Here is a 72,089-nt window from a genome sequence, read left to right as displayed (position 1 = left end):
TGAATCCACTTTGCAAAAAATTTATTTTGAATCAATAATCGTAGACATTTTAGATTGTAATAAAAATAAAGGCATAAAATACACAAACGTATATGATACAATGAAATCTGTTTTAAAAGGAAAACTCAGAGCTTTGAGTGCCTTCAAAAAGAAACTAGAGACAGCATACACTAACAACTTTACAGCATAGCTGAAATCTCTAGAAAAATACAAACATATATACACAAGAAGAACAGATAGCAGGGAATAATGAAATACAGAGCTGAAAGCAACTGAATAAAAACAGCAAGAGCTATGCAAAGACTCAACAAAATCAGGAGCTGTTAATTATGAAAATCAACAGCACTGATAAACACTTAGCCAACCTAAGGAGAGGCACAGAGGGAGTAACCAAATTAACAAAATCAGAAATAAAAGAAGAGATATAACAACAGAAACTGAAGAAATTGAAGAAGTTGTCAGATTCTACTACAAAAGCCTATTTTCAACAAAATTGGAAAATCTAGAAAAATTGAAAAAGATTCTAGACATTTGTCAGGTAACAAAGTAAAATCAGGTTCAGACAAAGCATATAAATAATCTCATTATTCATGATGAAATAAAAGCAGTCATTAAAAACTTTTCAATAAAAGGCCAGGAAAAAAGGGGCCTAAAACACAAGTATACAATAGATTATTCTAGATAAAGCCATGTTACCTTTTGATACTGAAGCTTACTAAATAATGGTGGTTTATGTACCTGTGGCAGCTAAAAATCTTAGAGAAATTCATATTGAAATCTAGTAAAAGAATGTCAACATTGTTTACCTTGGTTATAAACTTCAGTGTTTGGATATTAGTTCTCACAATGAAACAACACAAAATAAAGAAAGTTGTGTATCATGAAAAAAAAAAAAAAGAAAAAAGGCTAGGACCAGATGTGTGTGTGTGTGTGTGTGTGTGTGTGTGTGTGTGTGTGTGTGTGTGTTTGTGTGTGTGTATGTATGTGTGTGTGTGTGTGTGTGTGTGCATGTTTTAACTAGATGTGTTTAGTGCAGAATACTATTAGACCTTCCTAGAAGATATAATACCAATACTCTTCAAACTATTCCATGAAATAGAAACAGAGGGAACATGTCATGCTTCAAAACCACAATTATGCTCATTTCTGAACCAGACAAAGATGCTACAAAGAAGGAGTACTTCAGACCAATTAGTCTCATAAATTTTGATGCAAAAATACTCAAATGATTTTTGCAAATGGAATAAAAGACCACATCAAAATGATCATTCATTATGAAAAAAATTTGGCTTTATTCCAAAAATGCAGGGATGCTCAAATATACAGAAATCTATCAATGCAATATACTATATAAGCAAACTCAAAAGAAAAAAAGATCACATAATTATTTCTTTAAATGCTGAGAAAGCATTTGACCAAATTGAACGCCCCTTTGTGTTAAAAGTCTTAGTGAAGTCAGGAATTCAAGGTCTGTATTTAAACACAGTAAAAGCAATATACTGCAAACTAGTAGCCAACATCAAACTAAATGTGAGAATCTTTAAGCAATCCGACTAAAATAAGGGACTTGACAAGGCTGGCTACACTTTCCCTACCTACTCAATATAGTTCTGGGAATTCTAGGTAGAGCAATCAGGCAGCAAAAAGAGATCAAAAGGATACAATTTGGAATATATGAAGTCAAAATATCACTATTTGCAGGTGATATGACAGTCCTTAAGTGACCCCAAGAGTCCATCAGAGAACCTCTATGGCTTATAAACAACTTCAGGAAAGTAGCTAAATGTAAAATTAACTTGAACAAATCTGTTGCCTTCCTCTATTCATAGAATAAACAGGATGAGAAAAAATTAAAGAATCAACAACCTTCACAATAATCACAAAGAATATGAAATACCTTGGTGTGAGGCCAACCAAGCAAGTGAAGGCTCTGAATGGTAAGAACTTCAAGTCTCTGAAGAAGGAAATTAAAGAAGACTTCAGAAGTTTGAAAGCTCACCTATGTTCATAGATTGGAAGGATTAACATAGTAAAAATGGCTATATTACCTAAAGCAATCTAGAGATTCAATGCAATCTTCATCATATTCCAACTCAAATTTTCATAGTGTTACACAGAAAAATTTAAAATTTCATTTGAAATAACCAAAAACCCAGGACAGAAACAACTATTTTCAACAATAAAAAAGCCTTTTTAGGCAATCATCATCCCTGATCTTATGCAGTACAGATCTATTGTAATGAAAACTGCATGACATTGGTACATAGACAGGCAGGTATATCAATGGAAGAGACCTGAAGACCCAAAAATGAACCCACACTCCTGTGGTTGTTTGATCTTTGATGAAGAAACTAAAAACATTCAATAGAAAAAGGCAGTATTTTTAACAAATGGTGCTGGCTCAACTAGCAGCCAGCATGCAGAAGATTGCCAATCAATCCTCTCTTACCTCTGGCTACAAAGCTCAAGATCAAGTTGATAGAAAAGCTCCACCGAAAGCCAGGCACACTGAAACTCATAAAACAGAAAGTGGAGAAGAGCTTATAATACACAGGCATAGGATATATTTTTTTAAACAGAACACTAGTGCCTCATGCTATAAGATCAATCAATAATCAACAAATGGAACCTCATGAAATTGCAAAGCTTCTGTAAGGGTAAAGACATTGTAAAAAGGACAAAAAGGCAATCAACAGATTAGGAAATGACCTTTACTATTTCTACATCTGATAGAGGGCTAGTATTCAACATATACAAAAAACTCAAAAAGTTAGACCCCAGAAAATCAAATAATCCTACTTAAAATGGGGTACATAGCTAAACAGAATTATCAACTGATGAGTTTCGAATGCCTGAAGAGTGCATAAAAATGCTCATCATACCTAGTCATCAAGGAAATGCAAATCAAAACAACCCTGAGATGTTTTTGTTCCAGATACAGTCAAGGTTTGTCAAGGTCACTGGAGAAAGTACAACCTCAGCTGTAGTTGACAATCCAACACTAAAGGGGTCGTACAAGGAATTTGAGGTTTGATTTGAAGGGAGCATATGAGAGGCTGTTGGTGAAGCCTAGTTTCAAGGGAAGTCATCAGAGTACTGGACATGACAGTACTGTGGGATGATCACCAAGAACAACAGCAACAGTGAAGTGGATTAACCCGAGCTTAGAGTGCCACAGAGGGCAGAGCTGGAGAAGAAAAGCCAGCTCTTTGGAGAAGAAAAGATCATGTGTGGCTCCCACACACTGAAACAAGAAGCTGTAAATTTAAATTCCATTTGAGATTTCAAAATGTTGCAGTTTCCAGAGTTGTGGTCTTTTTACTGAGGGAGGCTTCTATTATGGAATGCAAGAAGCCCAGAAGAAAGAAGTTTGAAACAAAGATGAAAAAGGTGTTGGATGTTGAAGAACTCTTTGACATCAAACACAGAAATGCAGAGTTTGGAGTTTGTCAATCTTGCTTTCTGTATTGATGTGGGAATTACAGTTAAGTGATTGGGTGAATCTCAGAAATGACTGAACATTTTGGACTTCTAACATTGTTGTAACTGTTATAGACTATGGGCATTCAAAATATTGGACTAAATGAATTTTGCATTATGCTATGTTTAGGTGTGACCCACATAGCCTCATATGTTTGAACAAACCTATGAGGACTAGGGAGTGGAATGTCATGGTTGAATATACTTGAGGCAGCAAGTGGCACTATTAGGAGATAGGGTCTTGTTGGAATATGATTGTCACTGTATGGGTGACCTTAAGACCGTCACCCTAGTTGCCTGAAAGTGAGTTTTTCATGAGCAGCTTTCAGGTGAAGATGCTGAACACACAGCTCTGCCTGCCTGGATGCTGCTCTGCTCCCATCTTGATGATGATGGACTAAACCTCTAATCCTATGATCCAGCTCCAATTATATCCTTTTTACAAGAGCTTTCTCAGTCATGGTGTCTGTTAACAGCAGTAAAAGCCTAACTAATACATGCTTGATTTTTACTCTGTCAGATTTTACAAATTAAACACATAATAAAAATAGTTAAATTAGTGAATTATATGAAAGAAAACATGAAGTACTTGTCTTGTGGACTTAGGTGACCTTATTCAGCATATTTTTAAAGGTCCATTTATACTTTTACACTTCATAATTTGTGCAAATTTGTATATATATATATATACATATATATACATATATATATATATATACATATATATTCATTATATATGTATAAATATATGTGAATATATTCATTTGAATACATACCTGTGAGGGATGTACTTGGGACACAACACAGTTGTACATACTTTGACTGTTTAATTCCTACTTCTAAGTGAGATTAAAGTATCTTTGCCTGAGCCTTCCTTCTTGTTTGACCTCAGTGAGTCTGTATATTGTAGGGTGGATAACCTGTACTTTATGGCTTAGGTCCATTTATAAGTGAGTACATACTATGCAAATCCTTCTGCATCTGTGTAACTTCACTAAGTATAATATTTTCTAGTTCCATCCATTTGCTTACAAAATTCATCTTGTCCATGTTTTTAATAGCTGAGTAATATTCCATTGTGTAAATGAACCACATTATCTATATCCATTGTCTGGATGAGGGACATCTAGATTTTTTCCCAAATCCTGGCTATTATGAATAAAGCTGTTATGTAAAAAGTGGAATGTGATGTTTGTATATTGTGGAGAATATTTCTTTAGTATATGTTGTGGATGGTTATAACTGGGTTTTCAAATACAAATATTCCCAATTTCTGAGCATTTGCCAGAATAATTTCTTCTTTTTTAAAGATTTATTTACTATATATAAGTTCACTGTAACTGACTTGAGACTCACCAGAAGAGGGCAGCAGATATCATTATAGATGTTTGTGAGTCATCATGTGATTGCTGGGATTTGAACTTATCTCGTAAGCACAGAGCCCTCTCTCCAGCCAGCCAGAATGATTTCATGAGTGATTGTATATGTTTGCAACCCACCAGCAATGGAGGATTATTTTCCTTGCCAGTGTATGCTGTTGCCTGAGGGTTTGTTTTCCTGCCATTTTAATCTGCATTTAACTCTTAACTAAGGACTATGGTACAGGACATAGAGAAACCAACCTTCAACAGTCTAAGATAGTCTATCTGTACTTTTTTAAAGTAAAAAACAGTGACATGCAGTTTAGAAAATATATAAAGACATTAGTAATGTTATACAATGATTAACTTTGCAGTCTACAATATCAACCTTTAAGTAAGATGTACTTATTGTGTATGACTGAGATGTAGTGAACAAGTGTTTCCTGATTAGATTTGTGGTCTCTTACATAGGAACAACGTCTTCCCAAGTGAACGTGGTCAAAAGCCATGGCTAGAGATGACAAAGTCCCTAGTTATCCCTACTAGCATCGCTGAAGTTCAAGATGTCAAACTGCCTAATAAACACTTATATTTATACAAGTTACTGCTACTCTCTGCATTGACCAACAACTTACCTGTGCAGTGATGACTGAGGCAGACATGTGTGAATTGACATATTAGGGAGCATCATGACAGAGACTACAGCCACAGATGTGTTAAAAATATGAACTTTCCAATATATTAACTGTGTCATTCGATATATGCAGACATCATATGAGTATCTAATTAGAAGTTATTCGATATCGTATTATTGCATATGTTACGTATACTAATACATTAAAGTGTATAAATTAAAGGGTCCACCAAAATGACAAAAAATAGACGTCAAGAAATGAAACAATAGAAACTATGTGAGAAATATACACAGTGTAAACTTTAAATTTTGAAAACTATAACTGTTGCTACCATCTCTGACCAGCAGAAAGGAGCGACGACACAGCATTCTTCTCAAAGCGGTTTATTTAGGAACCTTATTGTATGCTAGGGAAAATCTTTCTGTCCCACATCTGTCTCTCCTTCCCTCTCCCTCCTAGTTTCTCTTTCCGTTTCTCTTTCCGTTTCTCTTTCTCTTTCTTCCCGCCTCCAAGCACAGTCCTATTATCCTGATCTCCTGTCATGGGTGCACATGCGCAGCTCACACAGTCGGAGTTGCTAATCTCGGGGGCAGGAAGAAGTCAGGTGCTAGTAACTAAACTAGGTCGGAGTCCCAAGCATCATCTTGGGACTGCCGCCATACCTGCTCTCCACATATAACTAACTATATGTAAAATTTTTATTTTTATTTTTCACAATGAGTTTACATATTTTTAACATTTTTATTATTGTGTGAAAACTATCAGGATTATATGTACCCCACTATAACTCTCTGGCTTCCATTGGGAACTTATAACAAATCTCTCCCACGTAACTGACCATTTTAATTTCATTTACTAACAGTATATGGAGTCCAATAATTGTTGCATTTGTGTGTGTGTGTGTGTGTGTATTATATGTGTGTGTGTTTATGTGTGTATATGTGTCACTCAGTAGTACATAAGTAACACCTAGAATCCTTCCAACAAAAAGGGGGGTATATTTTTCTTATTAACTGTCAAATGACAATAGATCCAAAGCTTGGTATTCATACTTACAATTCCCTCATCATATTTTGTAATATTTAAAAAAATGTGGTTACAGTGGTGAAAGCAGCAGTAAACATGCAACAAGTTAGAAGTCTTAAACTGAGAGTAAAGTTTATGAAATGTTGCTCTTATATTCTACTATGGTGATACAAGCAATCAAAAAGACATGTGGTCAAACTTACAAGTGAACACTTTTGCTACTCAGCTATTTCAGTGAAATCATGCTTTAACTTTGGCTGGCTTTATTTATTTAAGTTGTGTGGTGGGCACTATAGCTGCTAAGGGTTTACATATACAAAGACCATGTGCAATCCTGAGGTACCACGGAGTGATTTTCATTGCAGATCTCTAAAATTTACATCTTTCATCTTTCAGGTTCTTTCTCTTTATCTACAAGAGATTTCACTTATTATCCATTGTGTTAATTCAGGCCTATTTCAGCCTTAAGTTAAAAAATGATTCACCTTCTAAGAGTCTAGTTAGGTGCTGAGCTGCTTCAAATTTTTAGTTATTTATATTAGCCATTCCATTCCTGTGTAGAATTATGTAAGTCTTTTCACTGTGCCCACTTGATAAGGTAGTGTGACTGATTTACCTCTGAACACAAGTGTTCTACCCCAGGTTTAGTCTGATGATCATAGGAAAGAGTCTGTTATATCTTCTGTTTATCTTTTTGTAAAGACAACTATTACAGCTCAATCTAACATCCCCTAAGGAGAAAGCTGGCTTTGAGGGAGATATTCTATTAATACTGGCAAAACATATGAACTGTGATGCATAAGTCATTATCCCCAGGTAAGCCAGGGCCATTTATCCCCTCATCTGAACTCTGTGAACACTGAACTTCCATGGATAATTTTTCCTTAAGCCAGACTGTGCAACTTCACTGTCACTCATGGCAAACATAGTTTCAGGGAATCTCATAAACAGAAGATGGCACAATGCAGCCACAAATCACCATGGATAGATGAGGTGAGTATAGAGGGTACTCTGAAGCCTCTGTGGTTTTCTTTACTAACTGGTTTCAGCTTCTACATTTTAATATACCAAACAATATTAAAATGTGGAACACATATGCTGTGAAATGTTCATGAATAACATGCTGTGAATAAACATAAATGTATGAGCATCTCTACAATAAGTTGTAAAGTCTTTTGAGTACATACTTTGGAGGGTTATTTCTCTGATATAACATAATTCTATTTACTATATTTGTCCAATATTCATAGGAAACTCTTGATACCTGATAAGTGTGGTTAAAGCCCATGTGTAGAGATGATATTCAATCTAGTAAACCTCAGTCATATTGCTAATGTTCATGTTGTGAAACTGCCTTAAAAATACTTATGTTTATACCCACTGTTGTACTCAAAAGTCTTGGAGGCAGGTGCCGCTCTGCTCCTCCATGGGAAGGTAGCTCCTCACTGCAAGTCCCAAGGAAGGCTGCTTCTGGTGTTTTCTGCCTGGCCCACAGGAGTTCAGGCTGGGAAGCTTGAGGACAAATCCCAGCAGGGTGCTGCAAGTTCTGTGAACTCTGGTGAGCCAAAACTCACTCCGGTGCTCAGATTATTGCCCTGCTGGCCATGGCTATAAACCCCGGCCTGCCTGTTAAAAAAGTGTAGAGACTTTGATAAGGTTATGGGATAAAGTGCTCATGGAGGACAAAGGAGTCAAGACCACAAAGAAGCCAGGATCAAAAAGAAGGTTTCCATGTGTGTTTTTATTTTCACACCTCTCTTCTTAGTTCTGTTCTTTATAAAAAGCCCGGGATCCAACTACTAGATTCCCATACATTTGCCTCTAAGATTGGCTATCATTGTTTTTCTAATGCTGTGTGTGTGTGTATGTGTGTTTGTGTGTGTGTGTGTGTGTTTGTGTATGTGTGTGTGTGTATGTATGTGTGTGTGTGTGTATGCAGGGGAGGGACTTAGGGAGTGGCTGATCTGATTAGAGTCTATGTCACTCTCTCCTGTGGATGTGGGGTTTGGGGTTTGCCTAGGGCCTCATATATCTGCCCCATTGTTCTGCACCCAGGCAAAGTGGATTTGCAATCAGGAGTTCAGGAAGCACATGCTGGTTGACAGTTACTTGTCCTTGAGAAACTCGACCTTTCACATTTCCAACTTTAAACATTCAGTCTCACAATTACCCTTTCTCTTTTTATAGAGGAGATGTGTCACCAAAGCTTTGGATTTCTAAGTTGGGGACAGTTTGGTACAGGACTAAAACCTGATCAGTGGTGATTTTTGTGATGTTGCTCATTTGCTGCTTTAGGAAGTGGATGAGTCAGGATGCTAGGAGGATTAGGGCTCCAGTAGTTAGTATGAGGCCAAGGATGGGGAGAAACCAAGCTACCAAGAAGTTGAAGTACCAAGGGGAAAGGGTTGGAGGACAAAGGATCTTTGAACAAAGTGATAGTTCCATGGGTATACAAATCAACATTGATATTGAACAATATTTGACTAATCTGGCTAGACATCATGTTTTCCTTGCTATCCTATGATTTCCCCAAATTCAGCAGTTGTTTGGCTTTAGCAAGTTCATGTGTATCTGGAAGGTCTCAAGTCTGTCTTCCTTGGGTCCCAGCAGTTGACTGTAGAGCTCAGCATGTTGTCTTGGGAGTCTTCAGTAAGATGGGGTGTCTGGAGGAAGGCAGCTTTTTTGTCCCAGGCAGGACTGAGGAGGTGGCATTTAGACTTGGCTTTGTCTAGGGGGGAACACTCTAGACAAACCTGTGGAGGTGATCTCAACAGAGGAGCAGAGCCCCAGCATGGGGGGTTCTGCGTAGGTGAGTAGCCTGTGCTGGTTTGCTTGGGAATACATCATGGTCCGTTGTTATGATCCTAGAAAAGCTAAAGTTTTAGAGGAATTTTGTCTTGCAAGATTTCCTTTAAGAAAATTTTCTGTTAATTATTTATTTGAGATAAACAGTAACAGGTTGGCTACCAAAGGAAACTTGTTGTTGATTAATGATTCAATAATGACTATCAATATAGGTGGTTTGGCCCATGGGAATAGATTAACAATTAAAAACTTTTAGACATAAACAATGAATGCTAGAACACAATAAACTTTTAAGTAAAGAGGCATGAGGATTTGGGGCTGAGAAGCATTAACATTGCCTTAGGTGTTTCTGTTAAAGAAAACAAGCATTTAAACAATGATTGAAAATTTTTGGCCTCAGGTGTGTTTTTCTACTGTCTTTAGCTGGTCTAGGTGCAGAAGTGGGGGCATTCTCTACCTGTGTATTTTGACAGACAGGTCAGGTTTCCCATCTTTTTTTTTTTTTTTTTTTTTTTTTTTTTTTTTTTTTTTTTTGCTGGCAGATCCTAAATATAGAAGGGAAGGAAATGAAAGACCAACTTTGAAGAAAAGCCCAAAGAGAAAATATTCTTGGTTACAGTTAGGGATAGAGGGAGTGAAAAGCAGTAATTAAATTAGGGATGAGGGAGTCCCACATCCTAGTCTTGCCTCTCCAAGCGGTGGTGCTTGTGGAGGAGCAGACATGGGATATTTGACTGTGCTTACTCCATGCCACTGCTGGGCAGGAGTCTGACTGTGAGAAGCTGTCCAGCTGTGAGAAGCCTGGAGATCCTGCTCAGAGTGGAGAAGCAAAGTCATGGCATGGGAACAGGTGACCGGAACTGTAGGTTCTTAGGCTCTTGGACACCCAGGCACTGCTGGGTATCGCCTAAGAGCTGAGAACAAAGTGAGGACCTATGAGCAGGGCAGAAAAGAATGAAAGGGGAACTCTGGGGGACCCATGAGCAGGGTCAGGAGTGGAAATTGAAAAATCCGGCTCTAACTGCCTTTAGCTGTAGGCTCTTGGTTTAGCAGTAGCCTCATCTAGGAATACAGAGAAGGGCTTCCCGGACCAGTAGCCCCTAAAGGTTGAAAGACTGGTGAGTAGGAGATCTAGGCAGCCAGGGAGCAGAGAGATCTCTGTGGGGTGCACACAGAAAGCACATGCCCTCCCCCCCCCCGCCCTGCCCTGCCTGATCCTGGCACCAAGAACAGAACTTTGGAACTCCTGTTTCCACCTGGTGGCGACTTCAGGGCCGAGAACAGAACAGAGCTCGGCCCATCTGCCACCCAGACTGGCTGCTCTTAAAGGTTGAAAAACTGGTGAGTAGAAGATCTAGGCAGCCAGGGAGCAGAGAGATCTCTGATGAGTGCGCACAGAAAGTGCCCCCCCCCCGCCCTGCCCTGACATTTACAGGGACCAGGAACACAACTTTGGAACTTCTCTCTCCACCTGGCGAATCTGAGGCATAGAAAAGGGCTTGGCCCATCTGCCACCTGGACCATTGGAGATCCAGGGACACAGACCAGATACAAGGGAAAGGTAAGAACATATCACTGACAACAAAATAGCAAGAGGAAAGCGAAAGAGTATATCTCAATGAAACCAAGACAACCTGGCAAGACCAGAACCCAGCTCTCCAATAACATCAAACATTGAAATGCCAAACACTCCAGAAAAAGAAGACATAGATCTGAAATCATATCTCAAGATGCTAATAGAGATACTTAAACAAGAACGGGAGGAAAAGCAAAAAGATTCAGAAGCTTTTAAAGAGAAAACAAGAAAAACACTCAAAGAACTAGGGGAAAAATAATCAAAGAGATGAAGGAATGGAAGAGGGAATTTAAAACGGAAATTGACACAATAAAGAAAACACTGAAAGAGATAAACCTAGAGGTAGAACACCTAAAAAAGAAATCAGGAGTCACAGAAACAAGCATTTCCAATAGATTACAAAAGATCAAAGAGAGAATCTCAGGGGCAGAAGACAACATTGCAAACATAGACAAAACAGTCAGAGAAGATGCAAAAAACAAAAAGCTCCTAACCCAAAATGTCCAGGAAATCCAGGACACAATGAGAAGACCTAACCTAAGGATAATAGGAATAGAAGACGGAGAAGAGTATCAACAAAGAGGAACAGTAATTATCTTCAACAAAATCCTAGAAGAAAACTTCCCGACCCTCAAGAATGAGATAACCACGAGCATAAAAGAAGCATTCAGAACTCCAAATAGGTTGGACCAGAAAAGAATTACCTCCGGACACATAATAGTCAAAACACCAAGTGTGCAAAGCAAAGAAAGAATACTAAAAGCAGTAAGAGAAAAAGGTTAGGTAACATATAAAGGCAGGCCAATAAGAATCACACCCGATTTCTCAACAGAGACTATGAAAGCTAGAAGAGCCTGGACAGACATCATACATACCTTAAGAGAGCACAAGTGCCAGCCCAAGCTGCTATACCCAGCAAAACTATCAATCACCATAGATGGAGAGATGAAGATATTTCAAGACAAATCTAAATTTACACAATATCTGATCACAAACCCAGCACTACAACCAATTATAGGTGGAAAACCCAATAAAATGAGGGAAAATACAGCCTAGTAAAAACAAGAAAATTTCTAAAAAGAAAACCAAAAGAAGAAAAAGACACAGACACAACTCAACCCACAAAAGAAATAATAGCAGGAAACAGAAAAAAACTATTCCTTGATATCTGTTAACATAAATGGACTCAATTCCCCAATAAAGAGACATAGGATATCAGAATGGATACATAATCAAAATACAGCCTTTTGCTGAATACAGGAAACTGATCTCAGAGACAAAGACAGACACTATCTCAGAGTAAAAGGGTCGGGAAAAAAAAACTTCCAAGCAAACAGCCCCAAGAAGCAAGCTGAAGTGGCTATTCTAATATCGAATAAAGTAAATTTCCAACAAAAAGTTATCAAAAAAGATAAGGAAGGACACTTTTTACTGATTACTGGGGAAATCTGTCAGGAGGAACTCTCAATCCTTACCATATAGGCTCCAAATAAAAAAGCACCCACATTCATAAAAGAGACCCTACTAAAGCTCAAAAAACACATTTCACCCCACACAATAATAGTGGGAGACTTTAATACCCAACTCTCACCAATGGACAGATCATGGAAACAGAAACTGAATAAGGACACTGCAAAACTAGAAGAGACTTTGAACCAACTAGAATTAATAGATATCTACAGAACATATCATCCTAAAGTAATAGAATACACCTTCATCTCATTACCCCATGGCAACTTCTCGAAAATTGACCACATAATTGGACACAGAACGAGCCTCAATCTATATAAGAAGATTGAAATACTCTCATGCATCCTCTCAGATCACCTTGGTCTACAGCTGGTCTTTAACAACAACAAAGACAACAAAAAGCCCACATACACATGGAAACTAAACAATGCTCTGTTAAACAATAGCAGGGTCAAAGAAGAAATAAAGAAAGAAATTAAGGATTTTCAAGAATTCAATGCAAACGAAAATACAACATACCCAAACCAATGGGATGCAATGAAAGCAGTACTGAAAGGAAAACTCATAGCACTAAGTGCTTCCAAAAAGAAACTGGAGAGAGCTTACATCAGCAACCTGAAAGCACAGCTAAAAGTCCTAGAAAAAAATAAGCATATATACCCAAGAAGATTAGAGGGCAAGAAATAATCAAATTAGGGCAGAAATATAGCAAAGAGAAACCAAAAGAACCATTGAAAAATCAACAAAACCAAGAGTTGGTAATTTGAGAAAACCAACAAGATTGATAAACCCCTAGCCAGAATAACTAGAGGGCAAAAAGAGAGTATACAAATTAACAAAACTAGAAAGGAAAGTGGAGACATAACAACTGAAACTGAGGAAAATCAAGAAATCATCAGATCCAACTACAAAAACTACTCCACAAAATTGGAAAATCTGGAGGAAATGGACAAATTCCTAGACAGATACAAGATCCTAAATTTAAACCAGTACGAAGTAAACCATATAAATAACCCTATAACACCCAAAGAAATGGAAGAAGTCATCAAAAGCCTCCCAAGAAAAAAAAGCCAAGGTACAGACAGGTTCAGGGCAGAATTTTATCAGACATTTATTGCAGATATAACATGAATACTCTCCAACTATTCCAAAAGATAGAATCAGATGGAATACTACCTAACTCATTTTTGAGGACACAATAACCATCATACCTAAACCGCACAAAGTCCCTACAAGGAAAGAGAACTTCAGACCAATCTCACTTATGAACATTGATGGAAAAATACTCAACAAATCCTTGCAAACCAAATCCAAGAACACATCAAAACGATCTTTCATCATGACCAAGTAGGCTTCATCCCTGGGATGCAGGGATGGATTAATATAAGGAAATCCATCCACGAAATCCAACATATAAACAAATTCAAAAAACAAAATCACATGGTCATCTCACTAGATGCTGTGAAAGCATTTGACAAAATTCAACACCCCTTTATGTTAAAAGTCCTGGAAAGAACTGGAATCCATGGTCTGTACTTAAACATAACAAAAGCAATACACAGCAAACCAACAGCCAACATCAAACTTAACGGTGGTAAACGTGAAGCAATCCCACTAAAATCAGGGACTTGACAAGGCTGCCCACTCTCCACCTACCTGTTCAACATAGTACTGGAAGTCCTGGCTGGAGCAATTAGACAGCAAAAGGAGATCAAGGGGATACAAATCAGAAAGGAAGAGATAAAAACAACACTCTTTGCTGATGACATGATAGTGTACTGAAGTGACCCCAAAAATTCCTTCAGAGAATTCCTACAGCTGATAAACAAGTTCAGCAAAGTGGCTGGATCCAAAATTAACTCAAAAATAAGTAGCCTTCCTATACTAAAAGGACAAACATGTGGAGAAAGAAATTAGTGAAAAAGTACCCTTCACAGTCATCACAAAAACTATGAAATACCTTGGTGTGACTCTTACTAAGCAAGTGAAGGACCTGTATGACAAGAACTTCAAACATCTAAAGAAGGAAATTGAGGAGGATCTCAGAAAATGGAAAGATCTCCCATGTTCATGGATTGGAAAGATCAACATTTTAAAAATGGCCATCCTACCAAAAGCAATCTACAGATTCAATGCAATCCCCATCAAAATTCCAACCCAGTTCTTCATGGAATTGGAAAGATCAATGTGCAATTTCATATGGAACAACAAAAGACCTAGATTAGCGAAATCTATCCTCAACAACAAGAAAACATCTGCAGGAATCACTATCCCTGACCTCAAGCTATATTACAAGGCAATTGTGCAGAAAAGTGCTTGGTATTGGTACAGAAATAGGCATGTGGATCAATGGAATAGAATAGAAGATCCAGAAATGAGCCCTAATGTATATGTTCACCTGTTTTTTGACAAAGGCGCTGTAAACATTCAATGGAAAAAGGACAGCCTATTCAACAAATGGTGCTGTTCCAACTGGCACTCAGCATGCAAAAGAATGAAAATCGACCCTTTCTAATCTCCTTGCAAAGCTCAAGTATAAGTGGATCAAAGATCTCTACATTAAATCAGACACACTGAAACTATTAGATGAGAAATTAGGGAAAACCTTAGAACACATAGGCACAGGAGAAAATTTTCTGAACAAAACACCAATGGCTCAAGGTCTAAGGTCAAAGATTAACAAATGGGACTTAATGAGATTGCAAAGTTTCTGTAAGGTTTAAGACATTTCAAGAAAACAAAATTGCAACCAACAGAATGGGAAAAGATCTTTACCAACACCACATCAGATAGAGACCTAATATCCAAGGTATACAAAGACCTCAAATTGCTAGACACCAGAGAATCATATAACCCAATTGAAAATAAGGTACAGAGCTAAACAAAACGTTATCATCTGAGGAATATCGAATGGTTGAGAAAAATCTGAGGAAGTACTCGACATCCTTAGCCATCAGGGAAATGCAAATCAAAACAACCCTGAGATTCCACCTCACACCTGTCAGATTGGCCAAGTTCCAAAACTCAGATGACAACAGATGCTGGCGAGGTTGTGGAAAAAAAGGAACACTTCTCCACTGTTGGTGGGGTTGCAAACTATTACAACCACTCTGGAAATTAGTCTGGTGATACCTCAGAAAATTGGACATAATACTTCCTGAAGTCCCAGCTATTCCACTTCTGGGCATATACCCCAGAGACATCTTAGTACACAACAAAATTATATGCACCACAATGCTCATAGTAGCTCTATTTATAATAGCCAGAAGCTTGAAAGAACCCAGATGTCCTTCAGAAAATGAATGGATACAAAAATTATGGTATGTATACACAATGGAATACTACTCAGCCACCAGAAACAATGACTTAACCAAATTCTTAAGAAAATGGCTGCATCTAGAGAATATCATCCTGAGTGAGATCACCCAGTTACAAAGTAACAGACATAATATGCAGTCCCTGATAGTGGGATGCTAACCCCAGAGGCTCACACTCCCCCAGAAACAACTCACAGACTATATGAAGTCCAAGAACTAAAGAAAACAAAACAAAAAAAAATAGTCATGCTCAATCCTTACCCACCAAGAATACATTGACAAAATCCAGGTTGCACCCTGTATTACATGTACTGTCTGCTCATTGTAAAAAAGAAAAAAGAAAAAAAAAATCTTTACACACCAAGAAAACTTTAACTATTTCTAGTTTGCATCATGTTTTACTTCTCCTTTATGCTCATTGTTACTGGTGGGATCTTTATCACACTATCAAACCTTTAAAAAAAATGTACTTACACAAATGTATAATTTTATGCAAAATATGCTTAAAATCTGTACATTTATCTTTGTTTTGTAAAATAAAGTTGTTTAAAAAAATAATTTTGATACTTATGCTATCCTAAGTATATGTCTTTTTAAAACCCCACAGCTGCTTATAACTCGATACTCTGAATCAGCTCCTTTCAAAGTTCCATCCTATAACATTTGCTACTAACAGAGAATTGTGTATTTCTGTGCTTCACAGTTTGATTAGACTTATATAGACATGGTTCCCAAAAGTCTTGAGCAAAACTTTTTTTTTTTTTTGTTTTTTCTGAAGAGATCAGATTTCTAGCGAGATTATCATTCATATAGTAAGTGAAAAGTGGATCAAATTTTTGTTGAAAAAATGATTTATTTTCCTTAAAAGATTCTGCTGCAGAATCTCTTAAACTTAAGTTTCCAGAAAAGAAATGTCTATGATCAGTTGTATGCATAGTTTCACGTGCCAGTCTGGGTTTTGTGTGTGTGTGTAGGGTATTTTGTTGGATTATTACTTTTCTTGGATTTTTTTAAAATTTTTATTTTATTATTTTATCAATGATGTTATTTCTTGCCACTATAGGGGCATGTATGAAAAATTTTAGTCTTTTTTTTTTTTCTAGTTTCACAGATTGGCAAGACTTACTCTCAAAATGTTTTGTGTGAGTAAATATGTTCATTTAGTACTTAAAGGTAGATTAATTAAGCTTGTTTAATAAAGAAGGCAGTTTAAAAAAAAAAGGAATACAGAGAAGACTTATTAGGTAATGGCTTTTTTACAGTTCCTGGCAACAGGTTTAGATGAAGAGAAATGGTCCCTGAGTTTAAGATTTTCACTGTCAAGGCAGAAATAAATGAATAAAACCTTACCGTGACTTTACAGGATGGGCCTTAGATTTTTTTTTTTAATTCTTTTCTAAGGAGGAGTGTTTGGGAGCAATGTATAATTGGCTATGTTTTTAGGCCTTTAGAAATGGGGGTGATTTGTGGGAGGGATTTTAAATTATTTTTGGGTATTACATTATTTTGGTTGGTTCCTTTCTGCTTGGTTGGTGAGGACTACCTCTAGAGCCTGTAAGATATCTCTTCCTAGAAGATTGGTGGCTACTTGAGCCACAAAAGGGCATATGAGATTGTCTGCTCCAGTGTCAATAAGGCACTTGATTGCTTTGTTGTCTATTTTAATGGTCAACTTAGGGTGAGAGCTTTCTGAGATGCTGTATACCCATAAGACTTCTAGGGGAGTATCTGTCCCCATTACTGTCAGGGCTGAGGGCTGCACAGATTGAAGTTTAAAGGCTCTAGTGGTTTAACATTCTTATCATATGTAAACATGGGTCCAGGGAGGGAATAGGGACAAGTATCTCTTCAGTCTTAGGGGATATTTAGGCTGGCCAAATGGCTCTGCAGAAGAGATTTGTCCAGGGTGCATGGTGCCATCTTCTTTCACTGCTTGCCTAAGTTCTTTTATACCCGAATTTTGTAGTGGATACCAATTTAGTGGTTTAGCTCAATTTGAATTGACATTTACAGGAGACGCTTGAGAATTTGGTTCTGTTTCTGTTTCAGACTCCTTAGTAACTTGGGAGGTGGTGTTTATTTTTGCGAAAGAATTTCTAAAGTTGCAAAGTTGTTGGGTGGTAGATGATTGAAGGCAAAGGACTAGCGAGTCTGGCTGAACTTTTTCTGCTGCCCTCTTGTTGTTTTTATGGCTTGGGGAATCATTATGATTCAGGGAATGGTGAGGAGTGGTCTGCCTCTCTTGCTGGATGGGAGGAGAGACAGGAGGAGCCGATGGTTTATTTGTTTCCTCCTCTGGAGTATAAGGAGGAAGGAATGTGTAGATGGATTTAATTTCTGCTATTAACTGGTTGATGACCGCAAGATCTAAGGTGGGGTTACTTTGGGAATCCTGGTCTGTTGGCTCATTTAACTTGGGGGTTTGATGGGCTGTGTTGTTTTCAGGCTGATTTGTTTTGGGCAATTTTACACATTGTCTAATTGCAGCAAAACTTGGTAAAAATTCACAAGAAGGTAATTTTTTCTCTTGGCTATCTTCGTTTCTAGTTAGGGATGCTACTTGAGCCCAAAATTCAGGGTTGTAAATTAGTCATTGGCCATAAATAGTGCTATCCTGAGTACCTCTTCCCAGAATAAAGAGGTCTGCTTTTTGGCTAGGCTTAGTCCATGTGACTTTAGTAAGTAGCAAATCTTCCTGGCCTGGGAAAAGTTTTTATGTGATTGTAAATTGAATTGCCCATTATAGAAAAGAAAAGAAACACTTTCTCTTTCTCTATAGGGAAGTTTCCTCAGCCATTTTTTTTTTTTTTTTTTTTTTTTTTTTGGCTTTTTGAGAATTCCTCAGAGGTCCAGAAGCACGAAACTCTCCCACCAATGCAGGCTCACAGCTGCTTTCATGGTCTTTTATGGTATTTTATGGTCTATACCTGCCGCTCTTCCCAGGGATTTTGGATTTTTTTTTTTTTTTTTTTTTTTTTTTTTTTTTTTTTTTGTCTTTGAATGCTAGGGAGGGTCTCTGGAGTTGCAGGGAATTTACTTTTCTTCCTTACATGTCTGACACTTAATATCAGAGTCTTGGGTTCGGGCCCCATGTTGGAAGCCAGTTGTTGTACTCAATGGTTTGGAGGGGGGTGTTGCTCTTCTCCTCCATGGGAAGGTAGCTCTTCACAGCAGGTCCCAGGAAAGGCTGCTTCTGGTGCTCTCTGCCTGGCCCACAGGAGATCAGGCTGGGAGGCATGGAAGAAAATTCTATTAGGGCCCTGCAAGGCCTGTGAACTCTGGTGGGCAAAGACTCAGTCTAGTGCTCAGATTATAGCCCTGCTAGCCAGGGCCATAAACCCCTGCCTGCCTGTTAGGGCCTGTGATAAGGTCTGGGATAAAGCGCTCATGGAAGATGAAGGAGTCAAGATCACAAAGGAGCCAGGACCAAGAAGAAGGTTTCAATGTATGTCTTTATTTTCATACCTCTCTCCTTTGTTCTGTTCATTTTAAATCCAACCACCAGACTCCCATACATTTGCCTCTAAGATTGGCTATCACTGCTTTTCTAATGCTATCTGTGTGTGCAGAGGAGGGACTTAGGGAGTGGCTGGTTTGGCTAGAGTCTATGTCACTCTTTCCTGTGGAGGTGAGGTTTGGGATTTGCCTAGGCCCTCATATATCTGCCCCATTGTGATGCATGCAGGCGAAGTGGATTTGCAATGGGGAGTTCAGGAAGCACCTGCAGGTTGACAGTCACCTATCCTTGGGCTTCGACCAAAGTCTACCTTTCACATTTCCAACTTTAGCTGTTCAGTCCCACAACCCACTATATACTCATTGACTGAGCCTTGATCACAGAGGTTCCTATATGATGTTTGTAAAGACTGATGCAGATATTTTCGAGTGGTCAGAGTGGTGAGAATGATTAAAGGTGAACTCAGCCATAGATGAGTCAATGATGCTAACATTTCACCCAAATATCAAGAACAATTCCAAAACAGGAAAAAGGAAGGATGAAAAAAATACAGAGAATGGGGTTAAAAAACATGAAGTTTTATCTCCAGGCACTGACTTGTTTTTACTGAATACTGCAATGCTCAGTAACTCTATTCACCCATAATAGATACACTCAAATCAAACTAGTGAAAATTACCAAATGAGATACCTTGAAATGACTGACTGAGCTGGTAAGGATGTCTACTGACAAGCTTAGCAATATCCGGTAAATCCCTTAGAATTTAATTATGTGAGTACTCCTCTGAAAGTAGCAGATCCACCTTGGTGCAGGTGTACCCTGTTATCAGCCCTAACAATATCACAACAATTTAAATATTAGACCATGAATCTGGAGGAACTCTTAAGACCCACACCAAGCTAAAGGTATTTGACTTTTGATGACTGATGATCAAAAGAAAATTACTTTTTTTGGAAGCCTTCTAGAGGTTTACTCTTTACTAGTGATTACATATGTGTATATAGGTAGTACTAATTTATATATGTGCATATTTGTAACACACACACACACACACACACACACATATATTATATACAATCACCATACCTCAGTAATAAAATCTTAGGTGACACATCTATAATTTATTTATACAATACAGTATATATTTTTAGTTAGTTAGTGTGTTTTGAATTATATTACACATTTGGAAGGAAAATATTAAATTGGACATATTAGAAAGAAGGATCTAAATTCTCAAAAATATCTGTTTTTGGAATTTTCTTTCAATAACTCATTACCACCATCATCATAATCATCATCATCTTCCTCATCATCATCAGAAATCACCACCTGTGAATCAGTGTCCTAAAGTGAAGCAACAGATTCAGGAGTCTTTTGAGAGCTTAGTCACTCAGCACCTGATCAGGTCTCAGGCAAAGTGTACGGAATACATTCCCTCAGCAAGGATTAGGTTTTGGTCCTGAGCATTCTGCTGTCTGACCAATGTGCCTTTAGTTTCTTCCCCATCCAGTTCTCCTACAGATAGACTAGTTTTTTTTATGTAAGAAGTTCCCTGCTCTTGAATATGCAAATTACCTAAGTCTATGGTAGTAAATAACAGAGTGCCTACAACATGAAAAGAACATATGATCAGTGTACTCTCCACAGTACTGAACACATTGACTCTAAACATAGAATGGAGCTGGATCTTTCTCTTCCTCCTGTCAGTAAATGCAAGTAAGTGGTTCACCAGTTCCAAATATGAAGAGAGAACAGGGCCTGAGGTCACAAAGACATCTACTCTGCCTTTCTCTCCACAGGTGTCTACTCCCAGGTTGAGCTGGAGCAATCTGAATCTGTGCTGGTGAGGCCTGGCTTTTCAGTGAAGTTGTCCTGCGAGGATTCTGGTTACACCATCACTGATTATGAAATGGACTGTGTTAAGCAAGGTCTTGGACAGGGACTGGTATTGGTTGAAGCTATTTACCCAGGATCAGGTGGTATTGCCTACAATCAGAAGTTCAAAAGTAAGGCCACACTGACAGTAGACACATCCTACAACACAGCCTACATGGAGCTCAGCATCCTGACATCTGAGGACTCTGCGATTTATTACTGTACTAGTCACACAGTGTTGTAACCACATCCTGAGTGTGTCATTAACTATGGAGAAGCAGGAAGCTGACCTGGACCTGAAATGACAGAAAGAATAACCTAAATTTTACTCAGAGATAGTAATTCTGAGTGTTTATTTTGCTTCCTCCTCATTGTCCTATAGTGCCTTTGTCATCTTTCTAAACGTGAAAGGTTCTCCAGACAACAATAATTTCTGTAATCATTCTAAATGCATTTGGTAAATCAAGCTTAAGGTGTAACCATATATAATAAATTATAATGTTCTAGTGACCACAAGGGAAAGGTTCTATTGCTAAATGCTAGGTATAATGTGCTCTCTGATCAACAGCCTACAGGTAAGAAGGTCATAAAATATGTATTACACCATTTTGTAAAATTTTGAGTGAATGAGCTTCTTTAATTTTCCCCAATACTTTCTAGTTTCTACAACCTGATTGTAAGAGCACTTAATGTCTTTACTTATATAACATTGTTAGAACAATTTAATATAATGCACAAAAATCTTCAATTTACTACATTGCTAACATGTGTCCTCAGAAATTCAAACTCAAACCCAGAAGTACTCCATGAAAATCTGTAAATTTTTGCATGTAAGTTTCAGAGAGAAAGTGGATTAAATTAGTAAACTCAGCTGAGGTACACTGAATGGTTGTAAAGCTCCAAAAGAAACCATCAGGGAAATACAAATCAAAACAAACCTGAGATTCTACCTCACACCACTTAAAATGGATACCATCAAAAATTCAGGTGACAGCAGAGAGGATGTGGAAAAGAGGAACACTCATCACTGTTGATGGGGCTGTAAAGTAGTACAATCACTCTGAAAATCAAATTAGCATTTCCCAGAAAATTGAACATAGTACTACCTGAAAACTTAGCTATTCCACTCCTGGTTATATACCCAAAATATGTTCCAACACATATCAAGATCTCATGTTCCACCATGTTTATAGCAGCCATATTTATGGTATATTGAAGCTGGAAAGAGCCCAGATGTCCATCAACAGATGAAAGGATACAGTAAGTGTGGTACATTTACACAATGGAGTACTACTCAGCTATTAGAAACAGCGACTTCATGAAATTCATAGGCAAATGGAAGGAACAAGAGACTATCATCCTGAATGAACTAATCCACTCACAAAACAACACACATGGTATGCACTCACTGATAATTAAATACTAGCCCCAGAAAGCTTTGAATACCCAATAACCAAGAAACAATTCACAGACATTATGAAGCTCAAAAAGAAAGAAGGCCAAAATGGAAAGTCCTCAATACTTCTTAGAAAAGAAAGCAAATCTCTCATGGGAGGAAATGCTAGGTCACATAGAGGAGCAGTGATTGAAGAAAAGATCACTCAGAAGACACCTTAACTGGGGATCAATCACATATGCAGTTACCAAATGCAAGGACAATAGTTGATCCCAAAGAGCACTTACTAATAGGAACCAAACAGAGTTGCCTCCTCAATGACTATGCTGGAGACATATAGATATAGCAGAGCATGCTTGAAGCTAACCCTTGGTCTAAACTTTGAGATCACAATGAGGTTGCTAAAGAAAGAATCTAAGGATCTGAAAGGGGTACAACCTCATGGGGACATAACATTATCAACCAACCAAACTCTCCAAAACCCCCAAAGAGTAAAACACCAACCTCTGTGTACACATTGAGAGACCTATTGATCCAGTTTTTTATGTAGCTAAAGATGGCAATGTCTGGCATGAATATGAGAAGAGGCTTTTGTTCCAGAGTGGGCATGTTTTCCCAATGTAGGGGAAAGTTAAGGCAATAAGTTGGAAGGGGGATCAGAAAGAAGTGTTCCTTTGTGAAGGCAACTAGAGGGGGAGGAGCATGGGAGCAAGGTGGGGTAATGAATAACATCTCATATGTAAATGCAGAGTATCTAATAAATAAAGGAAAAAAAAAAACATTGTTTAACACTAGCATTTCTTATTGCTATATAACACAAATGCCAGAAATTCTAAGAAACAATTTTGATTCATCCAAATGAATCAATGTATTTTATAAAGTGTCTTTATTATGTGTTCATAATTTAGAACAATACACAAATTAAACCATGTGGGAAACCATGGAGTTACTGTTGTTTTGGCATCACTGCCTTGAGAGACATGGGACTTAAATTTCTCAGATTAGAGTTCATGACTCCTGGAACATAATGTGTCTTCCAGTTCATGAGAGACTGATGCAGATCATTAATATTGGCATGTTCAGACTTCTTTGCGATTCTCTAGAAACCACAGAAACATGCATGCATGATAGTACAATAAGTTTATACATTAATCTTGTATACCATGGATAAATTGAAGCCTCAGTTATATCCTCGCAACTCCAACTGCACTGATCCCACCAACTTCTGTTATATCCTGTTTCTCATCTAAGTTGAAAAAAGTCTCATTGCTTTCAATGAAACTGTTACAGCCTGAGTCTCGCTGTGGATTCTCAATCTTTGCCTGATGCAATTTCTCCTACCCTTATCAGGGTGCCTAATTCCAGTATGTAAGTGCAGGTGCTAATATCACTACATATATTACAAATATTTTATACATTTACTTTTGACCTCCTGATTTCCTGTTTCCCACTTCAGATCCACACTAACCAGTCTTTCATTCTGTCCCCTCTAGGAGAGTGAAGGTTTCATTAGATATCCACTAAGCCTGTTACTTTTCTGTAGGGTTAGAGCCACCCTCTCCCACTGAGGCCAGACAAGTCAATCCAGTTAGGGGAATAGATTCCACAGATAGGCAGTGGCTTTAACTACAGCTCCCACTCTTTTTGTTTGGGGACCGACAAGAAAACTGAGAAATACATGGGCTGGGGACCTAGGTCCAGCCCATCTGTGCTCTTTGGATGGTGGCTCAGTTTCTGAGAGCACTTGTTGGGGAGTGATTATCATTGTAATCTCTAGAATTTAGATATTTCATTTAGTATGTTCTTTAATTTTTCTCTAGTCAGGATGTTCACTAATTATCCATTCTTGTAAATGTTGGCCTATTACAGCACTAAGTTCAAAATTCTTCAGCTGCTAACGTTCAGTCGGATCCTGATCTGCTGTTGCATTTCAGTTATTTACGTCAGCATTCTCAGTCCTGTGCACAGTTACTAAAAATGTGTTTATACTTTGTCTATTGTACAATGAAAGGTGAGTGATTTACCCTCTGCACACAGGTGTTCTGCCCCAAGTGTAGCCTGAAGAAGACAAAAAAGGGTCCGTTTTCTTCTGTCATTATGTTTTTAGAGAGGGGAATTGCAAGAGCCTTTGATCTAATTGCCAAAAAGGAGGAACCTGGCTTTGAGAGGGACATTACAGTAATACTGGCAAAAATTAAAATCTCTTATGTGTTAATTATTATCCCTAGTAAACTAGATATACTTCTCCCTTCATATGAGCTCCATGAACACTGAAGCTACAGTCATCAAGTATTTCAGTAGCCGGACTGTGCAACTGAAAAGCTATCCTTAAAAAAAAAAAAAAAAAAAAAAAAAAAAAAAAAAAAAAAAAACATCATTTTAAAAGACAAGGATAAAAGAAAAATTTAAACTGTTTTGCATAAATGTATACAAATAAATTTTTGTCAGTGCTTGGCTTTTTTTTTTTTTTTTTTTTTTTTTTTTTTTTAAGGTTTGATACTTTGCATTAAGGTCTTACTAGATACAGTGAGAAAAAGCACATGTAAATCAGGATGTAACCCGGGAATTAGTCAATGTTTTTTTGGTGTGTAAGGATTGAGCATAATTTTTTTGTTTCTTTTGTTTTTTTTTTTTTTTCATTTTTTCTTGAGCTTCACACAGTCTGTGAGTTGTTTCTAGTGCAGTCTGAGCCTCTAAGCTTAGCATTCCACTAACAGTGACTGCATATTATGTCTGTTCTTTTGTGACTGGGTTATCTCACTCAGGATGATATTCTCTAGATGCAATCATATTCTTAATAATTTGGGTAAGTCATTGTTTCTGATAGCTGAGTAGTATTCCATTGTGTATATGTACCACAATTTTGGTATCCATTCATCTTCTGAAGAACATCTGGGTTCTTTCAAGCTTCTGGCTATTATAAATAGAGCTGCCATGAACATTGCGGTGCATGTATCTTTGTTGTATATTGAGTGTCTCTGCGGTATATACCCAGAAGTGGAATAGGTGGATCTAAAGGTAGTACTATGTCCAATTTTCTGAGGAATCGCCAGAATGATTTCCAGAGTGGTTGTATACGTTTACAACCACACCAACAGCGGAGAAGTGTTCCTCTTTCTGCACAACCTTGCCAGAATCTGCTGTCATCTGAGTTTTGGAACCTGGCCCATATGACTGGTGTGAGGTGGAATCTCAGGGTTGTTTTGAAATGCATTTCCCTGATGGCTAAGTATGTCCAGCACTTCCTTAGATGTTTCTAAGCCATTCCATATTCCTCAATGGACAATGTTTTGTTTAGCACTGTACCCCATTTTTTAATAGGGTTGTTTGATTCTCTGGTGTCTAGCTTTTTGAGGTCTTTGTATTCCTTGGATAATGTGCCTCTAACTGATGTGGAGTTGGTAAAGATCTTTTCAAATTCAGTTGGCTGCCATTTTGTTTTCTTGACAATGCCCTTGGCCTTACAGAAACTTTGAAATCTCATTAAGTCCCATTTGTTAATTTTAGAGCTTGAGCCATTGGTGTTTGGTCAGGAAATTTTCTCCTATGCCTATGTGTTCTAAGGTTTTCCATACTTTCTCATCTAATAGTTTCAGTGTACCTGTTTTTATGTGGAGATCTTTGATCTACTTATACTTGAGCTTTGTACAAGGAGATAAGAAAGGGTCTACTTTCATTCTTCTAAATGCTGAGTGCCATTTGGACCAACACCATTTGTTGAAAGGCTGTCCTTTTTTCATTGAATGTTTAAAGCTCCTTTGTCAAAAATCAGGTGATCATATACTTGAGGGCTCATTTCTGGATCTTCTATTCTATTCCTTTGATCCACGTGCCTATTTCTGTACCAGTACCATGCAGTTTTCAGCACAATTGCCTTGTAATATAGCTTTAGGTCAGGGATAGTGATTCCCATAGATGTTTTCTTGTTGTTGAGGATGGATTTCAGTATTCTAGGTCTTTTGTTATTCCAGATGAAATTGCACATTGATCTTTCCAACTCAATGAAGAACTTGGTTGGAATTTTGATGGGGATTGCATTGAATCTGTAGATTGCTTTTGGTAGGATGGCCATTTTTAAAATGTTGATCCTTCCAATCCATGAGCATGGGAGATCTTTCCATTTTCTGAGATCTTCCTTGATTTCCTTCTTTAGAGGTTTGAAGTTCTTGTCATACAGTTCCTTCACTTGCTTAGTTAAAGTCACCCCAAGGTATTTCATAGTTTTTGTGACTATTGTGAAGGGTATCTTTTCTATAATTTCTTTCTCCACATGTTTGTCCTTTGAGTATAGGAAGGCTATTGGTTTGTTTGACTTAATTTTGTATTCAGCCACTTTGCTGAACTTGTTTATCAGCTGTAGGAGTTCTCTGGTGGAATTTTTGGGGTCACTTAAATACACTATCATGTCATCTGCAAAGAGTGATGTTTTTACTTCTTCCTTTCCGAATTGTATGCCTTTGGTTTCATTTTGCTGTTCTATTGCTCCAGCCAGAACTTCTAGTACTATGTTGAATAGGTAGGGGGTGATTGGGCAGCCTGGTGGAGTCCCTGATTTTAGTGGGATTGCATCAAGTTTCTCACATTTAAGTTTGATGTTGGCTGTTGGTTTGCTGTGTATGCTTCTATTATATTTAGGTATGGACCTTGGATTCCTGTTTTATCCAGGACTTTTAACATGAAGGGGTGTTGAATTTTGTCAAATGCTTTCTCAGCGTCTAGTGAGATGACCATGTGATTTTGTTCTTTGAGTTTGTTTATATGGTGGATTACATTGATGGATTTCCTTATATTAAACCATCCCTGCATCCTAGGGATGAAGCCTACTTGGTCATGGTGAATGATCATTTTGATGTGTTTTAGGATTCGGTTTGCCAGGATTTTGTTGAGTATTTTTGCATCAATGTTCATAAGAGTGATTGGTCTGAAGTTCTTTTTCCTCGTAGGGACTTTGTGTGGTTTTGGACAAAGGGTTATTGTAGCCTCAAAATATGAGTTAGGTAGTATTCCATTTGATTCTATCTTGTGGAATATTTTAGAAGGTATCGGTGTTATGTCCACAATAATATCTGATAAAATTCTGCACTCAACCTGTCTGGACCTGGGGTTTTTTTGGTTGGGAGGCTTTTAATGACTTCCTCTATTTCTCTAGGTGTTATGGGATTATTTAGATGATTAATATGGTCCTGGTTTAAATTTAAGTTCTTGTATTTGTCTAGGAATTCATCCATTTCTTCCAGATTTTCCAACTTTGTGGAGTATAGGCTTTTGTATTAAGATCTGATGATATTTTGAATTTCCTCAGTTTCAGTTGTTTTGTCTCCACTTTCTTTTCTGACTTTGTTAATTTGTATACTCTCTCTTCTCCCTCTAGTTTGTCTTGCTAGGGGTTTATCAATCTTGTTGATTTTCTCAAAGAACCCGCTCTTGGTTTGTTGATTCTTTCGATGGTTCTTTTTGTTTCTATTTGTCCTATTTCTGCCCTAATTTTAATTATTTCTTGCTGTCTACTCTTCTTGGCTGTATCTGCTTCCGTTTGTCCTAGAGCTTTTAGCTGTGCTGTCAAGTTGCTGATGTATGCTCTCTCCAGTTTCTTTTTGGATGAAAAACTATTCTGCATGGAAGTCACGACCAGCAGGGGGTGCAATGAGGCCAATTATCACAGTAGAGTGATGAGAAGTGTGTGGAAAGTTTCTGCATCCTCTGTTGCTTTTTTTCTTATGTGTTTTCACTGATTTGGCCTACTCTGATTGATATGTGATGTCTCTATGCTTAAACACAGTAAAGATTCTCTGTCAAACATCCAGAGATATTTATTTACTCATTTATATTTGCTTTTTATAACTTTAGAATGAAAGTCACACAATGTATACTATTTACTGAATTCCTCCACCGAAAACTTATTTCAGATGCTTTCTACCTTCTAACTCACACAGCTACACAACTATTTTTTTTTCTTTCTGAAAAAGCAAAAAGAAGAAAGAGAAAGAAATTTGAAAGGGGATTAAAAGCAAACAAAACCTTCTCAAATAGAGCAAACATATACATGAACACTGACACACACACACACACACACACACACACACACACACACACACAAACACACACACACATACACACACACACACATATACACAGAAACCTGTAAACCATAACTATTCAGTCCTGATATTGGGTCAAAAATTAAGTGAATCAAAAAGGCCTAAACAAGGTGACATTCAAAAAAAAAAAAGTCTGCAGAAATAACATTAACTTCATTTTTTTTGTTAGAGACCTTTAAGCATGTCTTCCATTATTAATTTTGCATAATATATTCTGTGAGGCTCCACTGAAGAAAACTCGTTCTTTCTTTGTATTCAAATGTCAGTTGCAGAACTTTTTGGTTGGGGCTGAGCGTCTGTGTCCATTTCCTTCTATAAACTTGGAGATTTTATGTGGGTTTACTTGGCTAAGACGCTGTTCCTGCAGCTACAGTCTCTGAGTGCTCATCTGTGCATCTGTCCAGTTGTGTCTGGAAGTCACCCTTTCCTTGAAGTCACCCACACTCACTGGCTCTTAAATTGGATCAATATTTAAATGTTTTATCCTCAAATTTTATTAGTATTTCACTATGTCATCTTTGTAAATTTCTCATACTTTAATGGCCCAAATTTAGTTTCTCACATTCTAAATTTAAATAAAATAAAGAAAGTAATCACATCTCGGAACATATATGAGTAAAAAGATGAAGCACTTGCCTCAAGGACATGGGTGATCATTAAGTATGTGTCTCCAGTTTCATGCATATATGTATAGATTACAGAGTTCAGGTTATACCAAAGAGTTTTATTCCCTGTTTTATATGCACAAATTTTTCACTTTTAACTAATGATTTTTTGGAAATCTGGGGTGATACTGATTCCTTCCTCTATATGCTGTGAATAGAGCATAAGCAACATGCAGTGAATAAACATGGGTGTGCATGTCTCTGTAATAAGATGTGAGTTATTATAGTACACGTTTGGTAGAATTATTGCTGGGATACAACATAATTTTATTTATTATTTTTGGTAAATTTTCATAGGAAATATTTCATCCAGGGTAAATGTGGTAAGACTCCCATATTTGCAGATTGTACAGGCCCTAGTATATTTCAAATATATTGCTAATATTCATATTGTCAAACTGCCTTGTAAATACTTATGTTTATACCCAGTAGACTGACTTAGCCTTGATCTCTGAAGCTCATACACGCACTGTGCAAAGGCTGATTCAGATGTCCATGAATGTTCGCTGTACTTACAAAGAATGACATTATACTCAGCCAAAGATAAATAATCATACCAACATCTCCCCTAAAATTTAAGGGGCATCATAAATGGAGGCAAAGTTGTAAGGTACAAAGAATGATGTCAAAGGAGATCAAATTCTCTCTCCATAGATTTAACTGTACTTAGTTCACATATGAACCCTGAGTATTTAACAGCACAAAGCACACACAACCCAAACCAGTGAAAATTAGCACAGGAGACACCTTGAAAGAACTGAGCGGTAAAGTGATCTACTGTCAAGCTTAGAAATATAAGCTAATATAAGAATTGAGTGACATATATCATCCTCTGAGGTTAATATATCTCATGGTACAGATGTACCCTGTTATCACCAAGAATATTATAACAATTTAAAACTTACAATACGGAATGGGGAGGTACTCATGAGGTCCCACATCAAGATGAAAATCTTTTGGCATTTGATGACTAATGGGGACAATAAAATCTTTTGGGGGGAAGATTTCTGGAGGTTCATTCTTTACTAGTGATGACCTTTGTGCATATATGTAGTACTAACTAAACTGTTAGTTTAGTTAATGTCTGTGATATTAAGATATTATGAATACAATTTTCTCCAATTGAAGTCATTTTACTCCAAAAGAAATATAACTGTTTTATTCATGTCTGGTCAAAATTATCAGTTGAATATATATATATATATATATATATATATATATATATATTCAACGGAAACTATATACATACATACATACATACATACATACATATATATATATTCATGTTTTATACATTATTGATATAATATATCTATAAGTAGTTATTCGTGACAGTGCTGCAATAATCAGTGATATGTAAATATTTTAACTACATTAACTTCTAGTCTTTTTCATAAACATTAGGTATATAACTGGTGGGAAGGGAAATATTACTTCTATATAACTGAAAGATGGTTCTTTTTTTATTGGATATTTTATTTATTTACATTTCAAATTTTATCCCTTTTTTTGGTTCATCCCACTACCAACCACTTTCCACCTGCTTTTATGACAATGATCCCGCTCTCTCCCACTCAATCATACTTTAACACAGGGGAATTACCATACACAGGGAAATGAGCCTTCTCTAGACCAAAGGCTTCTCTATTGATGAGAGACAATGTCATGCTCTAATATATATGAGGCTAGGGCCATGCGTTTCCCCATCTATACTCTTCGATTAGTGTTTTAGTTCCTGAAAGCTCCGGGCTTTCTGATTGGTTGATATTGTTGTTCTTTCCACTCTCCTGGGAGGCTCTGCCATAGCCTTAGTGCTACAGATGTGGATGCTTGCAGCTAACATTCAGATTGAGAATAGTTACCAAGGTATAATAGTAAGGTACACTGCAAAGTGGTTCCATTTCTCAAAAGTTAGCCATTTATGGAATTTACAATGAAAATCACCATCGTTGTCACCATCATCATCATCATCATCATCATCATAATCATCATAATCATCATCACCATCATCATCATCATTATCAAAAAGCATTATCTGTAAATCAATGTCATAACTTTGTCCCAAATTGGAACAACAGACACACACCAAAAATGTATCAAGTGACGAATTTCCTGAGGCATCGGCTGAGGGCTCAGAGAAAGTGTATGGGATAGGTTTCCTCAGAGAGGATTAGGACTTGGACATGAGTTTCCATTAACTGACCCATGTGCCTTTTTAGTCCTTTTCCACCAGTTCTGCTCCAGATTAACCAGATCCTTATGTAAGAAGTCCCTGCTCATAAATATGCAAATTACCTGAGTCTGCTGTAGTAAATACAGGGATGCCCAGACCCAGAAAACAACATAAGATCAGTGTCCTCTCCACAGTCCTTGAACAAGCAGAAACTAACCATGGAATGGAGCTGGATATTTTTCTTCCTCCTGTTAGTGATTGCAGGTCAGAGGCTCACCATTTCCAAATCTGAAAAGGATACAGAGGCTGATGTGACAATGACATCTACTCTGCCATTTTCTCCACAGGTGTCCAATCCCAGGTCCAGTTGCAGCAGTCTGGAGCTGAGCTGGTGAAACCTGGGGCTACAGTGAAGGTGTCCTGCAAGGCTTCTGGCTACACATTCACTAGCTATAATATGCACTGGGTGAAGCAGAGTCATGGAAAAGTCCTGGAATGGATTGGATATTTTTATCCTGGAAATGGTGGTACTGGATACAATGAAAAATTCAAAGGCAAGGCCATACTGACTGCAGACAACTCCATCAACACAGCCTACATGGAACTGAGAAGCCTGACATCTGAGGACTCTGCGGTCTATTACTGTGCTAGACACAGTGTTGTAACCACATCCTGATTGTGTCAAAAACCCCGGAGCAGCAGAATGCTACTGCCCTGTGACTGAGATGACACAAAAGACTAACCTTTCAACTAGCTCAGAACAAAAATTTTGAATGTTCATTTTTACATCCTCCTCTAGTGACTTTATTATTTTTCCAAAATGATTTCATTTAAAATTTTGATGCTTTTTTAGAAAGCCCCTATAGTACATCATACTTTGTCAATCGCTACACTGTGATTCCCTTTACTATCACATTTCTTATTCAATAAAATAATAAGAATATATGGTGACTCATTAAATATTACTGCCTGTTCTGATGAGGATATGAAAAAAATAAACACCCTTCCATTGTTGGTAATATTGTAATCTGGTAAAATGACTCTAGAAATCTATCTGGACATTCCTCAGAAAATTGAACATAATTCTACCTGAGGACCCAGCTATATCACTGCTGGGCATATTTGCAAAAGGTGCTGCAGCATATAACAAGGACACATGATCCTCTCTGTTTATAGCAGCTTTATTTATAATAGCCCAAAGCTGGAAATAACCCAGATGTCCTTTAATAGAGTAACAGATACTGAATAAGGTACTACTCAGATATTAAAAATAATTACTTCATAAAAGTTTTAGGCAAATGGATGGAACTAGAAAGTATCCTGAATGAGGTGACCCAACCAGGAAAGAAAACACATGGAATGCCTTCACTGAAAAGTCGATATTAGCCCAAAAGCACGGCATATCCAAGATACAATCACCATACTACATGGAGGTCAAGAAGATAAAAGACCAAAGAATAGATGCTTCAGACCTTCTTAGATGAGGAAATATAGAGACAAAGTCTTTTATGAAGACTGAAGAAAAGGCCATCCAGAGACTGCCCCACCTTGATATCCATCCCATATGCAGTCACCACACACAAACAGTATTGTGGATGGCAAGAAGTTCATGCTGGCAGGAGCCTGACATAGCTGTCTTCTGAGAGGCTGCTCTAGATTCTTAAAATACCATTGGACTGAGAAGAGGTCCCCAATAGATGAGTTTTTAAAGGGACTGGAAGTGCTGAAGGGGTTTTCAACCATATAGGAACAATAACAATGCAAACCAACCAGACTCCCCAGAGCTCCAACATACTAAACCAAAAGCCATATAGTACACATGGAGAGGCATATAGCTCTAGCAACATATGTAGCATAGGATAACCTTATCAGGCACAAAGGAGAGAAAAGGCCCTAGGTCCTCTGAAGGTTGGATGTCCAGTGTATAGGAATTTTAGGAAGTGGAGGTGAAAGAAAGTCTGTGGATGGATGGGGGAGCACTCACATAGAAAAATAGGCCCGCATTGGAAAATTCAAAATAATTTTAATGTTTACCTTTGGTATACAGAATTATATGTTGAAAGTGGGAATCAATGAATGAAAACTCTCTAGTGGGTCAATGGTAAAAATTTCTCAGGGATATTCCCAACTTTTCAGGCTATTCCTGAAGCTATGTGATGTTCTTCACAAAGATTGTAATACCATATTTTTAAAGAAAATACATATTTCAGATAACATGCAGAATTTTAACTTTTGTCCAAGAACAAACTTAAGCACTTCAAATGTTGTTTATGGAACTCTATGTATTTTGTGTCATGTCAGAGATGAAGATTAGTAACCAAACAGGTGTAAATCTACTCACATACACGATTTGCCTTTCTATGTGCCATGTTGATGCAACAGTGGCACAAATGTTATTGTTTCATCTTTGATTCTTTGATAAAATTTAACACCTTTGAGATGAGATTCATGGCTTACACTGTTAAGGTCTCCAAGAATGTGAAATTGGGTAGAGTATAGACCAGTGGAAAACTATAGGTTATATTGTTCATGCTGTCACAGTCTCTGTAGGTTCATACATGCACACCATGTGAATGTGTCACAGACTCTGTAGGTTCACATGTGCACACACGCTTTGCATGCTGACACAGTAGCTGCAAGTTCACGTGTGCACACCCTGTGCATGCTGTCAGAGTCCCTGTAAGTTCATATGTTCACACCCTGTGCATGCTGTCACAGTCTCTGTAGTTTCATATGTGCACACCCTGTGCATGCTGTCACAGTCTCTGTAGGTTTCAATGTGCACACACCCTGTGCATGCTGACACAGTAGCTTCAGGTTCACATGTGCACACCCTGTGCATGCTGTCATAGTCTCTTTAGGTTCATATGTACACACCCTGTGCATGTTGTCATAGTCTCTGCATGGTCATATGTGCACACCCTGTGCATGCTGTCACAGTCTCTGTAGGTTCATATGTGCACACACCCTGTGCTTGCTGACAAAGTCTCTGTAGGTTCATTTGTGCACACCCTGTGCATGCTGTCTCAGTCTCTGCAGGTTCACATGTGCACACCCTGTGCATGCTGTCACAGTCTCTGTAGGTTCATATGTACACACCCTGTGCATGCTGTAAATATCTCTGCAGGTTCATATGTGCACACACTGTGCATGATGTAACAATCTCTGCAGGTTCATATGTGCACACCCTCTGCATGCTGTCACAGTTCCTGTAGGTTCATATGTGCACACCCTGTGTAATGTGTCACCGTCTTTGCAGGTTCAAATGTGCATAAGGACTGTTATGTCTGGAAGACAGTTTCATCAGGTGATGCAGTATCTGCCCATGCATGAACTCTATTTAAAGACTTCTCCATAAACTAACACACAAATCTTACCCCTGTGCTTCCTACTCAGCTCTCTGAACGTGAATAACTCACATGACAATAGAGCATGACCAGCACCCGACCCTTGCAATAACACTAATGACTAAACTTCAAGTCTGCAAGTCTCCACTCTTCACACACTTTCCCTAAATGTATTATTTTACAAAAATAAAGTATCATCAGATCCATAAACACACAATATTCTGAATATAAAGTTAATCCATTAACATAATACCATTCCCAATTGTGTACTTGGCACCTATGAAGTTTGTATTATTTTTGGCTACTTATTTAGAAATGATTTTTAAAATTTATTGCAGTATTGTTACTCCAAAGTGCAGATTTTACTTTCCAATATCCTGAATTTGTTTTGTCATGCTACATGCATTCTATATTCTCTGTATTTTTAAATTTTCATTACACTGAAGATTTTAGATTTTATCTTACCTTTCTTATCACTCTTTAATTTGGCTTATACCACACCAGTGTATTATTTTCTAATTCCCATCACAATTTTATGTTTGAAAAATACTGCTTCACCTATATGACTTCACTGCTTTCATTTTATATTTATTTTCTTTTTTTATTAACATCTTTGTTTTACAAAACAAAGATAAATGTACAGATTTCAAGCATTTTTTGCATAAAATTATACAATATATTTTTTGTCAGTAATTTTTTTTCAGATTTTAAAATAATTTTTACATAAATCTATATGAATAGTCAGTATTTGATCTTTTAAAAGGTTTGACAGTATGCATCGAAAACCCACTATCAGTGACTGCATATTATGTCTGTTCTTTTGTGATTGGGTTATCTTACTCAGAATGATATTCTCTAGATGCAGCCATTTTCTTAAGAATTTGGTCAAGTCATTGTTTCTGGTGGCTGAGTAATATTCCATTGTGTAAATGTACCACAATTTTTGTATCCATTCATCTTCTGAAGGGCATCTGGGTTCTTTCCAGCTTCTGGCTATTATAAATGGAGCTGCTATGAACATTGTGGTGCATATATCTTTGTTGTGTACTAAGGTGTCTCTGGGGTATATGCCCAGAAGTGGAATATGTGGGTCTTCAGGTAGTATTATGTCCAATGTTCTGAGGTATCGCGAGACTGATTTCCAGAGTGGTTGTATTAGTTTGCAACCCCACAAACAGTGGAGAAGTGTTCCTCTTTCTCTGCAACCTCGCTAGCATCTGTTGTCATCTGAGTTTTGGATCTTGGCCAATCTGACAGGTGTGAGGTGGAATCTCAGGGTTGTTTTGACTTGTAATTTTCTGATGGCTAAGGATGTCGAGCACTTCCTCAGATATTTCTCATCCATTTGATATTCCTCAGCTGAGAACGTTTTGTTTAGTTCTGTACCCCATTTTTAATGGGGTTATTTGATTCTCTGGTGTCTAGCTTTTTGCATTCTTTGTATACCTTAGATATTAGGCCTCTATCTGATGTGGAGTTGGTAAAAATCTTTTCCCATTCTGTTGGCTGCCATTTTGTTTTCTTGACAATGTCCTTCGCCTTACAGAAACTTTGCATTCTCATTAAGTCCCATTTGTTAATCTTTGACCTTAGACCTTGAGCCGTTGGTGTTCAGGAAATTTTCTCCTGTGCCTATGTGTCCATGGTTTTCCCTACTATCTCATCTAATAGTTTCAGTGTATCTGGTTTAATGTGGAGATCTTTGATCCACTTACACTTGAGCTTTGTACAAGGAGATAAGAAAGGGTCTATTTTCATTCTTTTGTATGCTGAGTTCCAGTTGGACCAGCAGCATTTGTTTAATAGGCTGTCTTTTTTCCACTGAATGTTTACAGCTCCTTTGTCAAAAATCAGGTGACCATATACATGAGGGCTCATTTCTGAATCTTCTATTCTATTCCATTGATCCACATGCCTATTTCTGTACCAGAACCATGCAGTTTTCAGCACAATTGCCGTGTAATATAGCTTGAGGTCAGGGATAGTGATTCCCGCAGATATTTTCTTGTTGTTGAGGACGGATTCTGCTATTCTGGGTCTTTTGTTGTTCCATATGAAATTGCACATTGATCTTTCCAATTCCATTAATAACTGGGTTGGAATTTTGATGGGGATTGCATTGAATTTGTAGATTGCTTTTGGTAGAATGGCCATTTTTAAAATATTGATCTTTCCAATCCATGAGCAAGGGAGATCTTTCCATTTTCTGAGATCCTCCTCAATTTCCTTCTTTAGATGTTTGAAGTTCTTGTCATACAGGTCCTTCACTTGCTTAGTTAGAGTCACACCAAAGTATTTCATAGTTTTTGTGGCGATTGTGAAGGGTACCTTTTCCCTAATTTCTTTCTCCACATGTTTGTCCTTTGAGTATAGGAAGGCTACTGATTTGTTTGAGTTAATTTTGTATCCTGCCACTTTGCTGAACTTGTTTATTAGCTGTAGAAGTTCTCTGGTGGAATTTTTGGGATCACTTAAGTACACTATCATGTGATCGACAAAGAGTCATGTTTTTATCTCTTTCTTTCTGATTTGTATCCCCTTGATCTACTTATTTTTATTTTCTATGTAATCTTCTAATATACTTCAGACCCTAATGCACTCACTGATCTTATACAGTACCTGACATATCAGTTTACAATATCATTTGTCAGGCAAGATGTACTCAGTAGTGCTTGGGTATTATGTAGTTACCAACAGCTTTCTAAATGGATGTTTGACCTACATTATAAAAAAGACTTCATTCCAGGAAACAATGCTCAAAATCCCATTGTTACAAATGATGTAGTGTCTACTAGTCCTTAGTTATATTGCTAATGTTCACATTGTCAAGCTCCTATATAATATTTATGTTTATACCAGTAGATTATTTCTGCTCTGCCTTATTCACAACAGCTCCTGTATGTAGTGTGTAATGATAATGCCGACATGTATCAATGAACAAGGCGCAGAGAATGAGCCTCTGCATTGTTCAACACAGATGAGACATCTATCTAAATGTCCCCCCAAAATCCTAAGGTCTATTATAAAAGAGGGATTGGAAAGAACATAATGTCCATAATGCTGGGTGTATAGACATAAAATAAAGTCTCAGGACTTGGTATGGTCAAGTGAACTCTCAGCAGCTAAAGTTGCCAGTACAATACAGGAACAATAAAGTTTAAGCTGTCAAAGTTACAATCTGAGAGCTGTGCAATAGCTGACCAGATTAGAATGTCTCCTGGAAACCCTAGTAATAAGAATTTAATCACTGTGCCCATATCTTACAATAAAATAATTCAATTTCCTAAATTCTCTTCTTTGTCAGACATATACATTGGTACATGCATGTTCTGGTATCACCACTAAACTTAGTATACAATTTAAGGAATGTTACAACATAGATAAGGTGAAATGCCTCAGTACAGAAATGAATCTGATGGTTTGTTGACATTTGATGACCAATGAAGAAAATTAAATTAAATTTTAGTATTGATTTTGTAGGATCTCTATGTACTATTGAATGACCTCACCCCTGTGTATATAAGTTGGAGTAATTGGACATGCTATGTTATTAGTTAATGAAATAAAGAGGTAAGTGTGTTGGTAGAAAGAGACATATTGGAAAGTCCAAAGAAATACTAGAGGGACAGAGTAGAGGTAGATATAACCGTAGTATATTTCGTTTATGAATGAAAATTGAAAAGAATAAAAATAATTCTGTCAAGTAGATATATCTGTTTCATATGTGTTCAGAATTGTCATTCAAGTGTATTAGGTACACTGTGAATATTTATTTAATAAACCCTATCTTTCTTTTTCTTGACCTCTTATTTTTCATTTTAGTATATTAGACAGTTTCATTTAAACATAACTACTTGTTTATATGCATATCCCTATACAACTGTGCAGCATATAAGAACTACTGGGAGCCTCATTCAAGTCTCTTTTTCCAATATGACTTCCACTAATACAGTCATCTCCACTTGCATCTATTTTTCTAAAATTGACATAAGTGTATTTATTTTTCATTCATATATAAATATACACACATATACATATATATATATATATATATATATATATGTATGTGTGTGTGTGTGTGTGTTTGTATATTTTCATGTTGTCTTGTTGCAATCTTTTTTGATACATAGTTTATCTACATATCTTACTTATAATGATACTGTTGCCAAAATACTTTTGGCTAATTGAACAACTTTATTTTAAGAAACAAAGGTAAATGTACAGATTTTAAGCATTTTTGCATAAAAGTATACAAATACATTTTTGTCAGTACTTGGTTTTTTTAAAGATTTGAAAGTGTGTATTACGATCTTACTAGTTACAACAAACATATACATATAAAACAAGATGTAACCTGGATTTAGTCAGTTTTCTTGGTGTGTAAAGATTAAGCATAATAGTTTTTCATTTTTTTTCTTTCTTTTTTTTCTTGAACTTTATATAGTCCGTGAGTTGTTTCTGCGGTGTTCAGAGCTTTCTGGGGTTAGTATCCAATTATCAGTGACTCTATATTATGTCCATTGTTTGTTGACTGGGTCATGTCAATCAGGATGATATGTTAGATGCATCCATTTTTTTAAGAATTTCATAAAGTCAGTGTTGATAGCTGAGTAGTATTCCATTGTGGAAATATACCAAAATATTTGTATCCATTCATCCACTGAAGGACATCTGGGTTTTTTCCACCTTCTGGCTATTATAAATAAGGCTGCTATGAACATTACAGTGCATGTGTCTTTGTTGTATATCGAAGTTTATCTGGGGTATATACTCAGAAGTGGAATAACTAGGTTTTCAGGTAGGACTATGTCTAATTTTCTGATGAATCACCAGACTGATTTCCAGAGTGGTTGTAACAGTTTATCTTATTTGATATTATCTGTATTTTCATTTCAAATGTTACCCCCCACCCTTCCCTTTGCCCCTCCTTTACTTGTCTCCATGAAGGTGCAACCTCTCCCAATCACCCTTTCTACCTCAGTACCTTGCCATTCCCCTCATTACGAAAACATGCCCTCATTGGACCAAAAGTCTCTTCTCACATAGATGCTAGACACTGCTATCATCTACTACATATGCAATTAGAGCCATCAGTCTCTCCATGTGCGATCAATGGTTGGTGTTTTAATACAGGGGGGAAGAAGACTGTTTGGTTGGTTGATTATGTTGTTCTTCCCATGGAGTTGCTATATGCTCCTTCAGTCCTTTCACTAGCACCTTCACTGTGGTCCCCATGTTGTCTGATTGTTAGCTGCAACCATGCTCAGCTGTATTTGTATAACTTTGGCTGATCCCCTGAGGAGTCATCCATATCTGGTTTCTGTCAATAAGCACTTCTTGGCATCAGCTATAGTGCTTGGGTTTGGTGGTTGAATATGGGGTGGATCCCCAGGGGAGGCAGTCTCTGAATGATCATTTCTTCAATACTTGATCCTGTATAGGCCTTATATTTCTTCCCATGAGTGTTTAGTTCTGTATTCTAAGAAAGACTGAGGCATCCACATTCTGGTATTTCTTATTTTGAGCTTTATGAGGTCTCTGAATTATTTCTTGTTTATTGAGAGCTTTCTGGGGCTTATATCCATTTATCAGTGAGTGCATATGATGTGTGTTTTCTGTGACTAGGTCATCTCACTTAAGATGATGTTTCCAGCTCCATCTATTTGCCCAGCAATTTCATTAAGTCATTGCTTCATATACCTGAGTAAACTCCATTGTGAATTTGTATTACATTTTGTGCTGCCATAATATTTAATGTATAAATAATTTGAAGTATCATAACTTTTGGTCATTTAGGTGAGCTTTTTATTATATAACATGTTTGAATGACAAATATTAGTTGTAAATATTGATAACAACTTGTACCTTTAATAATTTAGCTTCTATTGAAAGTTGTCATCACTTTGTCATCTTTGTAACTACCTAAAAATCTCTCTGTTACCAATGTCACAAGAGGTTCACTGTCTCAGGCTATACATCTTTTTAATGCATTGGCAATAATGTTATATCCGTGGCCTCTGTATATGGTCCAGGGATGAGATGAGTTTTCTCAGACAGGATTAGGACTTGGAAATCAGCAACCTGAATCCTGACCTAGTTGGCTTTTTTTATTTAACAGGTGTAGCTTCTTATTTAAGATGTACCCCTCTCATAAATATGTAAATTATGTGAGTCTATGGTGGTAAATAAAGGGATGTTTACACCATCAATAACATGAGATCCCTGTCCTCTCTACAGTCACTGAGTACACAGGACCTCACCATGGGATGGAGCTTTATGATCCTCTTTCTGTTAGCAACAGCTACAGGTAAATGACCCACAGTAGAAATTTTGAAGTCTGGCCATAAACACAGGTGACAATGACATCCTTTCTGCCTTTCACTCTACAGTTGTCCACTCCCAGATCCAGCTGCAGCAGTCTGGTGCTGAGCTGGTGAGGCCTGGGTCCTCAGTTATAATTTCCTGCAAGACTTCTGGCTACACTATTACTGACTCTTCTTTCGTCATGCAATGGGTGAACCAGAGCAGTAAAAAGAGCCTTGAGTGGAATGGATTGATTTATCCTTACAATGGTAATTCTGAGTACAATCAAAAGTTCAAGGACAGGACCACATTGTCTGCAGACAAATCTTCCAAAACAGCCTACATGGAGTTTAGTAAATTGACATCTGAAAACTCTGCGGTCTATTACTGTGCAAGACACAGTGTTGCAACCACTTCCTGAGTGTGTCAGAAACCCTAGAGGAGCAGGAAGCTGCCCTAGGATTTAGATGACTCAAAGAAGTCTAACCTGAAGTTTTGTTTATTCACACTCATTTTGAGATTTCACGTTTGTCATTTGAGATTTTTGTTCTTACTTAGAGACCTATATTTCTTGGTCAGGGTTGGAAATATATGTATTTATGGATTGCATGATGTTAATAAGGAGGCTGCTAAAATATTCCCTATATATTCAATATCTTCACCAGTGACACCTCCGTTCATGTGATTTATTTTAATAGAACAAAACAGAAACTGTGATAATGCATGATAAATTATCTCTGAATTCTGATATAGCCTAGATCTTTCATCGGAATAGTTGGGAATAAAGAATAAAGTTGTTTTGACCTGTAAATTCCCACAAACCTCTGTACAAACAAAAATTTCTATTACTGTGGTAAGTCATTTATTATTATTATTATTATTATTATTATTATTATTATTATTATTATTATTATTATTGCAAGTGTCATTATTATTTGCTTTGGAAGTGACTTCTACATGCATTGTTCCCTTTGGCTGTATGGTCCAGAAGAAATTCCAGGCTTTTAGAATATAAGAAGTAGTTATATTAGAATGTATATTCTCATAAGTGTAATTCATATCTGTTTAGCTAAAGTAATATTAAATCACTTTTCATAGAGCTCATTCATCAATTCAATGTGTATATGTCATTGTCTGTAGATTATGAGGTATTCTGTTAATATCTGACCCTATAAATGTTGTGCCAGTCTCAGTAATCAGTATTACATTCAGTGCTCTTCAGAGACATATTCTGATATAGTATCATCTCTCACAATTGCTGGTATTACTGGTCCTATCTTCTTTGTACTATAAAATATTTGAGAACTATTCTGTCTTTATGTCTATGTGTGTAAGCAAACCATGGGAAGAGATGAGGTGGAAAACTAGGTACATATTGACTTTGCCAACCTGGATCAGATTGCCGTGAGTCTAAGAAAAGGTAGTATATTGTAGGTATATATAAATCCAATAAAATTAGAAAAAGGAACAGGAGGCAACAATAATTTTCATAATCATTTAAATTCCAGTGGTAAATTGAAGCTTAATGTGTTTTTATTTTCTAATGTTTGTTTGATTTTGGTTTCTGTTTCTTGTACTTTTAAATCTTCCCACTATACCCTTCCTGGGCTGTGCTCTCAGCTCAGCTCAGCTCCAAGGACACACTGTTGCTGGTCCCACTCTTAATATAGCTTTGCCATTTGCCAGTTGGATACCTAACCAGACACTGCATTCCCTCAAATTCTGGTGTCTAATTCCACCAAACCAGCAGTTCTGTGGTTTTTTCCATGAATGACCAGAACTGTGCTCACTGGGCACCAGGCATCTATTCTGAGGATTGCTCTATCTACCTTCTAACATCTGTCCAGTTTGTGTCCTTTCTCTTGCCACCTGAGTCACCATAAATAAAAAAAAACAGACAGACTTAATATTTTTAAAATATCCACATAACTCACTAGAACAGTAAAGAATTTATTGTTCAAAACTCATCAGTTATCTCATCAGATTCTGCTGATGGTAGGAGCCATCATGGGTTCTAAGTACCCCAAGGCCTGACATGGTGTCTTGATCTTCTTCCCCAATATTTTGTTCCTCTTTTTCTTCTCTCCTTTCCTCTGGTAATTGTAAATCCCATATTTCTTCCTTTACCCAGAAATTATTTTCTACCCTCTTTATTGATATAATGAAAAAACAATTATTGAACCAGATTTTAGTATGAGCACCTACAGTTACCTAATTAAACGATTACTTTCTTTTTATGATTGGGAGCTTTTACACATAATGTGAACACTATTATGTCTACCTCTATTAGAAAAGAGGCTGACAATTCTCTTAATGTAATATACTATAAAAAAACGTTTATGATATAGATAAGAAAAATTTTAAGAAATTCACATTTTACAGTTCATTTGCAAGATAACTTTTAAAATATTTAAAACAATTTATAACCTCAGGTATTTACGCTAAATAGAATTTATTTTTCCTGAATTATGTAAATAAAACTCACTCAAAACACAAAGAAGCCCTCAAATGTAAATTTTTGTTGTTGATTAGGTGAAATAGTTAACCTGAAAACAATCTCAAATGAGTCAGGAGGTGAATATATTATGAATTTTCTGCCTGGGTAAAAGCTTCAATTTAGGACATGTATCTCTCAAATACAAAGAATAGAAATAAAAGGTCAAATCATTTTTACAGTGCAGAATTTCACTTGAATTGAACATTGACAAATAACATTGAATTCACCTGATACACATATGTTTTTTTGTGTTTTCAATTGAAATCCTTTGCATTTTGGTCTGAAAGATAGTCTGCTCTAACTTGTTCAGTATGATTTATCCCCTTTGGTACATATCAAGGAGGAAAATCAAAATGTGATACCCATGACTCCATGCCTCCAGTGTGGATTCATTCAACCCATGAGACACTGCCTACAAAGTGGATTTATCCAACCTCCTTATCTAAAGGTGAATTATGCATAATTGTGTCAGATCTGGCATACTATGTTCAAGAGAATCACAAAAGTCTTAATAAAATTATCTCATGGTATCTGGGACTTGCTAGAACATATTGTTCCCTTCACTTTAAAGTTCTTAGGATATTGCAGTCACTCAAGGCAATTTTAAAATATTTTTATTCAAAAAGGCTTAAAGCTGATAAACACCACTCACAACTTGTCACTACATTGTGGAAAGTTTTCAAGGTGATAGTACCATACCCCCTTATAAATACATAGTCTGAATCTTTGTTTTTTGTTCCAAAATCAAAACATCAAAATTGTGTTGGAAATTTGATGGCAATTGCATTGAATCTCTAGATTTATTTTGTAAAACACATGGCTGTTTTTACTCAGATAATCCTGCTGTTTCATGATCATGAGAGATCTTCCCATATCCTGAGGTCTTCAATTTCTTTCTTCAGAGACTTGAAGTTCTTTTATATAGACCTTTCACTTTTTTGGTTATCATCACACCGAGATTATTTATATTATGTGACTATCACAAAAGGTGTTATTTCCCTAATTTCTTTCTCAGCCCTTCTATCCTTTGAGTAGAGGAAAGCTACTGATTTGTTTGAGTTAATTTTGTATCCAACCACTTTGCAGAAGTTGTCTACTAGCTGTAGAAATTCTCTGGTTGACTTCTTTTTTATCACTTCTGTATATTATCATATTATCTGCAAATAATGATATCTTGATGTCCCACTATGCACTTTGTGTCTCTTTTATCTCAATTTGTTGCATAATTGCTAAAACTTGAATTTCTACATTGTAAAGATAGACAGAGAGTGCTCAGCCTTGTCCTGTCTCTGATTTTAGTAGAATTGATTCAAGTTTCTCTCATTTTATTTTTATAATGGCGATGGTGTTCCTATATATTGTTTTTATTATACTTAGGTCTGGACCTTGAATTGCTATTCTCTCCAATACTTTCATTCTGAAGGGGAGTTCTCTTTATTCAATGATAGTTAACACCTAATGAAATGATCTTTTTTTCTTTTTTCTTTTGAGGTGGTTTATATAGTGGGTTATGTTGAAAGCTTTCTTTATATTGAATCATCACTGCATCCCTGAAATGAAGCCCACTTGATCCCAATGAATGATAGTTTTGATATGATTTTGGATCCAGTTGGCAAGAATTTAACTAAGTTTTTTGAATCAATATTCCAATATATTTTAGATTGTAATAAAAATGAAGCACAATATATACATACTTATATGATACAATGAAAGCAGTGCTAAAAAGAAAACAAAAAAAGTTTACTCTTCTTCCTTGGAGGCTTACTCACAATATTAACCACACATGAAGGTAGGACCTGTGCCTGATGTTCAACGAAGAACACCCAACACAGTGCATGTTTCTAGAGTGCTTGTCTAGGCATTTTTTTCACTTATCAGTCTTTTTTGAATATTTGGTTTCAGATTTTGTATTTTGATACATATATACATACATACACACACATATATATGTATCAAAAATAAAAAATATATATACATATCTATCTATCTACCATCTATCATCTATCTATCTACATATATATATATATATATATATATATATATATATATATATATATATATATAGAGAGAGAGAGAGAGAGAGAGAGAGAGAGAGAGAGAGAGGGGGGGTGGGAGGGAGAGGAATAGAGAAGAGAGGAAGAGAGATTGGGGGATTTTATTTTTATGTTATTGTTTCTATTTTGTTAATTACATGAGAGAAAGAACAGTTGTGGAGTTTGGTTGGTAGTTAAAGAATCTAAGGTCTAGAAACTAGGAGTTGGGAGAGAAGAAAATTGTGATCTGTATATATTGTTTAAACTTATTTTTCAATAAATAATCAAAATTGAAAGGAAACAAATTGGGAATGGGGAAAATCAAATAAATGTTTATTTTTTACTATTCCATTAATTAGAACATCCTGGAAAATAAAACATGTTTATTTATTTTTGACATGTTCTCGTATACCATGGTTGCAGAGTTTCCAGTAATTTTTCATTCCCTATTGCTCTATTTTTCTATCTTTTATTGTTTTCCTATACTTACAAGAATCAGGTAAGAATCTTTGAAGAACCGTACATATTTCGGTTCTCAGATATATTCTCAGAACATGTACAGTTCCTTCTTAGTATCTCTGACACTCCTAATTAAGTATGAACACACCTACACTTGGGAAATGAGACATTACAGGACCAAAAACTTCTCCTCCTAATGACGCAAGACAAGGCTATCTTCTCCTACATATGTGGCTTGAGTCATGGGCTACTCCATGTGTCGTTTTTGGTTTGTTTAGTTCCTGGGAGCTCTTCGAGAGCGGTGTTGATTGGTTTATACTGTTGGTGTTCTTATGCGCATGCACACCCATTTGATTCCTTCAGGCTCTTCTCTAGCTCCTCCATTTGGGTCCCTGTGCTCAGTCTAATGGTTAGCTGCCAGCACCCTCATCTGTATTATATGATATTTATAGAGCCTCTGAGGATACATCCATATCAGGCTCCTGTCAGCAAGCCATTCTTGGCATCAGCATTAGTGGTTGTGTTTGATGGCTGCTTATGGAATGATCCCCAGGTGAAGAAGTCTCTGGGTGATATTTTCTTTACTCTCTGCCTGACTCTTTGTTCCTATATTTTCTCCAGTGAATATATTGTTCTTCAGAAGGTTAAAAGAACTCAGCTTTCTTTCAACAGAGTAATAGATACAGAAATTGTGGTACATATACACAATGTAGTACTACTCAGCTATTAAAATAATAATAAGTACATGAACTACATCATTATCCTGAGGTAGGATAAGTTATCTTGTTTTGAGCATGGTTATTTATTTATTTATTTATTTATTTATTTATTTATTTATTGGTCTAATTTGTTATGTTATGTATTTATATTTCAAATGCTATCACATTTACCCCTCCTTCCTTTCCCCACCTCTTGCTCCCAGGAAGATTCATCCACTCTCAACCACCCAGTCCCAATTCATTGCCCTGGCATTCCCACCAAGAATTAAAACACCAACCAATGTGTACCCTTGGAGAGATCATAGCTCCACCACATATTTAGCAAGGTGTGGCATTGTCTGAAATCAATAGGAAGAGAATCCTTTGATCTGCTAAGTTATTTTTAAACCAGATTCTGCAAATTCATTGTGATCCATGACAAACCTAACTGCATGAGAACTCATAACCAGCAGGGGGCAACATGTGGACAAGAATCCCCATAGAGAGATGAGCTGTGTGTGGAGTTGATTGTGTGTCTTCTGTTGTTTTTATTGTTGTTGTTGTTGTTTTGTTTGTTTTTGTTTTTTTTAAATATATTAACTCATATGCCCTCCTGTGATTGACATGTGATGTCTTCTTATTAAGCCCAATAAATAGTCTTTTTAAAAGAGGTCTCAGATGTATGTTTACTTGTTTTTATAATTTTTGAAAAAAATCATATAATGTATTCTAGTACAGTATTCCTTCAGCCTCAACTCATGTCAGATTAATCCAACCTACCAAATCACCCAACTACACAACTTTTTTTCTCTTTCTGGAAACTTAAAAATGGAGACAATTAAAAGGGGAAAATACAAACAAAAATTAAAGAACACAATCTAAAAACAAGATGCACACACACACACACACAGACACACACACACACACACACGAAGGGAGAGTAAGACTGAGAGAGACAGAGAGAGAGAGAGAGAGAGAGATAGAGAGAGAGAGAGAGAGAGCAGTAAAATCACAACTCTGTAGTCAAGATAGATACACAAAGGGTGAGACAAACAGAATTGAAGATGATATTTTAAAAATTTCTATGAAATTACAATTGAGTGTATTTTCATGTTGGCTACCAACTAGTCAGCATATCTTCCATAATTACTTGAGCTTAGAGTCCCATATGAAAACCATTGGCAGAAACTAAGTTTTTGTATATGTGTGAGCGTCAGTTGAAGAACCTCTTGGTTACTGTGAGAAACCTTGTTCATTTTTTGTCTCTGAAACTTGGGATTTTATCTTGGGTAACTAGGGCTGGACTATGTGCCTGTAGCCAAAATATCTGAATTAATTTCTACATCAGTCCAGTTGCATCTAAAAGACCTTCCTTGGAGTTATCCAATCTCTCTGGTTCTTAAAATCTTTTCAGTCTTAAATTTTTTCTCTTTGTTTTTATTTCTAGTTTACTATATTATGTTTGTTAATTCCCCATACTTTTCTGTCCCATTTCTAATTTATCTGCTTCTACAATTCAATATACCAAAAAATTCTAATCTTGAAACACATATGAGCAGTAACCTGAGTAACTTGCTTTATGCACATAGGTGATATATTCAGTATATATATTTTTTCATTTCATGCAAACACTTATAAATTACATCATTCACTTTACTAATGAATAATATTCATTTTTCTACATATACCAATTTGTAATGCTTTACTGGAAATCTAGAATGATTCCTTCTTCCTTTATAAGCTATTTATTGAGCATGAATAACAGGCTGTAAATAAATACGTATGTGTAAGTGTCTGCATAACAAGATGTAGAGTCATTTGAGTACACATTTTGGAGGGTTATTACAGGGACACAGCAAAATTTGATTTATTATTTTTTGGTAATTTTTATATGAAACACTTTATTTCAGGTAGTTTTGCTCAAATGCCAAATTATATTGATATAGGTTTTAGTATAATTTAGTCATATTGCTAATGATCATGTTGTCAAGCTGGCTTATGAATATTAATGTTTATACTCAGTATATTTTCTCAGCCTTGATCAAAGCGGCTCATTTCTGCTGTGTGTAAAGTCGGATGCAGACATCCATGAGTGGTCAGAGTGCTGAGAATGATTGATAGATAACTCAGCCACAGAGAGGTAATGATACCAATCTCTCACCCAAAATATCAAGGGCCATGTTAAAACAGGGGAAAGAGATGGTGTAATTTACAGAAAAATGGATCAAAGAACATGAAATTCTATCTCCAGGATTTGAACTCTTCTTCATTCATGAACTCTAAGTAACTTGGTTTATCAGCACAAGACACATTAATCAAATTAGTGGACATTAGCATGTGAGAGTCCACAAAATGACTCAGAAGGTAAAAATGTCTACTGCCAAGTTTAGCAATATAGGGTATATATTTTAGCACTAAATCAGATAAATCCTCCTTTGAGATTAATATATTCACCCTGGGGCATGTGTATATTGAACTCATCACTCAAAGTAATATAATAATTAAAAATATTACAGCATGGATAGGAACAAAGACTTGAGGGCCCACACAAAGCTATAGGCCTTTTAACATTTGATAATGGATAGGCAAAATATATTTAATTTTTGGGAGAATAATTATGGAGATTCCCTCATTGCTAGTGATAGTCCCATCAATATGTAAATATTTAGCAGTAACTGAACTCACTGTGTCATTACTCATGAAATAGAGGAAGTCAGATGTCTTAAAAAAACATATTAATAGATCCCAATTTCGGTCACAATTTATTCCTCATATTTTTCTTTATTCTACTTGACAGTTACAGGGATAAATTATCTTGTATTTGCAGAAATAATTATATATGGTTATGAAATATATCAGCGCTACTAACGAGAGTTGCATTTAATATCTATGGTATTAATGAGATTGTCTTAATTAATACAGTTATCTTTAATTACTTGATTTTTATATATAGTATAGTATGTATATGTATGCATATGCATACACATACACATACATATACATGTGTGTGTATATATAATTTATATTATATATAACCATGCCATAATGATGAAATAATTTTTGACACATCTATAGCATATTGTTATAATTTAGTTATTGAGGATCCTCTGGCAATAGTCATTGAAAGTAAATATTGAAGCACATTTACTTTCAGTCATTTTACTGAGTTTTGAATCATATAACCTGTTGGAAAGGCAATAATTTATTGTATTTGTGAGAAATAAGACTCAAAATCCAGAAAAAATGTTGCTTTTGGAATTTTCCGTCACAAACACCATCATCATCATCATCGTCATCATGATCATCCTACTCTTCACAAAGCATTATCTGAAATCAACATGTTATCATACCACAGTGTGGAGCAACAGACTCACACCAAAAATCTGCTGAGAAATTTACCCCTGTAGTTATGTCCACAGCATCTGTTCAGAGTTCATACAAAATGTCTGGGATTTATTTTTTCAAAGAGAAATAGGATTTGAAACCCAGAATCCTGCTGTCCCACCCACTGGCCTTTTTTCAGTCCTTTATTTCCAGTTATTCTCACCCTTGACTAGATACTTATCTAACAAGTCACCTGCTCATGAATATGCAAATCACCTTTGTCTATGGCAGTAAATACAAGATGCCCACACCCTGAAAACGACAAATGGTCAGTGTCCTTCCTCTCCACAGTCCTTGAACACACTGACTCTAGCAATGGAATGGAGCTGGGTCTTTCTCTGCTTCCTCTCAGTAACTGCAGGTAAGGGGGCCACCAGTTTGAAATCTGAAGAGGAGACAAGGCCCGTGGTGACAATGGCATGCAATCTGCCTTTGTCTCCCCAGTTTTTCACAGTCAGATTCAGCTAGAACAATCTGGAGTTGAACTGGTGAGGCCTGGGGCTTCAGTGAAGATGCCCTGCAAGGCTTCTGGCTACAGCTTTACTGAGTATGATATGCACTGGGTGAAGCAGACTCCCATGCATAGTCTGGAATGGATTGGAGGTATTGCTCCTAGAAGTGGTGATATGGTCTACAGTCAAAAGTTCCTGGACAAAGCCAATCTGACTGCAGACACATCCTCCAACACAGCCTACATGGAGCTCAGCAGCCTGGTACCTAAGGACTCTGCAGTCTATTACTGTATAAGACAGTATTATAACCACATCCTGTGTGTGTCAGAAACTGTGGAGGAGCAGCACGCTTCCATGGTACTGAGATGAGAGAAAAGACTAATCTTTAGACTTGCCCAGAATTAGTAATTTTGAATGTCCAATTTTGGCTGTCTCCTCAGAGTCCTTTAGTGCCTTGGTCAGGTTTGTAAACAGACTTCTGTAAATAAAATGATGCTTGTTTTGGATAAACCTAAAGTTCTCTATACCTTGTCAATCTGTTCATGAGTGACCACCTTAATTGTCATTTTTCATACTCAATAAAACAATAAAAATGAAGAATATGGTGATACACGATAAAAATATTACTGGGTCTTGAGAGACTAGAAGTCTTTTGAAATTGCCAAGAATAATGTATAAGATGAATTTGACCTACAGAATCTAAATTACTAGTATCTGGGCAAAGAAACATTCCTTCAGATTCTTAATAGTAAGTGATCTCAGCTGTGCAATTGTCTCTTGCCAAATGTTGCAGAAGAAATTCCAGTCTCTTATAATGTGAGGAATATTTGTATCAGAATACATAGGCATACAAATATAATTCCTATAGTTTGGATAAAATATTAAATCACTGTCCATTGAAATCCTTTATCAACACAATGTATGTGTCTGTCAACTAAGGTAAGTTCTGACATTATATATAAGTGTTTAATCTCATATGAGCTTCCTTCCCAGTCTCTGAAATCATCTCTACAGTCTCTACCCTTTTAAGAACATGGACCTATACTGACACAGCATCAACACTTATAGTCCTTTGCATTCCTGTTACCTGCTTTATTCAATAGATTGTGAACATGTGTGTCTCTCATCTACATGTGTTTCTTGTGTCCTTTTAATTCTTTTTTACTTTGAGTGAAAGACTGTGAATATATCAAAAATGGAAATTCACAACTTTGTCAAATAAGTAATCCTTTACTTGATTGTCCTCTTCTTCTTCTTCTTCTTCTTCTTCTTCTTCTTCTTCTTCTTCTTCTTCTTCTTCTTCTTCTTCTTCTTCTTCTTCTTCTTCTTCTTCTTCTTCTTTTTCTTCTTTTGTTTTTTCTTATTGCAATTTTTATTACTTATATTTTTATTATATTTAGGTTCTGATTTTTTTAGTAACATAAAGAAACAGACACAAGTTGGGAGATGATCAAAAAGGTGTTGACATCAAAACCCAGATCTCCAACCTCAGCAAGTAGTTTATACCCTAATAAACCAAAAAATCAAAATTTTGACTTAAAATTTTGCCTCATGCTGATGACAGATTGCTGCAAGAATAATATGAATAACTCCCTTAAAGAAATATAAGACAACACAGAAAAAAAAGTATAAGTCTTTAGAGAAACACTGGAAATCACATGCACACAGAAGAAGGAATTGAAGAAAACCATTAAGGATCTAAAAAATAGAAATGGAAACAATGAAGAAAATACAAAGTAAGACAACCCTGGAGATAGAAAACCTTGGATAGAGTCATAGACACAAGCATTGCTAACAGAATATAAGAGACTAAAGTGAAAATCACAGGGGTAGAAAATAACATATAAAGCATTGATACAACAGTGAAAAAATGTAAAAATTGAAAGGCTCCTACTATCTATGAAAAAACCAAAATATTCTAGGACAAAACTAAATTTTACAATAACTATCCACAAATCTAGAATTACAAAAGAAAATAGATTGAGAACTCCGAGACAAGGAAGGAAACTAACACCCTATGAAAAGCAAGAAAAAAAAATTATCTTCCAACAAAACAAAAAGAAGAAAGGCCCACAAATATAATTCTACCTCTAACAACATAAGTAACAGAAAACAATAATAATTATTTCTTAATATCTTTTTGTCATCAATGGACTCAATATCTGCATAAAAAAACAGACTATCAGACTGGATATGTAAGTATGACCAAGCATTTTGCTGCACACAGGTAAATGATATCATCAACAAAGTGAAGCACTACTTCAGAGTAAAAAGTTTGAGAAAAAAATGCCAAGTAAATTGTCCCAAGAAAGAAGATGGAGTACATATCCTAATATCAAATAAAATATAATTTCAACAAAAAGGCATCAAAAAATATGGAGGGACACTATTTACTAATCAAAGTAAAAACCTATCAAGATGGCCTTTCATAACTGAACACCTATGTTCCAAAACAAGGGAACCTACATACATCAAAGAAACTCAACTAAATTCACAACATATATTGGACCACACACAATAATGGTGGAAAATTTCAAACCTTTCTTTCATTAATGGACACGTCATGGAAACAGACACTGACCAGTGTTGGTTTTTGTATCTTTTCTGAATATTTTGTTTATGTTTTCAATGTTGTCTTTGCCCCCGAGACTCTCTCTTCCATCTTTTGTAGTCTGTTGGAAATGCTTGCATCTGTGACTCCTGATTTCTTTTTTAGGTTTTTACCTCTTGGGTTGTCTCTTTTAGAATTTTCTTTATTGTGTCCATTTCCGTTTTAAATTCCTTCTTCCATTCCTTCATCTCTTTGGTTCTGTTTTCCTCTAGTTCTTTGAGTTCTTTGACTATTTTTTTTTTTTTTTTTGGTTCTTTTTGAAAGCTTCTGATTCTTTATGCTTTTAGTGTGAGGATAGTTGAGTCCCATGGAGACAATGTCAGAAATTCTTCTATTTAAAGAAATACAATTTACTTATAGATAAAAAGTCATTTTAACATTGCCAACTGCCTGGGAAAGGACCCCAAGTGTAAGTGCAGGTCATATTGCTGATTCTACCCTGAGGGTTCAGGGCTTCAGAAGGTACTAAGCATTCTGGGATTGTTTTCTGTTTGTTACGTTGATATAACATTGTGCTAAGGTCTTATTTTATGACTTTGTGTATACTTTGATATTTTTGTCTTTCAAACATTTAAAAATATAAGGATATTTTACTCAAAAATGTGACTTGATTGTGTTGGGTGTTTTTTTTTTTATGTACATGCCAAGAAGCCACTGCATACATTGACCAACTTAGGCAAATTTATACTCTCTAAGTTCTAAGCCATCAATAGTGATAACAACAAATAATACACTGTGTTTTAACATATTTGAAGGCAGTGAAGAAAATGTCCTAACCTTGTGAGCTTTGCCTTTCAACACCCTCTATTCACTGTGTCTTCTTCCAAGAATAGAATAAACTTCTCCCTGCTTAGAGTTTCTGTTTTCTGCTGTTGATTTTAAAGTTGTCACAAATACAGGCCAGTATAAATTTGAAGCTACTGATTGTTGAATGAATAGCAATCTAAAATATGTGAGTCAGGAACTTGACACATAAGTAAAGGCAATAAAATCACTGTATTTAAAGGAATTAAGGTTTCATAATTGCCTTTTTTGAGAAGGCATGCAATCATTTTATTAATTAATTAATTTATACTTTAGATTTCACTCCTCTCCAGTCCAAATTTTGACTGTTCAACATCCCATATATCCTGCCTAACCCAATTCACCCAACTACAAACCTCTAAACTTCCTAGGGCCCAGTATCTTTGAGGATAGGAACATCTTTTCAGACTGAATCCTGACCAGATAATCCTCTGCAGTATATGGGTTGGGGGACTCTCATCAGCTGGTGTATGCTGCATGGTTGATTATATAGTGTCTCAGAGATCTTGGGGATCCAGTTTAATTGAAACTGCTGGTAGTTTTACAGGTTCTCCTACCTCGTGAGCTTTTCCATAATTCAACCACAGGGGTTGGTGAAGACCCAACAAACACCTGAAAGAGTCAGATGAAGATATTAGTACCCAACCAATGAATGGATGTAATATACGCTTACACTATGTAAAAAAGTCTATATTTACTGTATCAGTGTGTGGAAAATATATAGTGGTAAGACTCACATAGTCCCTAGAAACAATGTCATTAAGGTAGGAGTAAAATCTCCCCTTTGAGTTCCTCATCTGTCCTCAATGCAATATATATAATCAGAGAAATGATTCCTAGATGAGTGAACAGTGTCAGAACCTTTCAATTCAGAGATAGGGTCACTCTCAACCCTACTGCATCTTAACATAACTCAGCAGAAGTTTTGTGTACTGAGGATCCTGGTCTTGTGTGGTACCTACACTGTATGAAAAGCAAAAATTATCTCTCATGAGGACTTCTAAATCTTCCATCATAGACTGATACCTCTTGAGTCCTAAAACTTAAATACACCACTATAGTCAGCATCTGGTGAGGTTATGCAAATGGCTCCTGAATCCACCCAACCTTGGGTTAAAAAGTCATAGCTGGGCCTGTGTACTCACTGGTGTGCAGCCATGGAAAGGCTTTCTTGTTCATTCCTGCTGCTTATTGTCCCTGCATGTGAGTGCCAAGGCTTCCTAAGTGGTGAAATTTTCAATCCTCACCTGTTCCAAACTTACCTTCTTCTTTCTCTTCACAGATGTCCTGTCCCAGGTTACTCTGGAAGAGTCTGGCCCTGGGATATTGCAGCCCTCTCAGACCCTCAGTCTGACTTGCTCTTTCTCTGGGTTTTCACTGAGCACTTCTGGTATGGGTGTGGGCTGGATTCGGCAGCCTTCAGGGAAGGGTCTGGAGTGGCTGGCAAACATTTGGTGGGATGGTGGTAAGTACTACATCCCATCCCTGAAGAGCCAGCTCACAATCTCCAAGGACACCTCCAACAACTGAGCATTCCTCCAGATCACCAGTGTAGACACTGCAGATACTGCCACATACTACTGTGCTCGGGTCACACATTGACACAGCCCCAGTTTTCAGCTGTACAGTATTTCAGGCTTATTCTCTGCTCTGTTTCTATTATAAGAGGGAATGACCACATGTTTCCTGCTGGCCTTTGTTGTTTCCTGTTTGCTTTCAGTTTTAGATCTTTTTTATTCCTGTTATTCACTCTAGACCACTAGTTAATATGTAAATGAAAGATTTTGTGTTTTGCTTTATAAAGCTAAAAGATGTCTGGTGCCTATACCAGGTAGTTTAAAGCTATTTTTTCTTTTTTTTTTTTTTTTTTTTTTTTTGCTGTATTAGGCTTTCAATTCCCACAAGCATAAGATTCCAAATTATTGCAATGTTCACCTTCAGTAAAGAATTGAAACTGAAGATGAGAATAACTGTTTGTCTATTCTCAAACTGAGTCATTGATTAAATAGTGTTCATGGATACTCCCAAATAATTCTGGCTTTTCTTAAGTGTAATTGTTACTCTCCAAAAACTAATTTTAACACTATATTGTTAAAGACAACACTTATATGTCTCACTGAACACAAAGAATTTGAGTTTGTAACCAAGTAGAAGCTTCACTCAGACTGATTATTGTTCATAGTACTGGATGTACTTTGTATGACATCAGATGAGAAAGGTCATAATCCATCTAGCTATAAACCCTGACTGTGGGTTATTCTTTTTTTTTTTTTTTTTGGTTTTTCATTTTTTATTGGATATTCTCTTCATTTACATTTCATATTTTATCCCCTTCCATCAACCTCACCCCCTCTTCCTCCCACTGCTTCCATTAAGGTCCTCCCTCTTCCAACCATCTTTTCCCATCTCAGCACCTTGGCATTACCATGCAATGGGAAAACACTAGACCAAAGGCCTCTCCTCCCATTGATATCACACAATGCCATCCTCTGCTACAGGTGCAAGTAGAGCCATGGGTCTCTCCATGTGTACTCAATGGTTGGTATTGTAGACCCTGGGAGCTCTGGAGCATTTGGTTGATTGATAATATTGTTCTTCCCATTGGGGTCATAAAGTCTTTCAGTTTTACAGTCCTTTCTCCTGCTCCCTTATTGGGATTCCCATGCTAAGTCCAATGGTTAGGTGTAAGCATCCTCAACTGTATCTATGACTCTGGCAGACTCAATGAGGAGGCATCTCTATCAGGCTCCTTCCAGTAAGCACTTCTTGTAATCATCAATAGAGCAAACAAACCCTATAAATGAGATCACTCAACATTATCTCTCTATCTGGTTTACCTATGTCAGTATTTTCTTCTCTTTTTTTTTAATGCTTGATAGTGTTTTCTTTTTTTAAAAAAAACAACTTTATTTTACAAAACAAAGATATATGTACAGATTTTAAGCATTTTTGCATAAAATTATACAATACATTTTTGTCAGTACTTTTTTTTTCAGATTTAAAAATAATTTTTACATAAAATTATATGAATATATTTTTTAGTCACTACATAGGTTATTCTGATTCAATAGGCAAACAAACATTGTGGGATTAAACCTTCACTTTTTATGATTTAATTTATTTATATGAGTACACTGCAGCTGTCTTCAGACACCAGAAGAGGGCATCAGATCCCATTACATATGATTGTGAGCCACCATGTGGTTGCTGGGAATTGAACTATAGACCTCTAGATGGACAATCAATATTCTTAACCACTGAGCCATCTCTCCAGCCCTAATCCTTTATTCTTTGATGTAATTTAAGTTCTCTTAGACAGAAGCCATATCTCGCTCTGCTAGCATTGCCAAGAATCTGAAATTAGATAGGTCATGGCCCTAAGAAAAACATCATGTGTCCTTGTTCTGATAAAGCAATATATCAAGAAAACATTTTATTTACATAATTATACACTTAAATCAGTAGGTCATCTAACCATCCCCAGAGATGTTTTACAATAGATAGGAAGCAAGAGGGAACCAAGAATTGATAATTTGTATAGTGAGAAATATCAGAGCACTACTCCTAAATTGATTGTCCTCATCAAACATTCACCTCAAAAGTAATGGACCAATTCAAAGGAAGATTGTAAGAACCAGAAACAATGGATGTCTCTAAAGAAACCATTTCATACAGAAACAATAGCACTGATGCATATATGAACTCACACAGTGTATAGCAATAAGCACGGGGCTTAGATAGGTTCAAACTAATGGGACCCTCTGCAGAAAGGGAAAGTTTGGGCATGTGTTTCCACCATTAGCTACAAATCTATCTGCAACTGAAGCTTATTTACAATTGACAATTAGTCTTCTTCAGTGGAGTCTTACCTTCTGTATTAACTACACTGGAAGATAGGCCCAATTCTCAGGAGGCAAACAAAAATAACCAACTCAATGGCATGTGTGTAGAGTGTGAGTTTTATAAACCTTTAGACTTTTTTTGTATTATTATCCTTTTACTGTACATTTGGTTTCAGATTTTGTGTTCTTTTGATTTTTCAAATTTTGTGTGTATGTGTGTGTGTGTACGCGCGCGTGAACATGGGTGGGTGGGAGGGGGTAATTAGAGAGATGGGGTGGATGTTAACAGATTAAGACAAAGAGACAGAAAGTGGTTTTTGTTTTAAGTTTTGTTTGTTTGGATAATGAGTGAGAGAAATAAAAGGTATGAAGTTGTGTAGGTGGCAAAGGAATGAGGATGTAGGAGCTATTGGGGAGAAGAGTGTGATTAGATTATATTGTTATATGTTTCCAAAAAAACAAAGGAATTTAGTTAAACAAACTTGGTAAGGCTGCAATATTGTGTGTTTATAACTTTTCTATAAATTAGAAAATCATGGAAAGACCAAACAGGTTAATTTATTTTTGACTTGTTCATGCACAGGCTGGAAGAAAAATATTCCAGCAATTTTTTATCAATAGCCTATTGTCCTATTGAAACATCTCTTATTATTTCTGTCTTTCTGCACTGATTTATTCAGGTAAGAATCTATGGACACACAGATGGAAGCATCTCCAACAGCTACAAAATACGAAAGAGAGAATCTCAGGGGCAAAAGACAACACTGAAAGCATAGAGAAAACATTCAGAGGAATTGCAAAATCCAAAAAGCTCCTAACCCAAAATGTCCAGAAGATTCAGGACACAATGAGAAGACCAAACCTCAGGATAATAAGAATGGAAGAGGGCAAAGAATATCAACTAAGAGGCACAGTGAATATCTTGAACAAAATCATAGAAGTAAACTTTCCTACCCTTAAAAATGAGATGAGCAAGAGCATAAAAGAAGACTACAGAACTACAAATTGAGTGGACCAGAAAATAAATTCTTCCAGAAACATAATAGTCATTACATCAAGTGTTCAAAACAAAGAAAGAATACTAAAATCAGTAACTGAAAAAGGTCATGTAACATATAAAAGCAGACCAATCTGAATTACACCCAACTTCTCAACAGAGAATATGAAAACTAGAAGATTCTGGAAAGACATCATACAGACTCTTAAATAAAAAAAGAAAAAGAAAGGAGCCCAGGCAAAACTCTCAATCACTATAGATGGAGAGAACAAGATATTCTAGGACAAAACTAAATTTACAGAATATGTGACCAAAAATCCAGCCCTACAAAAAATAATAGATGAAAAACCCAGCACAAGGAGAAAAACTATATCCTAGAAAAAGAAAGAAAATTACTAAGCAATAAATCCAAAAGAAGAAAGACACATAGACATAATTCTACTTCTAAAAGCAAAATTAGCAGGAAACAGCAACCACTACTCCTTAATATCTTAATATAAATGGACTCAATTAAAAATAGAGTTAGAGATTATCACACTGGATACATAAACAGCATCTAGCATTTTGCTGCATACAGTAAACTCATCTCAGAGACAAAGGTAGATACTATCTCAGAGTAAAATCTGGGAAAAAAAAACATTCCAAACAAATGGCCCCAAGAAGCAAGCATTATGAGATATTCATTGATGACTTAATACTAATACTCTCCAAACTATGCCACAAAATAGAGTCAGAAAGAACACTACCCAACTCAGAACTTACGACAAATTTCACTTATGAATATTGATGCATAAACACTGAATAAAATTCTTGCAAACTGAATCAAAGAACGCATCAAAAAGATCATTCAACATGATCAAGTAGGCTTCATCCCAGGGATGCAGGGATGGTTTACTATATGAAAATCCATCAACATAATCCAACATATAAACAAACTCAAAGTAAAAAAAAAGGTCACTTTAGTAGATGCTGAGAAAGCATTTGACAAAATTCAATATACCTTTATGTTTAAAGTCTTAGAAAGAGCAGGAATCCAAGGTCCATACCTAAGCATAAAAATAGAAATATACAGCAAATCAATAGTCAACATCAAACTTAACAGTGAGAAACTTGGAGCAATCCCACTAAAATGAGGGACTAGACAAGTCTGCCCAATCTCCCCTAACTATTCAATATAGTACTGGAAGATCTGGCCTAAGCTATTATGCAGCTAAAGGACATCAAAGAGATATAAATCAGAAAGAAACAAGTAACTATATCACAACTTGCAGATGACATGATAGTATATGTAAGTGACCCCAAAAAATTCTACCATAGAATTTTTACATCTGGTAAACATTTCAGCAAAGTGGCAGGATATAAACTTAACTCAAACAAATTAGTAGCCTTCCTCTACTCAAAGGACAAACATGTGGAGAAAGAAATTATGGAAAATATACCCTTCACAATAGTCACAAAAATATGAACTACCTTGGTGTGACTCTAACTAAGCAAGTGAAGGCCCTGTATGACAAGAACTTCAAATTTCTGAAGAAAATTGAAGAAGATATCAGAAGATGGAAAGATCTCCTATGCTTAAATGAATCTTCTTGCAATTTAGCTTTATACAAGTAGATAAGAATGGATCAGTTTGAATTCTACATGCTAACCAACAGTTGAAACAGAATCATTTTTTTAAAAATCCTTTTTTCTACTGGATGGTTTTAGCTTATTTATCAAAGATCAAGTGACCAGAAATGTTCATTTCTGGGTCTTCAATTTTATTCCATTCATCTACCTGCCTGTCTCTGTACAAATACTATGCACAATTTTAAAATCAAGATTACTATTAGAGCTTGAGGTCAGGAATCATAAGTTCCTCAGAAGTTTTAATTTTACTGGTAAGAATATGTTTTGCTATCCTGAGATTTTTGTTACTACAAATCAATGTGAATACTGCCTTTCCCCCTCTTTTTTATGAGATATTCTGTATTTACATTTGAGAAGTTGTCCCTTTACCACACCATGTCCCATTACCCCTACTTCCCCAGTTGCATTCACAAAGGTGCAATCCCTTCTGATTCTCTCTCCACTGCATGCTTTGTCATTGCCCTACATTGGAAAAATGTGTGCTCTCTGGAACAAAAGCCTCTTTTCACACTAACCTAGCAAAATCAGAACTTAGCTCTCCCACCACAGCAAGTTGTAGATTGCCAAACGCTCCAGAAAATGAAGACACAGACTTGAAATCAGACTTCACAATGATGGAGATTTGGAGAAGTGTATGAACAACTGCTTTATAATAATCACAGAAGTACAAATATAAACAAATAGAAATTCCTAAATTGGAAACTAAAAATCCCTGAAATAACTACATGATAATACAACCGAACAGGTGAAGAATTTCAAAATTAAAGAGCAATGATAAAGAAAACACAAAAACAGAAATTCCTGGATATGGAAAATTTAAAAAATAAATCATGATTTACAGATGCAAACATCGCCAACGGACTATAAGAGGTAGAAAAGAAAAATCTCAGGGGCCAAAGACAACATAGAAAACATAGATAAAAAAGTCATAGAAGATGCAAAAACCAAAAGTGGAGTTGGTAAAGATGTATTTCCCATTCTGTTGGCTGCCGTTTTGTTTTCTTGACAATGTTCTTAGCCTTACAGAAACTTTACAATCTCATTAAGTCTCATTTGTTAATCTTTGACCTTAGAGCTTGAGTCACTGGTATTTTGTTCAGGAATTTTTTTTTCTGTGCCTATGTGTTATAAGTTTTCCCCTACTTTCTCATCTAATAGTTTCAGTGTATCTGGTTTAATGTGGAGATCTTTGATCCACTTAAACTTGAGCTTTGTACAAGGAGATAAGGAAGGGTCTATTTTCATTCTTCTGCATGCTGAGTGCCAGTTGGTCCAGCACCATTTGTTGAATAGGCTGTCCTTTTTCCATTGAATGTTTACTGCTCCTTTGTCAATAATCAGGTGACCATATACATGAGGGCTCATTTCTGGATCTTCTATTCTATTCCATTGATTCACATGCCTATTTCTGTACCAGTACCATGCAGTTTTCAGCACAATTGCCTTGTAATAGAGCTTGAGGTCAGGGATAGTGATTCCTGCAGATGTTTTCTTGTTGTTCAAGGATGGATTTCGCAATTCTAGGTCTTTTGTTATTCCAGATGAAATTGCACATTGATCTTTCCAACTCAATGAAGAACTGGGTTGAAATTTTGATAGAGATTGCATTGAATCTGTAGATTACTTTTGGTAGGATGGCCATTTTTTAAATTTTGATCCTTTCAATACATGAGCATGGGAGATCTTTCCATTTTCTTAGATCTTCCTCGATTTCCTTCTTTAGAGGTTTGAAGTTCTTGTCACACAGGTCTTTCACTTTCTTAGTTAGAGTCACACCAAGTTATTTCATAGTTTTTGTTACTATTGTGTATTGCATATTTTTCCTAATTTCTAGCTCCACATGTTTGTTCTTTGAAAAGAGGAAGGCTACTGATTTGTTTGAGTTTAATTCATATACAGCCACTATGCTGAACTTGTTTTTCAGCTGTAGGAATTCTTTGGTGTAATTTGTAGGGTTACTTAAGTACACTATCATGTCATCTGCAAAGAGTAATGTTTTTGATTCTTCCTTTCTGATTGGTATCTCTTTAATTTCTTTTTGCTGTCTACTTGCTCCACCTAGGACTTCCAGTATTATGCTGAATATGTAGGGGGAGAGTGGATAGCCTTGTAGAGTCCTGATTTTAGTCGGATTGCTTCAAGTTTCCCACTGTTAAGTTTGATGTTGGCTGTTGGTTTGTTGTATATTACTTTTATTATGTTTAGGTATGGACCTTGGATTCTTGTTCTTTCCAGTATTTTTAACATAAAGGAGTGTTCAATTTTGTCAAATGCTTTCTCAGCATCTAGTGAGATGACCATGTGATTTTGTTCTTTGAGTTTGTTTATATGGTGGATTACATTGATGGATTTCCTTATATTAAACCATCCCTGCATCCCAGGGATGAAGCCTACTTGGTCATGGTGAATGATCGTTTTGATGTGTTCTTGGATTCAGTTTGCAAGGATTTTGTTGAGTATTTTTGCATCAATGTTCATAAGTGAGATTGGTCTGAAGTTCTCTTTCCTTGTAGGGTCTTTGTGTGGTTTAGGAACGAGGGGCACTGTATCCTCAAAAATTGAGTTATGTATGTACAGGTTTTCATATGTGTATTTTCTACACTGTGCATATTTTTCCTATCACCTCTTTTCCGAATTTTTAATCCACTAGAGAATTTTACTGATACAATACCATGTATTTTTATAAATAGTAATAAGTAACTCTGAAATGTATGAGAGTTGCTAATGAGAATCTCATTTGATGTCTGTGATTTTGAGATTGTCTTCATGAATACAGTTATCTATAAGTATGCTCATTTGCCAAAAGAAATATAAATTTCTTATTTATTTGTGGTCAAAAGTTTTTATATACATATGTCTGTAGGTGTTGTGTAAATTTATAATCTATTTATGTATCTATGTATCTATTTATGCATGTACCTATCTATGTATCCAAGTACCTATCCATCCATCCATCTATCTATTTATCTCTCTCTCTATCTATCTGTCTGTCTGTCTGTCTGTCTGTCTGTCTGTCTGTCTATCTATCTATCTATCTATCTACCTCCTTCCCTCCCTCTCTACCTACCTAGCTACCTACCTACCTACCTACCTATCTATCTATCTATCTATCTATCTATCTATCTATCTGTCTGTCTGTCTATCATTTATCTATCTATCTAAAACCATGCCTTCCTGATAAAATCTTTTCTTGAAACATTATAGCCTATTGCTATTGTTTAGTTATTGATGATTTTCCTGCAATAATCATTGATAGGTAAACACTTTTGATGCACATTTAAATTTAGTCATTTTATTGCTTTTTGAAGCAGTTAATGTGTTGTAAAGGCAAATGATCATTGTGCATATGGTAAAGAATTTTCTAAAACTAGAAAAATTGGCTGCTTTTGGAGTTTTCTTTCAGCACCATGATCTTCAACATTATTATTTCATCATCACAATCATCACAACCATCATCATCCCCATTGTCTTCATCAGCATCATTTTATCATCATCAACATAAAGCATCATCTGTAATTATGCTAACATATCCCCAAGTGGAACAACAGACATAGGGCCAAAATAGATTGAGAGATTCAGCCCTCTAGTTACTTCCACAACATCTGTGTAGGCTTCATAGAAAGTGTCTGTAATGCATTTCCTCATAGAGGAATAGGATTTGGACCTGAGCATCCTGCTCCCTGACTCAGGTGCTTTTTCAGTCCCTCCTCTCTAGTGCTTCTGTAGCCGAACTAGGTTCTTATTTAATAAATCCCATGACCATGAATATGCAAATTACCTGTGTCTAAAGAAATAAATTCAGGGATGACAATACTCTGAAAACAAACCTCCAGTGTCCTCTCCACAGTGCTTGAACACACAGACTCTAACCATGGAATGGAGCTGGGTTTTCCTATTTCTCCTGTCAGTGACACCAGGTAAAGGTCTCACCATTTCCACATCTGAAATGGAGACCGTGTCTGAGGTGACAATGCCATCCACTCTGCCTTTCTATCCACAGGTGTCCACTCCCCGGTTCAGCTGCAGCAGTCTGGGGCTGAGCTTCAGAGACCTGAGTCTTCAGTAAAATTTTCTTCAAGACTTCTGGCTATACCTTCACCAGCTACTGGATAAGCTGAGTAAAGCAGAGGCCTGGGCAGGGCATTGAGTCGATTGGATGGATTTATCCTTGTAGTGGTACTAAGTACAATAAGAATTTCAAGAGCAAGGCTGCACTGACTGCAGACACGTCCTCCAGCACAGCCTACATGGAAATCAGCAATCTGACATCTGAGGACTCTGCAGGCTACTACTGTGCAAGACTCACAGTGCTGCAACCACATCCTGAGTGTGTCAAAAACCTGGAGGAGCAGAAAGCTTCCCTGTGACTGAGATGACAAAAATACTAAGCTTTATACTTACTCAGAAGTAGTAATTTTAAATTTCCACTTTTGGCCAATTTCTCAAAGTCCTGTAGTGCCGTTGTCTCCTTTGTTAATGGACGTCTATGAATAAAGTGAAGATATTTGTATAAACCTAATGTTCTTCATACCTTGTAGATCCCTTCACAGTGAACATTTATTAAATGTTTCTTATTTAATAAAACAGTAAAAAGGGAAACACAAAGTTAAGTCCTGTATCTTTCTTTAAATTCTACAAAATGTAATCAGAAGCCAGTCCTGTAATCATTTTAAGAAGAGGGACATGTCATATGCAATATTTTAGGGTGTAGTGAAATACCTAAGTAAAACATTTGGGCTTTAGCCTCTCTCATTCCCCTTCCTCTCTTCTCATCTCTCTCTCTTTCTCTTTGAATTTTTAGCAGTGAACTTTTCCATTGTTAATCTCTTATTTCAAAGAGAAGTTTCTAATAGCACATCTTTAATTACTTGAGTGTCTCTCTGCAGGTGTCATAGAAGGAAACAAACTGTGTGAAGATATGATAATGAGGATGTGCTGCAGATTGACTTTATTAGTATGGATTGGACCTTGGGAAGTCTAAGTACAGGCACTTTATTGTAAGAATATTTCAAAACCATAGATTTTTGGAACCCATCGAATCTAAGAAAAGTTAGTTTAATTGTAATTATATTTACAGTGAGTAGAATTCGAAAAAGGGTCTGCAGTCAACAAAATTTCCATAATCATTCCAATCTAAGGTGTAAGATGGGTCTTAGAATATGAAGATGTAAAAACCATTTTTTTCAAAGTTCTTTTGACTACGAGGGTGGATTCTATATATAAAAGTACTAGAATCTAATGTGGCCTCTTTTATGAGGGACAGTTGGGCAAAAAATGCATGTGATAACTCCTGTAATGTTTCACAGTAATCAATGAAGGGAGAAGTCTGAGATAATCATTCTGGGGGAATAGGGTTAGGTCTGTTTACACAGGTTGCAGACAGGTCCCAGATTTTTAGAAACTTGTTAACACCTTTTTGAATATATTTCTAGTATTTGATTTTAACTTTTTCCAATCTTTACATAAATCATTTCCAGATATCAATTTGGGCATTACTAAAATATAAGAAAAAGTGTATAAGTAGAATCAAGACCAATTCCAGATGTAAATTCACATATTTATGCATAGTTTGTTTTTAATAAAGAAGCAAGAAATTCACAATGAAAAAGAATGCATCATTAAGAAATGATGCTGATCTAACTACATATCTTCATGTAAAATATGCAAATATATCAGTGGTTGTTCCCATGCACAATCCTCCAGAATCACTGCATCAAAAGCTCAGTCTGTAAGCAGATACTGTGAGACTGCAGAAGAGAATTGGGGAATAGCTTAGAACTTCTTGTCTCAGCAGACAGCATCCCAGATTGAAGAGCAATAGTGTAAATGTTAATAGCCACAAGAAAAAAATAAGTCAATAACTCTGGAGCAGTAGGGTTTGATCACAACTCAATCCATATGTAATTAAATACACATTATCACATAAATCTACACAGTGCTATGGGTTCCCCTCATTCCTGAGACAATATTTTACATCTATCATTCATTACAGAAAGTATCAAATACCATAAAACTTTATTAAACCATGCGCCACACAGGAATAAAAGGATTCTGGATTGGGATCGTACACAGGGAGAAATAAAGCTTTCTCAGCACACATATATCCACCCATTAGCATCATTGTCAGTGAGATTTTCTCTCTCCATTCTTCCCATCAAATCCATGCACAAGCAGCTTGGGAAAAGAGTTGTGTTGCAGAATAATGTGATTTCAACTACCCTTCTCAATGTGAATTATTTTTTAACTGTTAGTTTTGCAGTGAGTATCACAGTGGCTCCTCCTCTTTCTGTTGACTCCTGTATGAGATGGTCCCAGGAATTCATACATGGATACTGGTAGTGATTCTCAAGACTCATTGTTTTCCTTCTGTCCTCAGCAGCTCTTATCCAGGTCCAGTCCGATGAAGGTAACAAAGACCTTGTTCTCTCTTTTATAACTGGGAACTGTCAGAGCTGTATCCTACAGCCACTAAGAGGGTGACTTTGAGATTGTCATTGATTTTAATGGACAATTTAAATTCATAGGCTGAGATGTCAATCATCGTTTCTAGACTGCCAGAAATTATTTATCAATTAATCTGTTCTATTTAAACACACTATTTGCAGGGATATGTTATTGCTCAAGTCAGACTCAGCAATTTCAGTGTTAATAATGAGAAATCTACAAGCAGGTAAGTTCATGACCAGCAGGGGGCACAATGGTTCTAAGAATCCCCAGCAGAGAGATGTGGTGGGTGTGAGTGGACTCTGTATCCTCTGTGGTTTCCTTTCCTAACCTCCGTGCACCCACTGTGATTGACATTTAACGTTTCTGTGCTCTAACACTGTGAAGATTCTAGGTTAAACACAAAGATATATATATTTTGTTTCTTTATTATATATAAACCCAGACCCCTAAGATTTCTCAGACAATGTGGCACAAACCAAAGAGTATACACTAGCTGGTCAGGTGTCCCCAACATTTATTTAGAACAGGACTTTCTTGTCTGGCCTCAGTGCTAGAAGAGGCATATAACCCTCAAGAAACTTGAAGCGCAAGGGAGTAAGGAGTCCTGGAGGAACCAGGCATCCTCTTTAAGATGGAGGGGGCAGTGAATGGGATGAAGAATCTAGAGGTTGTTCAGGGAAGAAGGAAATCACTGGACTGTAAAAAAAAATATACTGTGTAAAATTAAATATTAAAATATATATAATGTTTTCTGATCACTCATATTCTTTCCAAAATCTTGCCAGAATGTCCACCATTCACCTGAAAACTCTACAAACTTACATGTTTTAATACGGAAAGAAAACAAAACACATAAAGGGTTAAAATAATCAATAATGCACACAAACTCACACACACACACACACACACACACACACTCATAAAATGCAACAAAATAACCATGATACATATTCAAAAGAAAAGTGTAAAAAACAATGCACAAACTAATGACAGTAAATATCTACCAATACACTGAAGAACTTTTTTTGTCCTGCTACTGCTAGAAATGGGCACATCATTAAATGTGGTTAAGGAACCCAATAATACTGCACTGGAGAAAGATCTTTTCTTTTTCTAAGCATGTGAGTGTCAATTCCAGAGAAATATAATTATTTCATGGTATAGAGGACACTTCTAGAATTTATTAGTGTCTTCACTTTGCAATTTTTTAGGATATTGAAGTTACTCAAGTCATTTTAAAAAATATGTTTATTCAAAAGGCCATAAATCTGATAAACATCACTCACAATTTGTTACTACATTGTTAAATGTTTCCAAGGTGACAGTACCATACCCACTCATGTTGTTAGTTTCTCAGATAAAATGTCTAACCTTTTATTTTGTTTTCTTCTTCCAATATAAAAACATTACTATTTGCAGAAGACATGATAGTGTACTTAAGAGACTCCACAAATTCCACCAGAGGACTCTTACAGCTGATATACAAGTTCAGCAAAGTGGCTGGATATAAAATTAACTTAAACAAATCAGTAGCCTTCTTATATTCAAAAGATAAACGTGGAGAAAGAAATTAGGGAAAAGATATCCTTCACAATAGTCACAAAAACTATGAAATACCTTGGTGTTATTGATCCCAAGGTTGGTAGATCCCAATCACACAGCAGTCCCACACCATATTTTGTAATATATAAAAATATGGTTACTGGTGAAATAGAGCAAAATATAACAAGGTTCATGGGTTAAAGTGAGAGAAAAAATATTTATGACAATCTCACATCCTACCTTGAGCATTCAAGCAATCAAATTATATAACTAAACTTACCAGTAAATACTTTGGCAACTCAGCTGTTTCACATGAACTCATGCTTGAGCTTTGACTGGCTTTATTATTCTGGTTTTGTGGTGGGAAGTATAGCTGCTAAGAGTTCATTTGTACAGTAACCACGTGGAGGCCTGAGGCACCATGGAGTGAGACTCACTGCAGACCGATAAGATGCAGTCCTTTCATCTGGCAAGTTCTTTTAATTATCTGTAAGGGTTTTCACTAATTATCCACTGTGTTAATACGGACCTATTTCAGCAGTAAGTTCAAAAATTTTTCACCTTCTAAAAATCTAGTCAGGCACTGAGATGCTTCAACATTTTAATTATTTATATCCACAGTTTTATTCCAGTGTGCAATTACATTTATTATGTAAGTCTTTATACTTTGCCTATTTAACAAGGTAGCATGAGTGATTTACTGTCTAAACACAAGTGTTCTGCCCCCAGTGTAGTCTGATGATTACAGAAAATTTCCTGTTATATACTGCTTTCACACCTTTGTAATGGGAACTGCTAGAGGTCAATCCAAAGTCCACTAAGGAGAAACATGGGTTTGAGAGAGATTTTATATTAATACTGTCAAAACTCAAAATATCCAATGAATAAATCATTCTCCAGAGGTAAACTAGAACCATTGATCTCTTAATGTGAGCTTTGTAAATGCTGAAGTTCTATGGATAAGTTATTTTTTTTTCTTAAGTCAGACAGTGCAACTTCAGTGTCAGCCATGACGAACCTATTTTCAGCAGATCTTATGACCAGCAGATGGTAAAATGAGGCCATAAATACCCATAGAGAGATGAGGTGGGTATGGAGGGAGCTGTGTATCCTCTGTGGTTTTCTTTATTAGGTAAACTAACTTATCTCTCACTGAATTATCTTTGTAAATACCTCCAACTTTAAGGAAAGTCTAGTTGCTGCTCTATTCTGTGCATATCGGGAATCCTATTATTCACATCATCAACATATAACCTCTCTTCTCAAATGAATAACATGGTAATGTGGTCATTTTCAGTCCAAGTGCTTGAGGGCTTCTGAACAATTCATTGGTTGTTCCACCTTCGCTAAAACATATTCAGTCTGCAGTGATTTTCTACTCACATGTCCTTGTGATGAACATGGAGACCCAGCAATGTTTATGGCACTGATTAGAAATACATAACCACTCTAGCTGAGTCAGAAATAGGCTCACACACTGAGTATATGTGAGTATAGGAATTTTGAAAGCTGTCAAGTACATCAGTGAATGTAAGTGAATGAGTTAATGTGATCCACATTTAGAGTAATACCTTCTAATTTTTGAGCCCAGTTGTCAGGGTGTATATAAATTAGTTTAAACTTTTATTGGATTATATTTATGTGTTTTAACTTTTGTTTCATGTTGTTCACATCTCTGTCTGTACAATTATGGACTTGGACCAAGAATTATTCCAAGCACATCTGAAAACTCAGTAGAAATATTGTCCTCTATTGCAGCTTATATCAAATTGTTAATAAAACACCACACTTTTATGTCCTCCATGAACAAGGCATCTGAAATGCAACATCTGTGTTTCTATTTAGATATGATACTCTCTTCTCAGAAGTGTCTGTTGTCTGGTTTTTCAATATTCAGGAATTAACAATACTTGTATATCTGGCCCTTAACTCCTTCATCAAAGCCTGATGACTTAGTTTCTGTGTCATCCATTCCAGGATCTTTGCCTTTTTGGGGATACTTCTTCTTGCCTGATGAGGATGCTTGTGATGATCTTTAAGTAACATGGAGACAATGTCAGAAATTCTTCTATTTCAAGAAACACAATTTACTCATATATTGAAAAGTCTTTTTAACATTGACAACCACTTGGGAAAGGAACCCAAGTGCTAGTGAAAGTCTTATTGCTGATTCTAACCTGAGGGTTCAGGGCCTCAGATGGTACTAACTATTCTGGGATTGTTTTCTGTTTTTTTTTTTTTTTTTTTTTTGTTGTTGTTGTTGTTGTTGATATAACTTTGTACTAATGTATTATTTTATGACTTAGGAAATACCTTGATATTTTTATTTTTCAAGCATTTGAAAATGTGAAGGTAGTTTACTCAAAAAAGGGACTTGATGGTTTTGGGTGTTGTTTTCTTTAATGAAATCTGTAACTCACATTTTTTTTTCATATCATGTTCATGCCAAGAAGCTTCTGCACACATTGACCAACTTAAGCAAATATATACTCTCTAAGTTTGAAACCATCAAGAGTGATAAGAACAAAAAAGAATTCACTGTGTTTTAACCGTGCCTTCCAGCAACTTCTGTGCCTTTTTCCAAGAATAGAATAAACTTCTCCCTACTTATGTTTTATGTTTTCTGCTGTTAATTTCAAAGTTGTCACAAATACAGGCCAGTATAAAGATGAAGCTACTGATGGTTGAATGAATAGCAATCTCAAATATGTGATCCAGGAATTTGACACATGAGTAAAGTCAATGAAATCACTGTATTTAAAGGAATTAAGGTTTTATAAATGTTCTGTTTGAGATGGCATATACTCATTTTAATTAATTAATTTACACTTCAGATTTTATTCCCCTCCAGGTCAACCTTCTGACTGTTCAACAGTCCATACATCCTCCCTGCACACACCACCCAACAAACATCATCTAAACTCTCTGGGGCCTAGTATCTTTAAAGTTAAGTGCACCTTCTCTGACTGAATTCTGATCCAGAGTCCTCTGCTGTATATGTGTTGTGGGAATTATATCAGATGGTGTATGCTGCCTGGTTGATTATACAGTGTCTGAGAATTTGTGGGGCTCCAGGTTAATTGAAACTGCTGGTCCAATTAAATGTTTGCCCACTTCCTCCAGCTTTTCCAAAATTTAACCACAGGGGTCAGCAAAGACCCAAGAAACAGGTAAAAGTATCAAATCAAGATATTTTCAGCCAACCAATAAACTGATGTCATATACTCTTACACTATGCAAGAAGTTTAAAATCACTATACCCATGTGGAAATATATAGTGATAAGACTCACATGGTCAGCCTGGTGAGAAGAAGATCTGAACAGCCATGAAAGCGTGCCCCTGCCCTGCCTGATCCAGAGAACAGGAACCCAGCATTGGGACATCTGTTCCCACCCGGCGGCTTTGGGGCACAGAACAGGGCTCGGACCATCCACTACGTGAGCCAGTGGAGATCCAGAGACACAGACCAGGTACAAGGGAAAGGCAAGAACATATTACTGAAAACAAGATGGAAAGAGGAAAGAGAAAAAGCATATCCCAAAAAAAACAGGAATACCGGGCAACACCAGTACCCAGCTCCCCCAATCACAGCAAATAGTGGAATGCCAAACACTTCAGAAAAAGAAGATGAAGCCCTAAATTCATACCTCAAGACAATGATAGAGATCCTTAAACAAGAACGGGAGCGAAAGCAAAAAGAATAAGAAGC

At 36.4% G+C, this 72,089-nt stretch overlaps 1 gene segment (V, D, J or C); it reads left to right on the top strand.

Moving 5' to 3' along the window:
- Positions 1–50,474: 50,474 nt before the first annotated feature.
- On the top strand, positions 50,475–50,876 carry LOC308418476 (Ig heavy chain V region 186-1-like). The segment is given in 1 exon: positions 50,475–50,876.
- Positions 50,877–72,089: the final 21,213 nt, after the last annotated feature.

Source organism: Micromys minutus (genome assembly GCF_963924665.1).
Source record: "Micromys minutus genome assembly, chromosome: 1".
Lineage (NCBI taxonomy): Eukaryota > Metazoa > Chordata > Mammalia > Rodentia > Muridae > Micromys > Micromys minutus.
Note: the sequence above shows the minus strand (reverse complement) of the source record. Positions and strands in the feature narration are given on the sequence as shown.